A 50,984-nucleotide genomic window follows, 5' to 3' on the forward strand; every position below is an offset into this window, starting at 1 on the left:
GCCATGGTTGTGGTGTACTGGTATTGTCACTGAACTAGCAATCCAGATGCCCTGGGGACAAGAGTTCAAATCCCTCCTTGGCAGTGGGTGGAATTTAAATTCAGACAAATAAACGCGAAATGGTGACCATGAAATGATTGTCATAAACATAAATCTGGTGCATTTATGTCCTTTAGAGAAGGAAATGTGGCATACTAACTTGATCTGCCCTCTATATGGGGTGGCATGGTGGCACAGCGGTTAGCATTGCTGTCTCACAGCACTAGGGACTCAGCCTTGGGTGGTGTTTGCACATTCCATCCAGTTTTGTGTAGGTTCCCTCCAGGTGTTTCTGTTTCCTCCAAAGTCCAAAGATGTGCAGGTTTAGGTGGAGTCACCATGCTATATTGCCCCTTAATTTCTAAAGGTGTGCAGGTTAGGTGATTGGACATGATAAATGCATTGGGTTACAAGGATAGGGCAGAGTGAAAGGCCTGGGTAAGATGGGGTGGCACTGTGGTTAGTACTGCTGCCTCACAGCATCAAGGACCCGGGTTCGATTTTGGCCGTGGTGTCTGTTTGTGTGGAGTTTGCACATTCTCCCCTTGTCTGCGAGGGTTTTCTCTGGGTTTGCTCCGAAGTCCAAAGATGTGCAAGTTAGGTGGATTGGCCATGGTAAATTGCCCCTTAATGTCCCAAGATGTGTAGGGATTAGCAGGTCAGGGTAAGATGCTCCTTCTGAGAATCAGTGCAGACTTGATGGGCTAAATAGTCTCCTTCTGCACTGCAGCAATTCTATGCTCTTATGGAAAGCGGAACAGATTTGATGGTTTCCTTTTGCACTATAAGGATTATATGACTCCTGCCCACAGCAATGCCACTGACTTTAGAATGGCCTAGGAAACTATGCAATTGTATCAAACCACGACAGAAAAGCTAAAATGGAATAAAATTGGACAGACCACCTGGCAGGCGCTGGAAATGACAATGAGAAGTCCAACTGTGTCCTCCTTGCTAACAACTGAGGGTTTGTGTCAAAATTGAAAGAGATGTCATGCAACAACTTGCCAAGCAACAACCTGACAATCATACTTACTGAATCATACCTTACAGACAATGTCCCAAATGCCATCAAGAAATGTCTGAAGCAACTGAATACTGCAAAGGCCCCAACAACATTTTGACATTAGGACTGAAGATGTTTGCTCCAGAACTAGCTGCACCCCATCTAAGCTGTCAACAACACTGATATCTACTCAGTAATGTGGAAGATTGCTCAGGCATATCTTGTCTACAAAATGCAGGATAAATCCAACACGTCCAATTACTGCTCTTTCAGTCTACTCTTCATCATCAGCAAATTGACTGAAGATGTCATCAAGAGTTCTATCAAGCAGCGCTCAGTTTGATAACCTGCTCGGTGATGCTCAGTTTGGGTTCTGCCAGGACCTCTTATCCCTGATGTCACTACAGCCTTGATCCAGACTTGGACAAATGTGCTGAACTCCAGAGATGAGGTGAAAATGACTGGCCTTGACAACATAGCAACATTTGACTGAGTGTCGCTTCAAGGAATCCCACATAACTGGAGTAAATGGAAATCAGGAAAAATCTTCATTGATTGGGCTCATAACTGACACAAAGGAAGATGGTTATGGTTGTTGGAGGTCAATCATTTCAGTTCCAGTATATCACTTTAGGAGTTCATCAGGATGGTGTCCTAGGCTCAACCATCTTCAGCTGCTTCATCAATAACTTTGATTCCACCATAAAGTCAGAAATGGGGATGTTTGCTGATAATTGCTCAATATTCAGCATTTGTGCATCCTCAGAAACTGAAGCAGCCATGTCCATATATGCATATGTAACATACATTTGTGCTCTTATATATTGTCCAGCAAGACCTGAACAATGTTCAGACTTGGTCTGAAGCTGGCAGGTTACATTTGACATTCAATTGCACTACCATCACTGAATTCCCTCACTGTCAACATACTTGGGGGAACCACTGACCCCAGAACTCAACTGCACCAGCCATATAAATATTGTGGTTACAAGGGCAGGTCAGAGGCTACATATTCTGTGATACGTCACTCATTTCCTAATTCTCCAAAACCTGTCTACCACCTACAAGGCACAAGTCAGGAGTGTGATGGAATACATTCCAGTTGCCTAACCAAGGTCAACTCCAACAACACAAGATGCTCAAAAACATCCAGGATAAACAGCCAGCTTGATTGACATCTCATCCAGCACACCTGATTGCCACCCCATCCAGCATCTCAAATATTCATTCCCTCTACCACTGACGGACAGTGGCGATAATGTGTACCAAGTCATCAGGACTGTTTTGACAGCACCTCTCAAACCTACAACTTCCACCACCAAGAAGGACAATGGCAACAAATACATGGGAACACCATCACCTGCAAGCTCCCCTCCAAATCCTGACATGGAACTATATAATCGTTCCTTCAATGTCACTGGGTTAAATGCTGGAATTCCCTTCCTAATAGCAATGTGGGTGTACCTACACCAGCTAGACTGTGGAAGTACAAGAAGACTCACACCACCATCTTTTCAGGGGCAATTAGGTATGGGCATAAATTCTGGCTTAGGCAGGGATGCCCAAATTCTGTGAACAAATTAAAAAAAAGTATGACCTTAGTAACCCTATGAAAAGCTTTCGGAAATGTAAAAATCTCTATGAAATTTTCTTTACTACAGTGTAAATAGTTACACTACATCAAGTACCTTCTCAAAACTATAGCTTATCATCTTTGCTAATATCCTGGTGAATCTCTGTGCTGCCCATTGTTTATGGCTTTAATGTATTTTCAATAATGGGACACCCTAAAATGCATACAGTAATCCAACAGTAGTCTAGCTATTTTCCTCTACAATTTTCTTTGATTTTTTACTCTTAATTTCCAATTTATAAAATCCTTATTGTTTCAATGTGCTTTTTTATGTGAGCCCATTTCAAAGTGTCAGAAGTGAATTAATGGAGCAACTTGAACACATGCCCTGCTGTTAGGACCCTGTGTGTCGTAAGCATACAAAGAACTGGAAGATTATCTGTGTACTGTGCATTGGCCAGCAGGAAATACTGTTATAGATTGAGAGCAATCATTGTCATGCATACTTGGTCATTAGCTTGTCATAAGGAAAATTGATTTGCTAAATTCTTTCAAGCACAAGTAGCTGGTTCTGGCTAAAATAAAAATCACCTCACAAAAAAGATGGAGACTGTGTAACATTAATCTTTACTGGAATTTTCTCCTAGACTAGTTGCAATGGCCTACAGAAAGAAACTTTCAAGATTTTTCTACTTCTAATGGGACTGGATGTTTAACTTCTTTTTGAATTTCCCAGGAAGTTTTTCAAATGATGTGGAAAGTGTAATGCGCAAGACATTACAGCTCTAGCTGAATGGATCATTGAATCTTTTTCTGCCCACTATTGTTTATATGTTTGTATTGTCTAAGTGCTTTATTTTGCAGCTGTTTTCAAGTCTGCCATCTTTGCACACAATTGCTTCCAAGTTCCCTGGATATTGTAAATAGTATTCACTCTGGGGGTCATGTCCTCCCATGTCTCCTGTGCTGCCTTTGAACTCCGAACTACATTTCCTTTCTTGGCAGAAGCAGTTCCTCTATTTGAACACTCTGTTACAAGTTGGGAAATTTATTTTATTCCATTTTATCTCTGCTGCAGTTTTCAGCCTCATAAAGATCACCATTTGTCCTTCAGCTTCCTCTCAAGATGACCTTACATCCACTCAAAGAATTGTAGAAATGCTGATTAACTAGCAGCACAGATACAACTTTAACTGCCACAGCAACTTCCACTGAGGAACACTGTGATTTAGATGGATTAGAAAGTCAGAGACGTTTTCCTTATTGGATCACCAGATGTAAGCACAACAGTGGGCATGAAACAATCTCTAAATTAGAAATGGATGGAATAAATTTTAAGTACTTTTATGTTTCCTTTTTGCTGATACTGTTTGTTGGATGGGGCCGTACGAAGCTCCAGCTGATAGCGTGCTGTAGGATAAAGCAATTGGAAATGTTTTGCATGGTGTTTCTTGGACATTGCATTATTTGCAATGTTGGGGCTGGAAACAGTTGGCAACCAGGCTTCCTGGCTATGCAGCTATTTCCTCTTTCGTATCATCCTCTGCTAATGAATTTGCTTATTATTTGAAACAATTCTTGAAATACGGGTATTACTGGACAGGTCAACATTTATCACCCATCTGCAATTACTCTTGAGACGTGGCACTGAGCCTCCTTGAACTACAGCAGTCCATCTGGTACAGGCAGACTCCTAATGCTATCCAAGATTTTGATCTTGCGACAATGGCGGAATGGTGATATATATTTCCAAGTCAGGATGGTTTGTGACATGAGCTTTTTGCCCATGGATTTCCAGGTGATAGAAGCCGTGAATTTGTCAGGTATCAAAGAAGCCCTGAAGAACTGCTGGTGCATCTTGTAGATGGTATACACTGTTGTCACTGTGTACAGTGAATAAACGTTTAATGTAGATGGGGTGCCAATCAAGAAAGCCGTTTTGTCCTCAATTCCGTCAAGTTTCTTGAATATTGTTGTTCTACTCATTCAGGCAAGGAGAAAGTATTCCATCGTACTGCTGTGACTGTATTATCGGGAGGCCAGGCAGTTTGCCCCACTGGAAGGAAAGTCAAGTGGAAGATAACCCATTCTGCACCAGACCATCCCACTCCATTACACGCTACAAATGGACTAAATTGATTGATAGTGTGACATCCGCACCTCACTGGGGAGGAAATTCGGTCCTCGGGAGTGGCTGGAAGCTCCAGTAGTCCTGGCAGCACGAAGATCTCATTCGTGGACACTGCAAGGACTGTAAGAAGTGTCAAGATTTAGAGGGTCCAATGGATCCCAAAGTAAGGTTTGTCTGGGTATTGGGTGGGATGGGTTTGGCAGCTTAGGGAGGGGAGCAGAGATGTGGATGCTTTGGAGAAGAGACAAGTAGGAAGAAAGGGGAAGGATATTTATCTTGGGAAGATCCCCACTCTCCCCCTTCCCCCACCAATGCATAAAGGACACCCTCCAAAGATAGTACCCCCATTTCCTTCCTGCTCCTTTTAAAAACTTTTTGACAAAAATGGTCTGCCCTCTCTAACTCAACTGTCCACATCAAGCACATTATGTTGTGGACAGCATATCATGTTATGGGGGTCAATCGACTTGTTAACAAGCTCAGTTGGCCCATGATTATTTGTTTAAATATGGTAAGTGGGCTGCCTATTCAGTGCTCGCCCAACAACTCTGTTTTCACTGTGAGATCAGGGGTAAGCAGCAAGATGGTGGGCTAGGCATCTGCTACATTTTATGATCCCCTTCCACCATAAGCACGCCTGGTGGCAGGAAATGTAAAATTTGGCCCTGATTTTTGTTTTATGGATGGTGGAAAGACTTTGATGATCCAGGAGTTAGACTCACTAGACTGATTCTTGGGATGAGGAGTTTGTCTTATGAGGAAAGGTCAATCAGATTGAGTCAATACATACTGGAGTTTAGAAGAATGAGAGCCAATGTTATTGAAGCAAGTAAGATTATGAGGGAGCTTGACAGGGTAGATGCTGGGAGGTGACTATCCTCATGGAGGAATGTAGAATTATGTGACACAGTTTAAAGCTAAGGGGTCTCTCATATTTAAATTGGAGAAAGAACAATTCCCCCCACCTCATTGGAGGGTGGTTTCTTTCCATCTTCATGTCATTTAAAAGGTGCCCTTTAAAAACATTTTAAAGCTAAACACCAGAGGTTATTGAATTTTTTTTCAGATAAAGTATCTAAAAATATAGCAGGAAAAGCCAGCAGCACAGCCAGGGGGCCATCCTCCACTTTTCCCACCAAAGATGACACTGCCACAAATAGCAAAATTCTACCCCACGTTTCAAACTCATCGTTACTCTTTCACACAATGTGTGCATCGTTGGCAATCTCAAGATTTGGTGCCTATCCCTAAATGCCCTTGAATTGAGAAGTTTGTTAGACTATTTCAGAGGGCAGTTAAGATTCGACCACATTGTTGTGCATCTGGGCTCATAGGCCAGATTGGGTATGGATAGAAGATTTATTTTCCTTAAGGACATTAGTTAACCGGACGGGTTTTTCTGACAATTGTTCATGGTTTCATTACTGAGACTAGCTTTCAATTCCAGATTTATTCATTGTTTGTAAACTCCACCTGCAGCCATATTATGATTGGCACAGTAGTTATCACTGCTGCCTCACAGTGCCTGGGATCCAGGTTCAATTCTGGCCTTGGATGACTGTCTGTGTGGAGTTTCCTCCCAAGTCCAAAGATGTGCAGGTTACGTGCTTGCCTCTTAGTGTCAGGGAGATCAGCAGGATGAGTACGTGGAGTCACGAGGATAAGGCCCAGGTGGGATTGTTGTCAGTGCATGCTCGATGGGCTGAATGTCCTCCTTCTGCACTGTAGGGATTCTATAATTTTAACCCATTAGCCTGGGCCTCTAAGTTAGTAGTCCAGTGATGGTAGAGCTATGCCATTATCTAAAACATCCACGAAAGAGATACCAATCTTAGCAAGAATTCAAAAAAAGTAATTGGTGTTTCACGTTGCCCAGTCTTCCTTGAAAAACCTCAGTTTCAGCAACATTTCCTGAAATTACAGGAGATGCCAATATCTTATATCCAGCTAAGTCATTTATGGTATGCCTATTCTGCTTGACAGCAGGTCTATGTCTCATTTTCTGCTTCTGCTTCATTTTGATTTGTTTCTCTTGGTACTTTCTGTCAGAGATGGTTTTCCATTACCTTCCAAATAAAGGGCAGGTTGAGGAGACAGGACTTTTTACTTCAACCAGAATGGTAACCAAACCCATGCGGTTACTCTGAACCGTATGCTAGCCACCAGAGCTAATTGGCCCACTTAATGTCATTTCTGAACAAAAGATCCATGCTTTCAATAGGGAACTTAGTAATGAAACCAATAGTAACAGGACCAGTGACTAAGTCACATTTTAAATTAACTTTGCATAAGGGAACCAGTAAATAATTTCCATTCCTGCACCAGTACTTTTGCATTCAATGAACTGTCTGGAGAGAAATTCATGTCACTTGTGAATATCAGTGGCCCCACTATCTCTAAGGATAATAGTTGACGAGCCTGCTGACCAGACAAAAGTGGGGACTCTTTATCTTCAAACAGAAAACTTCTGTAATTTCCTGTGTCTTGATGCACTTTATCAGTAAATGTGAGAGAAACTACCTGCTCATTGTGAGCTTTACCTCTTACGTATTTTTGGAGGGATGTGTATGAGAGTACAAATACTACAGTCTTGTTTTTCTTCTTCCAAAATTCAGCCTTCACATGTTTCTTTTATGACAAGAATAACATGTCAGTCCCCTCTAACCAAACCTTTCCTCTAAATATTCTCTTTTTAATCCGATGAGTGCTTGTCTCTGCACACTGGCCATTTTTATCTCTATAACCAGGTCAGACTAGAAAGCAGGGATTTTGAAAATTTAATTGCAAGTGAATTGGGAGAGAAATTTTTACATGGATATTCAAAGAAGGAGGTCAAGTTGGGAAGAAATGGGGGATCTGGGGTGAGAGTAATACAAGGAAAATGATCAGAGATGGCCTGAAAAAAGGTCATGTTTAAGTGGCACAGTATTTGGCACTGCTGCCTCATAGCACCAAGAATCCCGTTCCAGTTTTGTCCTTGGGTGACTGTACAGAGTTTGGGCACGTTCCCTCTGTGTCTGCATAGGTTTCCTCCAGGTACTCCAGTTTCCTCCCACAGTGCAAAGATGTGTAGGTTAGGTCGATTGGCCATGCTAAATTTTCCCTCAGGGGGATTAACAGAGTAAATATGTTGGGTTTCAGGGATAGGACCTGAGTAAGAATGTTGATGGTACAGCCTTGATCAGCCAAATGGCCTTCTGCGCTGGAGAGATTCTATGACACTGTGGACTCAAAGGGCGGAATTTTCCCATCCCAGCCCTTACGGGAATTATAGCGGGCAGGATATGGACCATGCAAAGGTCTGTTGACCTCAGGTGGGATTTTCCAGCATTGGGGCAAACGCGGCTGGAAAATCTTGCCCAAGGTGTTAACTCTGCTTCTCTCCACAGATGCTGCCAAACTTGATGAGTTTGTTCAGCATTTTCTGTTTTGCGGCCTTATATGTAATTGATCCTATTGGAATGGTGATACCTTGCAAGATAGCTAGGACAAGGGGAGTGATTGTTAGTATGGATTTGAGAGTTTACATGGAGGGTGATATTAGGGGAGGAAGGTGAAAATGATGAATTTAGATGAGGATAGAAATCACTGAGGATGAGAATTTGTTCACTGCGGAGGCTGAGGGAGGAAGGCAGTGAAGATAACTTGCTCAGAAAATTGACATGATGCTTAGATGCATGACAAAGAACGAGAAAAATAAATGAGAGATTAGAGGGATAGAATAAAGTATGATGCTCAAAAATTGAGATAGTGCCAGAGGAGTAAGTAGTCAGGCCAGGTATGATTTGGTGATAAGAGCCACACTACCATATTTTGTTCCAATATTCTCTTCTACTATAATAGTCATATCTGCTAAAGGTACTTTTTCTTCCTTCTACTTTTATGAAGTCTTTCTAAAAATAAGAATTGAAGGGGTTTTCTAAATGCTGGCAGTCACATGTCATTGCTGATTGCATAAATTCTGCTTCATTCAACCTTTTGGAACCTGTTTTAAGATTAGCCTTTTTGCACCTCCAATTAGCAACTCCTGCCCCACCCTGCCGACTCATTCAACCACTAACAGAAGTCAGAATACAAACTGCCCATGATTAAGTGGTAGGGAATATAATGTTTTGCTTTATATAATACTTTACACTAATATTTTCATTTCTAAAAAGCCTGTCTTATTGTCAATTGATTATGCCAACATAAATGTAGTTATTATGAGCTTACATTAGGGATTGTGGGGGGTACTGGGGAGGATGGGTGAGCACCAAATCACCCAAATCACACAATTTAAATTAAATTATGTTCATTATTTGGATATTTTGATACATTGTGGTTTGTAACTATTTTATTCCATCAGAAGAATTTTCCTGCTGTCTTCTGTGCCCTTTGACGGAATCTGGTTTGGTGGATTGCAAAGCAAAGAAGTGCTAAGGAAAGGTTAGTATTCTGAAATTTAATACTCCATCATGGCTGCTGTATTTTTGTTTTTATTCCAATTCAATCATGTCAATTCAGAATCTCAACAAGTTGAGACATTTCCGATCCAAGCTGACAAAACATGTTTCTCACCTCCTGTCTTGATCTACGTGATCCAAGCTGATTGGAGTAAGCATAGCTCCTCCTCCAAGGCTCGATCTCATTTACACTTTAGCCAAAAGACCGAGATGCCGCTTTTAAAATTTGTTTCAAATGAAGCTAAAATGTAACCTAATGACTTCAACCAAGCACAGCATGTCAATACTGGATCTTAGCCAAAAGGCCGAGAAGCGACTCTGTATTTACTTCAAATTAGTCAGTCAGGAATTTCTCTCTATTATCGGCAACAACTTCTTGTAAAGTGCCTTTAATGTGGGAATACATTCCATGGTGTTTTACAGAACCTAGTTCAAAAATGTGAGTATTGCGCCAGGGAAGGAGATATTGGGAAGAGTGACCAAAACTCAGATTACAGTCTAGTTTGATTAAGTTTATATTTGTCACTGTATTGATAGCTCATTATCATTTTTCCCACATATGCGCAGGTGGCTGTAGTAAATACTCTAGAGCAGTGATTTCCAAACTTCAGACGTTCTGCAGCAGGCCAGGCTTGTCTGCAAAATTTGAAAACATTACAATGCTGCTAGTCCAATCAGAGGTTGGTTTCTCTAGAACCCAGCCCCCAACTGGACAAGCTCAAAATAGAACCAAAATGGGGCAGGCACAGTGGCACAATAGTTAGCACTGCTGTCTCACAGCGCCAGGGACCCAGGTTCGATTCCCGGCTTGGGTCACTGTTTGTGTGGAGTCTGCACGTTCTCCCTATTTGCGTGGGTTTCCTTCAGTTCTCCCCCACAGTCCGGTTAAGTGCATTGGTCATACTAAGCTCTCTCTCAGTGTACTCAAACATGTGCTGGAGTGTGGCGATGAGGTGATTTTCACAGTGATTTAATTGCAGTGTTAATGTAAGCCTACTTGTGATACTAATAAATAAACTTTAAAATCTTTAAAAACTAAAATTTCAAGATCAGTGTGGGCATGGACAGCAGAGTGAGGTGGAGAAAATGGGGTCACAAAGAGATGGGGAGAGCAGGGTCACAAAGAGATGGGGAGCACGGGGATTCAGGGTGGGAGCAAAGGAAGTGGGTCTTGGCAAGGCTGAGTGGGCCAGGATGAATGGGGGAGTGTGTGTGCATGTGCGTGTGTATGTGTGCAGATGTGTCTGTGAGTTTGTGGTGTTTAATTATAGTAAACGTATACATACAGAAAATAGAAAAGGCTTCTGTAAATTAGGTTTTTGTATGTTTGTACCTATTGTGGTTTGACTCTTCAGTACAATAAGAGGGGTTCTCAGGATATGTGGTAGAGACCATTTAGAACTGAGGTGAGGAAAAGTTTCTTCACTCAAATGATAGTAAACTTGTGGAATTCTCTACCACAGAGAGCTGTGGAGGCCAAATTACTGAAGGTATTCAAGAAAAAGATAGATATTCTGTTAGATTTAAATGGCATCAAGGAGTATGGAGAGAAAGCAGCAATGTGGCATTGAGACAGAGGATCAGATATGATTATATTGAATGGTGGAGCAGGCTCAAGGTCATAATGGCCTGCTCTTGTTCCTAGTTTCTATGTTGCTCTCAATACTCTTGAGAGGTCAGAAGGGTTCTTTGGCTGGAAAGTTTGGGAAACCTTGCACTAGAACAGCAGATCAAATTATTCCTAATGATTTGCACTCCTATAAAAATGGATCAACCTGCAAACTTTCCAAAACAATGTATCACTCGCCTCTGGAGTACAGATACATATGATCCCTTACCCCCCCCCCCCCCCACCCCCTGCCTGAAACACCCATGGGGAAATTTCTTCGATATGTTATCAATAGAAAAATCATAAACATTTTTTGTTCTAACAGAGTAAATCTGCCAGTAGCCAACATAAATGAATTTATCTTTATGTATTTGCAATAAAGCATACACCAATTACAGTCCACAATTGTTTGAAAAACTATTTGCATTTATGTAGTGCCTTAAACACAGTAAAACATAATAAAACATTCAAGACACTTTATAGAAGCACTACGGAACAAAATATGACACAGGAGATATTAGGCTGGATGACCAAAAGTTTGATCTGTGAGATAGTTTTTAATCAGTGTCTTAAAGACTTTGGCGAGGAAAGCGTGGTTGGAAATGGAATGGTATTAGCGGACCAACACTGAATATATTTGTATGATATTATTTGGCTGTTTTGGTAGCAGTATTACTAATTTAAAATGTTTGTATTCACTTAAAAGGCAAAGAAAATTCATACATATTTATTAAATGATGATTTACTAATATAATTTGTAGGTTAGGTGGATTAGTGAGGTAAATGTGTGGGGTAATGGGGATGGGGCAAGAGTCGAGGTGGAGTGGGGCTGGGTAAAGTGCTCTTACCCAGAGAATTGATGCGGATTTGATGGGCTGAATGGCCTCCTTCAGCAATGTGAGGATTCTATGATTTTTAGCTTTATATACTATTTGCAGCCTTCCAACCCGTAGGACGATCGCCTTATACTATATATAAAATATATATATGTGTGTATTTATATAGATATCTAAAATGCATTGAGTTTTTTTCAGTGACTGTAAGAAGTGACAGTTTGTGCTTTGTGTTGCAAGAGTGATGAGAACAAAAGTCATACCTTTATCTCAAACCTTGTGCATATTTATAATCTCCATTCCATGGATCTTCAAAGCTTAATTAAAACAGCAGGTGGAGCCCTGAGCACATATAAAACACCTTATGCTGCAAGGAACCAGTAAGAAATACAACAGAGCATTTCCCGAGACAAAAAAAGGAGAAAGGATGTTATATCAAATCTTCACTGTACTGAGCTGTCCAGCATTTTCTTGTGCTTCCTTATGAAGAGATATTTGCCTAGCCTTGTTATTTCAATGGGATAGGAAAGGACATTCTCTGGAATTTTTCCTATTTAATAACATAGGAACATAGGAAATAGGAGCAGGAGTAGACCTGTCAAGCCTGCTTTGCCATTCAACATATCGTGTTTGATCTTGGGCTTCAACTCCCATTTTCCCCAGCTACTCCCCATATCCCTTGATTCCCCGAGAAATGAAAAATCTTAAATGTATTCATGTATACATTTGATGGAGTATCCACAACCCTCTAGAGTAGAGAATTCCAAAGATTCACAACGTATTTCTCTTCACCTCAGACCTAAATGATCCTTATCCTGAGAATTTGCCCCTATACTCCAGACTCCCTAACCAGACGAAACAACCTCTCGGTGTAAATCCTCCTCAGAACCTTGTCTGTTTTAATGAGTTCACCTCTCATACTTCTGAACTCGAGAGTGTAAGGCTCTAATTTATTCAGCCTCCCATCCCTTTTTATCCCATGGATAAACCTAGTGGGCCTTCAGCGCCAACTTCAGTGTGAGCATTTACTGCAGATTCCACTCAATGAGTACTACAGCGCAAACATCCTATGGAAATCTTTCTCCAGAACCTTACCAGTCTGAAGAACTGTAGCAGTTGAGGGCAAACTAAAAACAACAAAGCATGGCAAACATTTTTTACAAGCTTGAAGTTTATTTATTAGTGTCACAAGTAGGCTTACATTAACACTGCAAATAAGTTACTGTGAAAATCCCCTAGTCACCACACTCTGGTGCCTGTTCAGGTACACTGAGGAGGAATGTAGCATGGCCAGTCAATCTAATCAGCATGTCTTTTGGACTGTGGGAGGAAACTGCAGCACTTGGAGGAAACCCATGCAGACACAGAGAACATGCAAACTCTGCACAGTCAGCGCCCCAAGCATTGGATTGGAACCCATGTCCCTGGCACTGTGAGGCAGCAGTGCTAACCACTGTGCCATCCTAATCTCCCACTTCCACCCCACCGCCCCGAAGAAAGGCTGTTATTTTGAGGCACATAGCACTTTTAAGCTTATGATAGAGACTATTAACCAGAAGACCCCAATCTCAGCCTGATAGCTGAGAGGTAAACACAGTAAGGAGTCTCACAATGCCAGGTTGAAGTCCAACAAGTTTATTTGATAGTAAACCCACAAGCTTTCAGAACGCCGTTCCTTCGTCAGGTGAGTAGAAAGTTTTGAGCTTTTATATGCCCTTCTCTGATCAAAACTTTCCACTCACCTGACGAAGGAACAGCATTCCGAAAGCTTGTGGGTTTACTATCAAATAAACTTGTTGGACTTTAACCTGCTGTTGTGAGACTACTTACTGTGTTTACCTCAGTCCAACACCAGCATCTCCACAGCTGGGAGGTCTACAGCTGCACTCAGAAATCAGAGTAATACATATGCATGGTTAGCATCTGGGAGAGAAGAGATGCTGTGTACTACAAGTGTATTGACAATAACAACATTAAACAGATGAGCGCAGGGTTGGAAAATTTTACTCACCAACTAGCTGAGGAAGAGTTGTTTTCCAGGTTTAATGAGCCTCAAATATAGAACCACTTTATAAGCTTGCAAGTCACCTCTATTTACTTGCTCCTCTGTCTCATGCAATGTTAATTTTTATTCTCCAGTTGTATCTGCTCTGGTGTTGCCTGCTACTTTTCTGCCACTTTTACAAGCTTATCAAAGATACATAAACTATTAATTTTTCACTCTCTATCCCTGGAAGAAATCTTTCAGGTTCATTGGGTTCGCACATGTCTAAGTCCTTTCCTTATGACCCTCTAGCCTTTATAATGCTACTTCTGCTAACAGCAGCTCCATTAGCTCGCCTTTTGATGACCTTACACTCCCACCACCTCTAGCTTCCTTTCTAATAAAGCTGCCATTTTCACACCGTTAAATCCAAAGATCACAGTCTTAAGCATATCTGGTATTCAAGCAGACTAATTATCTACTGTACATTTTACTGTCTAAAAGAATAAATTTCTAAATCACTCTTTCCAAAGCAACAATGCCAGATTTAACTTTACAATGACAGATTGCATTTTCAAACACTCTCCTTTCCTTCTTCCTGAAAGTTCCTGGAAGTTCCTTCTTTCTAAAGTCCAACATCAAGTTGAAAAAAACTTATAAATTTCATAGGCTTGATTTTTAAAGACAGTCTAGATTGCTGTCTTCTCTTATATTATCTTCTCATACCAGCTTCTTCCTCATCTCAGCTGTCAGCCAATTTATCCTCAGCCTGCTTATTTCAATCATGAGATCTGGGGTCTGCTACTTCCTTGAACCCATCGCGTCAAATTTCTGAATACTCAGCTACTGTCCCTTCAGTTCATGCTAACATTATTAATGGCTTTCTTTGATCAAATCTTCCTTAGAATCTTTGGTACAAGATCTTTCTTCCCCCCATTATAGGCCTTCAAAAAAATAATTTTTCCTCTTCATGTTCCTCAAATAAAATTGTTACCTCCCAGTGCTCTACTAACCTAAACCAAAAATACTCTCTTTTGAATTCCTACAGTCTGGTTTACACCTGGCCTATAACAACAAGTCAGCCTTATTCAAAGACATTAAAATCTTGATTTAATTGCCCTGTGAGCTCAGTGGAAATTGAAGAAATACAGAAAAGGTGTTTCACTGCCCAGCATTACTCTGCCTTAATTACAGCTTCAACTTAATAGCATCAAGTGTTTTTTTTTAATCTTCCAACTTCAGTAGTCCTTTTGGTCTGTTATTAACTGAAAATATGATGTCAAATTGTGCTAAAATACAGTTTTGCAATTGAGATTTTTTTATATCAGGATCTTGCTGCCATCATAGAGTTGATGCTTTCAGGGCTAAATTCAAAAGAATGACATCCCATTTATACAAGCACAAAGACTCAGTAACAAGAAGTATCAAAACGTTTACTAAAATGGTAGTTTCATAGAAGTTGTGTCATGCACGAGCTCTCAAAACTGAGTGTAAAATTTTAAAACCCTCTCACTTCAAGTATTCATAAATTGTGAATAGCTGGGGTCCCAATACTGAACCCTGTGGTAACCCATTTGTCACTGCTTGCCACTTTGAAAAGCATCGTTTATTCCCACTCTCTGCTTCCTGTTTGCCAATTAGTTCTCTCTTCACGTCAATATATTATCCCCCAATACCATGAGCTTTAATTTTGTTCACTAATCTCTTGTGTGGGACGTTGTCAAAAGCCTTTTCAAAGTCCAAATACATAACATTACTGGTTCACCCTTGTCCATGCTGCTGGTCACATCCACAAAAAATTCCAGAAAATTTGTCAAGCACGATTTCCCTTTAGTGAATCCATGCTGACTTGGACTGATCCTGTCACCACTTTCCAAATGCTCAGCTATTACATTTTTAATAATTGACTCCAACATTTTCCCCACCGCCAATGTCAGGCTAACCAGTCTATATTTCCTGATTTTCTTTCTCTCTCCTTTTTTAAAACGTGGGGTTACATTAGCTACCCTCCAATCCACTGGAATTCTTCCAGAGTCTATAGAATGCAGGTAAATGATCACTATTTCTCGGGCCACTTCCTTGAGTACTCTGGGCTGCGGTGCTCTAGGGACTTACAGGTTTTAATCCCAACAATTTTCCCAATACAATTTCAGGACTAATAAGGATTTCCTTTAGTTCCTCCTTCATGCCAGACCTTCTGTCCTCTAGTATTTCTGGAAGATTATTTGTGTCCTCCTTAGTGAAGTCAGATCCAAAATATTTGTTCAGCTGGTCTGCCATCGCTTTGTTGCCCGTTATGATTTCACCTGCTTCTAACTGTAAGGAACCTACATTTGTATTCACCAATCTTTTTCTCTTCAAATATCCATAGAAGCTTTTGCAATCGGTTTCTATGTTTTCTGCAAGCCTATTCTCATATTTTATTTTCCCCTTCCACACCAAACCCTTTTCCCTCCTCTGCTGGATTTTAAATTTCTTCCAGTCCTCAGGTTTGTTGTTTTTTTGGACCAATTTATATGCCCCCTCTTTGGCTTTAACACTACACCTTATTTCCCTTGTGGATGAGCCACCTTCCCTGTTTAACTCTTATGCCAGGCAGGATGTACAGTTTAAGTTTGTCTCCATGTGTTCTTTAAATGTCTGCCATTGCCTATCTACTGTCTACCCCTTAAGTATCCTTTGCCAGCTTATCCTAGCCAATGTATGTCTTTTATCATCAAAGTTAGCTTTCTTCAAGTTCAGGACCCTAGTCTCAGACTTAACTGTGTCGCTCTCCGTCTTAATGAAGAATTCTACCGTATTATGGTCACTCTTCCCTAAAGGATCTCGCACCACAAGGTTGCTAATTAATCCTCTTTAATTACACAAAACCCAGTCTAGGATGGCCTGCTCTCTAGTTGGTCCCACAACGTATTGGTTGAGAAAATCATCCCTAATACATTCCAAGAAATCCTCTTCTATCGCATTGCTGCCAGTTTGCAATATGCAGATTGAAGTCACCCATGATAACTGCTGTACCCTTACTGCACTCATCTCTAATTTCCTGCTCAGTGCCATCCCCAACCTCACTACTATTGTTTGGTGGTCTGTACACAACTTCCACCAGTACTTTTTGTCCTTTCCACAGCTCCAACCATACAGATTCCACATTGTCCTACTGCATTCATCTCGTCTTCAATCAGCAACACTATCCATCCCCCCCACCCCCCACCCTTTCCTTTCCATCTATTTGTCTTGAATATTGAATACTTTTGGATGTTGAGTTCCCATCCCTGGTCACCCTAGAACAAGGTCTCCATGATCCCAATGACATCATATCCGTTAATGACTGTCTGTACAGTTAATTCATGCACCTTATTACAAATGCTCCTCGCATTGACAGAGAGCCTTCAGGCTTGGCACTTATTGCTGTCTTAGAATTATGATGTAATGTGACCCTTTTTGATTTTTGTCTTTGACTTTTCTGCCTTCCACTTTTCCCTTTATGGCCTTTTGTTTCTATTCCCCACTATACTTCCCCCTGACTTCCTGCACCAGTTCCCACCCCCCTGCCACATTAGTTTAAACCCTCCCCAACAGCACTCGCAAACAGTGCCCCCAGGACATTGGTTCCAGTCCTGCCCAGGTGCAGTCTGTCCGATTTGTACTGGGCCCACCTCCCCCAGAACTGGTTCCATTGTCCCAAGAATTTGAATCACTCCCTCTTGCACCATCCCTCAAGCCACGTATTCATCTTAGCTATCCTGACATTCCTATTCTGAGTAGCATGTGGCCCTGGTAGCAATCCTAAGATTACTATCTTTGAGGTCCTACTTTTTAGTTTAACTCCTAGCTCCCTAAATTCAACATGTGGGACCTCATCCTGTTTTTGACCTATCATTGGTGCCTATATGCACCATGACAGTTGGCTGTTCACCCTCTGCCTCCAGAACATCCTGCAGCAGCTCCAAGACATAAGAACATAAAGACTAGGAACAGGGGTCGGCCATCTAGCCCCTTGAGCCTGCTCAATAAAATCATGACTGATCTTTTCATGGATTCAGCTCCACTTACCCGCCGTTCACCATAACCCTTAGTTCCTTCACTGTTCAAAAATTTATTTGTCCTTGCTTTAAAAACATTCACTGAGATAGCCTCAACTACTTCACTGGGCAGGGAATTCCACAGATTCACAACCCTTTGTGTGAAGAAGTTTCTCCTCAACTCAGTCCTAAATCTGCTCCCCCTTATTTTGAGTCTATGCCCCCTAGTTATATTTCACCCACCAATGGAGACAACTTCTCTGCTTCTATCGTATCTATTCCCTTCATAATCTTAAATGTTTTTTTAAGATCTCCCCTTATTCTTCTGAATTCCAATGAGTATAGCCCCAGCCTACTCAGCCTCTCCTCATAAGCCAACCCTCTTCACTCCGGAATCAACCTGGTGAACCTCTTCTGCACCCTCTCCAGTGTCAATATAACCTTTCTCAATTAAGGAGACCAAGACTGTACACAGTACTCCAGATGTGGCCTCACTAGCACCTTATACAGCATAACCTCGTTGTTTTTAAACTCCATCCCTCTTGCAGTGAAGGACAAAATTCCATTTGCCTTCTCAATTACCTGCTGCACCTGCTAACCAACTCCTTGTGATTCTTGCACAAGGACACCTAGGTCCCTTTGCATAGCAACATGCTGCAAATTTTTACCATTTAAACAATAGTCCATTTTGCTGTTATTCCTACCAAAATGGATAACCTCATATTTACCAACATTGTACTCCATCTGCCAGACCCTCGACCATTCACTTAAACTATTTATGTCCCTTTGCAGACTTTCAGCGTCCTCTGCACACTTTGCTCTGCCACTCATCTCAGTATCATCTGCGAATTTTGACACACTACACTTTGTCCCCAGCTGCAAATCATCTACGATTTGCAGTTCTTTGAGGCACACCACTAGTCACTGATCGCCAACCAGAAAAACACCCATTTACTCCCACTCTTTGCTTTCTGTTAGTTAACCCATCCTCTATCCATGCTAATACATTACCTGGAACACTGTGCACCTTTATTTTATGCAGCAGTCTTTGGTGTGGTGCCTTGTCAAATACCTTCTGAAAATCCAAATACATCACATCCACAGGTTTCCCATTGTCCACTGCACATGTAATGTTCTCAAATAATTCCACCAAATTGGCCAAACGTGACCTGCCCTTTATGAACCCATGCTGCACCTTACCAATAGAACAATTTGTATCCAGGTGTCTCACTATTTCTTCCTTGACGATAGATTCAAACTTTTTCCCTACTACAGAAGTTAAGCTAAGCGGCCTATAGTTATCCACCTTTTGTCTGTCTCCTTTGTTAAACATCCTTAATCCTTGCACCAGGGAAGCAACGTACCATCCTGGAGTCTCATTTGCATCTGCAGAAACGCCTGTCTTCCCCTCATAATTGAATCCCCTATCACTATAGCTCTGTCACTCCATTTCTTGCCCTACGTTGTAGCAGAGTCACCCATGGTGCCATGTACCTGGCTGCTGCCACCTTCCCCTAGTGAGCCATCTCGCTGAACAGTATCCAAAACAATATATCTGTCTTAGAGGAAGGTTACCGCAGGGGACCCCCTGCACTGTCTTCCTACTCTTCCTCTGTCTGGTGGTCACCCATTCCCTACCCCCCTCAGTAATCGTTATCTGTGGTGTGATCAATTCACGGAACGTGCTATTGTGACTTCTTCAGCATCGCAGATGCTCCAAAGTGAATTCATTCCCAGCTCCACAGCCGTCAAGCGGTCTAACAGGAGCTGCACCTGGACACACTTCTTGCACGTGAAAGAGCCAGGGACACCAGAAGGGACCCTGAATTCCTATATCACACAAAAGGAGCATGACACAGGATCTCAGGCCATGACTTAACCATTAAGTTAACTTAACGACAAATACAATGTCAAAAAAAAAGAGAAACGACTTACCAGTCACCAGCCAGTCACTTATCTGCTGGTTGTGATGGCACAGTTCAATTTCTTTCTACTTCTCACTTGCCCTCAAGTCTCTGTCGCAGGTCTGTCTTTCCGCTCCCCAAAAAGATGAGAACCTCTTTCCCCTCAGCATCGAATTCCAGATTTCTGATATCCTCAGTCTGGCTGAATCTCACTCCAGCTGCAGTTTCTCTCCCATTGGTGTGCGCAAAGCATCCTGTTTCGAGATATCCACTAATTCTTTGGGCAATTCTTTTTGTGAAACAATCTGACAACTGTTGACATTTGTCAACACATTTTATTTTTTGGAATCTCCTTCCTTTCCAACATTTCTTTTATGCTCACAAGATCAATCCTCAATTTGTTTTCTGTGACACTCTTTGCTGAATGGACATTGCCCCAGGGTGAATGGCTATCTATATAGAATACTATATGAACTGTTTTTCCCGGTTGTCCCTTATAGAGGAGCTCCTTAAAAATACTTGATAAGTACATGGCCACATCTGCCGCTTCTACAAGTGTAAGCTTCTCTGAAGCTAAGGTGTTTTTAACGACTCTTTTTTATTTTCTTTGATTCGCATATAATTAAAAACATTCATTGTTTCTACTCACTAAAAATATAATTAATCCTGCTGGACTCCAATAGCCATTTGGAAGGTTAGCATGTGTACCATAACAAAAATGACTAATTTCATCCCTTCTGGTTCACCCCAATCTGGAAGCCTGAGCATACATTCTACTGAACTTAATTTATTCAACATCTTTTCTTTAATATGTTTCACCATGTTGCTCAATGCTAATACATCATAGATGAGTTTATATGCATAGCCAATTTAATCACCTAATTAAGCTACTTAATTGATCTGCTTTTGCCTCGGTTATACAGTCCGCCGTTTGTGAGGATCTGACCTGATTTATTGGATCTCATTAACATTCTGTCAGTAACAGTTAGAGTTATTCCCCTCTTAATCTACCTAATGTCCAACCCTTTTTGCTTGAAAGTCTCAGAAGCCTGACTTCCAATTTTGAATTCCTTTAAAATTTTATTTAGCACAGATTTCTGAAAGATCGCAGATGCATCCCCCCCACCCCCACCCTGCCACACACCCAAATATACATACATACACAGTTTTCCTTCAATGTATGAATAAAACATTGCTGGATTTACTTTTAGCTGAAGACAGCCAGTTTTTTGTAGGACAGACTAAAACTGAGAAATGCCACACCCTGAGTGCATCATCTGGTTAGTAAACACATTTGTGTACCTTCATAGGAACAGGAGTCGGCCATTTAGTCTGTCAAGCCTGCTCTGCCATTCAATTAGCACATGTAACACTGATAAAGTGTTACACATGAATGATCTTCTGTCTCAGTGCCGCTTTCCTGCACGACCTCCATATCACTTGATGTCACTTGTCTCCAGAAATCTATCAATTTCTATCTTGAATATGTTCAATGATTGAACTTCCACAGCCACTGGGATAGAGAATTTCAAAGATTCAAAACCTTCTGACTGAAGACATTCCTCCTCATCTTGGTCCTAAAGGACCTACCCCTTATCGTGAAATTAAGTCCCCCGATTTTAGACTCACCAGCCACGGGAGTCATTCAGTCTATCATGCCGGTAAATATTTTGTAAATTTCAATCAGGTCATCCCTCATTCTTCAAATCGCCAGGGAATACAGACTCAGTCTCCTCAACCTCTACTTATAAGACAATCTGACCCACATAGGAGTTAATTTGGTAAATCTCTGTTGAACTCCCTCTATAGCAAGTATATTCTTCCTTAGATAAGGGGACAAAAACTATATGCAGTATTCTAGGTGAGTATTATACAACTGCAGCAAGACATTTTTACTTCTGTACTGACCTCCTCTTATGATGAAGGCCAACATACCATTTACCATCTTAATTGCTTACTGCACCTGCTTTCTAGGTTCTAGTGACTTATGAAAAGTGACATCTAGGTCCCTTTGGACACCTGCACTTCCTAACCGTTTATCAATTAAGAAATATTCTGTCTTTCTGTTTTTCTACCAAAGTGAATAACTCCATACTGATTTATTTGCCATGTACTCATCTATTCAATTAGTCTGTCCAAATTCTCTTGGAACCTCCTTGCATCCTCCTTACAACTTTCATTCACACTCAGTAGATGTCACAGCAAAATTGAAAATATTACATTTAGTCCCCATATTCAAATCATTGATAAATATTGTGAATGGCTGTGTACCTAGCACTGATTCCTGCGGTACCCCACTAGTAATAGCCTATGATCCTGAAAATGATCCATTTATTCCTCCTTACTGCTTCCTGTCAACCAATTCTCAATCCATAACAGAATATTTCTTCCAATCCCATAAACTCCACTTTTATTTATAACCTCCTTTGTGGGACCAAATAATCCAAATACACCATACTCACTGGTTCTTCTTTATCAGTGTTACATGTCACATCTTCAAAAGAACGCCAAGATTATCAAACATGATTTCCCTTTCATAAATCCAAGATGACTCTGCTCAATTTTACCATTATTTTCTAAATGTTCAGTTATTGCATTCTTTTTAATGAATTCTAACACTTACCCTATTACTGACATCAAACTAGCAGGACTGTAGTTCTCCACTCTCCCTCTTCCTTCCTTCTTAAATAGTTGGGTTACATTTGTTACTTTTCACTCCACAGAAACCTTTTCAGAATCTAAAGAATTTTGAAAGATAATCACCAATGAATCCACTATTTCTATAGCAACCTTCTTCAACATTCTGTTGGGCTGAAACCCATCTGATCCAGGAGAATTATCAACCTTCAATCCAATTTTATTTTGAAGCACTACTTCTTTGCTAATATTAGTTTCTTTTAGTTTCACAAGTCCCTTTGTTGCCTATTATTTCTGGGAGATTTTCTGTATTTTCTTCTGTGATACAAAGTAACTGTTCAGCTTCTCTGCCATTTTCCTCTTCTCCACTACCCACCAGCTTGGGCCCACATTTGTCCTTGCTCATCTTTTACAATTCACAAACCTAAAGAAGCTTTTACAGTCTTCCTCAATGTTCCTTGCTAGTTTGCATTCATATCCTCTATGCCCTTTCTTAATCAGTTTCTTGGTCCTTCTTTTACAGGTTCTAAATTTATTCCAATCTTCAGGCTTGCCATTTTTCTGACATCCTATAAACGACTTCATTTGCTCTAATGCGATCTTTAATTTATTTTGTTAACCGCAGATGAGTTAACTTTCCTTTTCTGTGTTTGTGCTTGGACTTCCATAATTTCCCTTCTATACCTTTTGGAGGCCTTAAGAATATTTCTCTTTGAAATTGTTTCTCTTGCAAAGATGCTGTTTTGACATCACTGGGTTCACATTCTTATGAATTGATGTCACTAAGAGTGTTGGAAAATCTTCAACCTTACCTTTCCTGCAATTGAAGAATCTGCTGTAAATTTCTGGTTGACGAGTTGTTCCTCAAAGTCCCAAGCTACATGTCTGACCGAAGCTTTATATGTACCATCAAGAAGTACTTTCTCCATACTTATCCATCAATGGGACAATGCTGGATATCTTTTCTCTGGTGTGTCCATATAAAGACCAACTCTCTCCAGCTGTCAAGTTCTTTTTGCTTTGCCTCCTTAACCAAATTACCATCTAACTTGTTAGTAGCCACTTGAGCTTCTCTATCATAGGGGCTCCTAATTCTTGTGTCAGTCCTCACCTGTTCTCTGGTCCTTGCTTTTAAAACATAGAACATAAAAAAACTACAGCACAAACAGGCCCTTCGGCCCACAAGTTGTGCCAATTATATCCCTACCTACTAGGCTTACCTATAACCCTCAATTCTATTAAGTCCCATGTACTCATCCAGAAGTCTCTTAAAAGACCCTATCGAATTTGCCTCCAACACCACTGATGGCAGCTGATTCCACTCACCCACTACCCTCTGAGTGAAAAACTTACCCCTGACATCTCCTCTGTACCTATTCCCCAGCACCTTAAACCTGTGTCCTCTTGTAGCAACCATTTCAGCCCTGGGAAAAAGCCTCTGAGAATCCACCTGATCTATACCTCTCAACATCTTATACACTTCTATCAGGTCACCTCTCATCCTTCATCTCTCTAAGGAGAAAAGACCGGGCTCCCTCAACCTATGCTCATAAGGCATGCTACCCAATCCAGGCAACATCCTTGTAAATCTCCTCTGCACCCTTTCAATAGCTTCGACATCCCTCCTGTAATGAGGTGACCAGAACTCATCACAGTACTCCAAGAGGGGTCTGACAAGGGTCTTATAAGGCTGAAGCATCATCTCCCAACTCCTAAACTCAATCCCTCGATTGATGAAGGCCAGTACATCATACGCCTTTTAACCACATCTTCTACCTGCAAGACCGATTTAAGAGTCCTATGGACCCGGACCCCAAGGTTCTTCTGATCCTCTACACTGCTAAGAGTGAGTCTTACCCTTGATATTATACTCCTTCATTCCATTTGACCTGCCAAAATGGACCACTACACATTTATCCGGGTTGATGTCCATCTGCCACTTCTCTGCCCAGCCTTGCATCCTATCTATGTCACGCTGCAACTTCTGACATCCCTCCAAACTATCCACAACACCATCAACCTTGGTATCATCAGCAAACTTACCAACCCATCCCTCCACTTCCTCATCCAGGTCATTTCTTAAACAATTTATCCTATTAAATCTCTTGTCTTTATCTGGCCTACTACAACTCGACATGTCTCTCCTTTCACAAATTCTTGATCATTTCCTTGGGCTGTGATCACCATTAGGCCCACTGTCTGAACTTCTTGGCTTTACACATTTTTACTTCTTTCTGCCAGTGTGTAGATCTAATATTTTGCCCATTGTCTTCTACATTCAGCCAGTTTTTGTCTGTTCCTGTGGCCTTTCTTGTCCTTCCTACAATAGTGGCTTCCCTCCACTCACTAGCCCCTCCTGACAAATATGCCACCCTAGTTCCAACTTTTGGAAGTTGATCTTTGTGACAAGTGGCTCTATCCTGATCTTTACAAAGAACAAAGAACAACCCAGCACGGGAAACAGGCCCTTTGGCCCAACGAGTCTGCGCCACCATGACTTGATCTACTCTCAGTTAGCCAATTTTCTGTTACACTTTGTTGTCTATACAGGTTTTATGTGTGTAGAGTGCATGGTGCATCTGTTCCATCATCTGTTCAAGTTCTGTCAATGTATAATCAGTGCCAATACGCCACGTGGAATGGTCTCTCAGTTTGATTCCCATGTTACAAGATTATCATGTTGCCATCAGTGTCTATAAACTTTTTGTGGGCCTCTTCATTATTTCTGCTCTTTACTTTTATAGTACGCCATGTCCCTGGGCTTAAAATTAATTTTTGACCTCTTGATTCTGCATCTGAAAGATCATCTGATTTTTTTTCTGAAATCTTTGTCTTAATAATTGCTCTCCTCCCTGCATGCATGGCATTCATATGTTCTTCAAAAACTGAACTAATTATAATCCCCTCAAGCCAAGGGATGGTCTCACATTATTGAAGGTATTTTCAGATTCCTGCCATAAACTAACTGGTAGGGGTTGTAGTCCCCAACCATGAAGCATGTGCTGCGCATGCTGGAGCAATTGCTAATCTACAGCTTAGTTGGTCAGCTAAAATATTTCAGAGTATTTTGTTAATTCATAGCATGTTTCTCACATTTCCCATTGCTAAAAGAGCTCTCTGCTGCTGAAGCACTGCTGCAAGATTCAAATTTTCACACATACTCCTGAATTCTCCTCCATTGTCCTTTAAGAGTTAAGTTGGTGATCCCAGCCCCATTCCTCCCATATCTTACAATCTTTCCATTATCTTATAGATAATTACTTTTTTCTTTACTCCAAATAACTATTGGCAATCTAAAACTAGTCACTCTGTCTACAAAATGTAGAAAAAAATTTTTTTTCTGTACTCCATATTTTGAAATCCATTGCTACAGTTTCAAAGAACAAAGAACAAAGAACAACACAGCACGGGAAACAGGCCCTTCGGCCCAACGAGCCCACGCCGCCGTCCCATTGTCTCAGTGACCTATTCATGATTTTAGTCTACGCCTAATGTGCGAGGATCAGGGAGGTCCAATATAGGGACAATTTGTTACCCAATCAATCAGCCTAAAAGCGCATCTTTGGGATGTGGGAGGAAACCGGAGCACCCGGAGGAAACCCACGCAACCACGGGGAGAACGCGCAAACTCCCACAGACACAGGCCCAAATCCATGTGTCCGCACAGCAACAGAGATAGTCTCTGAGCTGTCATGTTGCCCTCAAGATGGTCCAGTTTAAGCACACTAACGACATGAAGCAATAGGCAACTCCCGAAGCAACATCCAAGAGCAGCCCACTACAACCTGCCGCATGCATGCCCCTTGCTGGTCAACAAGGTGGACTTAAATGCCTGTGGAGACAAAAAATTCATTATTAAACAGGCAAAGACTGTAACATCCCTGAGGCAAAAACGGAATCCCAAGCCTACAATGTTTAGTAAGGCCTGCTATATCCCCCTATATGTAGACCGCTCATGTGGCTGTCTAAGTGACTCTTAAACAACCCTAGCGTGCCTGCTTCCACCACCTTACTCGGCAGTGCATTCCACACCCCCACTACCCTTTGCGTGAAAAACTGCCCTCTAATATTTGTCTTATACCTAGCCCCCCTCACCCTAAGCCCGTGACCCCTCGTTCTATCCATTTCTAATAGCGGAAAAAGCTTACCACCATTTACTCTATCTATCCCCTTCATAATCTTATAAACCTCTATTAGATCCCCCCTCAGCCGACGTCTCTCAAGGGAAAACAGCCCAAGTTCGTTCAATCTTTCCTCGTAAGACAGCCCTTCCATACCAGGCAGCATCCTGGTAAATCTCCTCTGCACTCTCTCCAGGATCTCTACATCCTTCCGGTAGTACGGCGACCAGAACTGGACGCAGTACTCCAAGTGAGGCCTAACCAACGTTCTATACAACTGCAACATCAGACTCCTACTCTTATATTCTATACCCCTTCCTATGAAGGCTAACATACCATACGCTTTCCTCATCACATTCTGCACCTGCACCGACACCTTCAGGGACTTGTGCACTTGCACCCCCAGGTCTCTCTGCGTATCTATACTCGGGATAGTTCTACCTTTTATCGTATAACTCCCCTCCACATTATTCCGGCCAAAGTGCATCACCTCGCATTTCTCCGGATTAAATTCCATTTGCCATCTATCTGCCCAATCTACCAGCCTGTCTATGTCCTGTTGCATTGCCAGGCACTGCTCCTCAGTACCCGCCAATCCAACCATCTTAGTGTCATCAGCAAATTTGCTGATCACACCACCTACCCCCTCTTCCAAGTCATTAATATATACTACAAATAGAAGAGGTCCTAGTACCGAGCCCTGCGGCACACCACTGGTGACAGACCTCCAATTGGAAAAGGAGCCTTCCACTACTACCCGCTGTCTCCTCCTCCCAAGCCAGTTCTCCACCCATCTACATACCTGGCCTTGTATCCCATGAGCCTTCACCTTTTCTATCAGCCTACCATGAGGGACCTTGTCAAACACCTTACTGAAATCCATATAGACGACATCAACGGCTTGTCCTTCGTCAACTGTTTTTGTCACCTCTTCAAAAAATTCCACTAGATTCGTAAGGCACGACCTCCCTGTAACGAAGCCATGCTGCGTATCCCTGATCAGATTGCAGCGCTCCAGGTGTTCATACATCCTATCCTTGAGGATCCTCTCCATTAGCTTGCCTATAACTGAAGTCAAGCTCACCGGCCTATAATTCCCTGGGTTATCCCTCTGACCCTTCTTAAACAACGGTACTACATTTGCAATCTGCCAATCCTCTGGGACCTCACCTGTGTCCAAAGAAGAGACAAAGATTTGCGTCAGAGGCCCAGCAATTTCATCCCTCACCTCCCTTAGCAGCCTGGGATAGATGCCATCAGGCCCCGGAGATTTATCCGTCTTTATACTGTCTAAAAGTCCCAACACCTCTTCCCTCGTGATGACTATTTCCCTCAACGGATCCGCAAACTCCTCAAGCACAGCACCAGACATCAGGCCCCTCTCCTGCGTGAATACCGACGCAAAGTATTCATTCAAGATCTCCCCCATTCCCCCAGGCTCCAAGCATAGTTCCCCTCCTCTGTCCCTGAGAGGACCAATCTTCCCTCTAACCATCCTTTTGTTTCTAACATAGGAGTAAAATGCCTTAGGATTTTCCTTAATCCTACCCGCCAAAGCCATTTCGTGGCCCCTTTTTGCCTTTCTGATGCCCCTTTTAAGTTCTCTCCTACATTCTCTGTATTCTTCTAACGCTATCTCTGTCCTCAAATGCCTAGATCTAATGTACGCCTCCCTCTTCCTCCTGACCAGGTCCTCAATATCCCTAGTTACCCACGGCTCTCTAATCCTACCCTTCCCATCCTTCCTCTTGACCGGCACATGTCTTTCCTGCAAAGATTTTAGTTTTCCCTTGAGAGACTCCCACATACCCAGCGTCGACCTGCCATCAAACAGCTTACCCCAGTCCGTATCTTTAAGATCCTGCCTAATCCGGTTGTACCTAGCCCTCCCCCAGTTTAACACCCTCCCCTTAGGACAGGCTTCATCTTTATCCATTAATATCTTAAACCAGACAGAGTTGTGGTCACTGTTAGCCACGTGCTCTCCTACTTCAACGTCAACCACCTGCCCAGGCTCATTCCCCAGAACCAAGTCCAGTATAGCCCCCTCTCTGGTCGGGCTATCCACATACTGCTCCAGGGATCCTTCCATTACACACTGTACAAATTCCTCCCCGTCAGCACCCTCTGATCTCGGCACCTTCCAATCTACCCCGGGGAGATTAAAATCTCCCACTACCACCACCCTATTCTTCCTGCACTTATCTAGAATGTCCCTGCTTATCCCTTCTTCCACAGCCCTCGGGCTGTTGGGCGGTCTGTAGTACACACCCAACATAGTAACATCTCCCTTCCTATTCCTCAACTCCACCCATAGTGACTCGATTCCTATATCCTCTATACCTCCCTCCCTCTGCACTGCTATGATGCAATCCTTAACTAACAACGCCACTCCCCCACCTCTCAGCGACCCACCCCTATCACGCCTGAAGCACTTATACCCAGGAACATTCAACTGCCAGTCCTGCCCTTCCTTTAACCAAGTCTCTGTCACCGCCACCACTTCCAACTTCCTTCATAAAGCATGAGGAGATGGCAGATGAATTGAACCGGCATTTTGCATCGGTTCTCTCTAAAATTTATTGATTAGTCACAAGTAAGGCTTACATTAACACTGCAACTAAATTACTGTGAAAATCCCCTGATAGCCACACTCTGGTGCCTGTTCAGGTCAATGACCTAACCAGCACATCTTTCAGACTGTGGGAAGAAACTGGAGCACCTGGAGGAAATACACGCAGACATTGGGAGAACACGCAAACTCCACACAGACAGTGACCCAAGCCAGGAATCGAACCCAGGTCGCCAGCGCTGTGAGGTAGCAGTGCTAACCACTGTGCCACATGCCACCCATATGATGCAAAATGCCTGTTCGATTCATCTGCCATCTCCTTGTTTTGCATCATTAATTCCTCAGACTCACTTTCTGTAGGACCAACACTCAGATTGTTAACTCTTGTTTAAATATCTATAGAAAACAAGCAATGATTATTTCAATATTTTTCTTGCATGTCCAAGTTATTTCTTCCTGTATACTCTGTCCTATAGCATACCAATAATAAAGGGGCCTATAAACTACTCCTAATATGTTCCTTCCTGGCTCATCATCAATTTATATCATGACTCCTTATATGGCACCTTGGGATATTTTTTAAGGTGGTAAGATAGGCATTGGTTGCTGTTGTAATTAGCTATAACAAATAGTGTGAAATAAATATGATAGCTATGAATACATCATTGCTTCATTGAGTCCTTTGGTTTTATTGATTGTTCAGCCTGGCCTCTTTTGATTTATAAAAAAAGAAAATATCTCATGAAATAGGGGAAAGTTAGTCTAATGGTTGAAAGACCATGATAGTTCCCCAATTGTTTAACCAATGAATACCAGTTCTTGATAGGTTGAAGATTTTCTCACTTTACCATTCAGCAGAATCCATTTATCGTACATGTTACCAAACATTCTCAAAAATGTGCTGTAATAATACCAATATATTTTGTTGCATTAATTACAATACATTTATTATTTATGAAACAATGAGGCACATTAAAATACAAATTCTAATATGTGCTGAAGCATAAAACAGATTCTCCTTTTGTACCACTCCCTTCATATTAACTGTGATTTCCATTGCTCAGATCTTTGAACATTAGATTATGAATATCTGTTTTATTACAGAGCATACAAAATTATAGTACATCAATTATGAGACGATTTATTTCCCCAATTACAATTGACACAATCAAGTATTCTCAAAATCTGTTTATTACACTTTAGAATAATATGTGGCACTGCCTCAATGTTCACTGCACTTTGAATGTTTGTAAATATGGCAATAAAATGGAATAACTTCTAGTGGGGGAAGGCATAACAACTATGTATTTTAACGATCAATTCATACCAGTGAGGGATACAATATAGACACTTCTGCTAGCAAATTAAAATAAATGGCAATCATTCAATATCATTTTTAATTATTTTATTAACGTCTTTGGACAAAGGTTTGTACTGTCTTCCACTCAGAAGGGGAATCTGTAGAGGGAAAAATATAGTTGATCAAACTTCAGTGAGTGATCAGATCAAAAATAATGGAAGTATGTTTTATAGAAAATGACCTATTATAGTAAAAAGATCTATTTACTTTCATCACCTTTTACTTACCAGCAGCTGAAGACCGTTTTCCCATGAGTCCAACAAAATTCTCTAACTTATGTCCTATGAAACAATGAAAGTACAAAAAGAAAATTTACTAATTATTGATCCTACTTTGCATTTGTCAAAAACTTGCAATTTCTTTTAGTGACAGTACATTTTATTTTCTACACCAAGATAAATAATAATTGAATGTGAAATTGAAACAACAGTTCACTTGAGTGAAAATCAAATACTAAATAATATTGAAGTAAAATTGTGTGTTATGATTTTATTTTGATTGCAATTGAATTTGATTGCATCATTAGTGGCAATAGCCTTTCTAACATTGATCTCCTGGAATTTTAATTATGTCCAATATCCATTTTAATTCATATACTCGTAAGTAGCTTGATTATTGAGTTTTTAAATGCTGACTAGAATACGACACATGCTCCTATTATAGTAATGAATCTGAACCAAGTATACTCAGTTATACCATATCATTTACCTCTCAGCTTTATACCATGATGTATCTTCCAGTCCCTGCCTGTCCATACACACATTCAAACAATGTAGAAAATTTACATTCAAGTTTTGCAATGTACTTATACATATTTTATGAATAAAGTATATTTTTGGGCACAAAAATCAGACTTAGAAAACCAGGTTTGTTTACTCAAGAAGAAAGTGTAGGTTTTGGATAGAATTGATTAAGTCTTTTAAATTGACAAAGGGACTAACTGCATCTGTGTAGGCGGACTATGTCAAGTAGGACATTTTGGGAATGTCCAAACAATAATAAGCTACGCAAGCAGATCAGGTGTCAGGAGATTTTACTTTACGCAGAGGAATGTTGACACTGAGATTAAATGATCTGTTTCTGCCAGTAAGTACAGAATGAATGTAACAGTCTGAATGGGCGATGCAGGAGTTTCTCACTGTCTAATATTTACAAGTTGAACATGGATAGGTATCTCATTGTGATTGATCTCCTGAACTCATTCTGATCACCTTTAGAGGTCAGAGGAGACTATTTCATATTTTGATGGCAAAATGGTTAGCACTGCTGCCTCACAGCACCAGGACCTAGGTTCACTTCTGGCCTTGGGTGACTGTGTGGAGTTTGCACATTGTCTCCATTTCTGTGTGGATATCCTCCACATTCTTCCACAGTCCAAAGATGTGCAGGTTAGGTGGATTGGCCATGGTAAATGCATGAGATTAAGGAGATAGGGCTGGGGGAGAAAGGCCTGGGTAAAATGCTCTTTCAGAGAGTCAGTGCAAACTTGATATGCTGAATGGCCTCCTTCTACATTGTGAGGATTCTATAGTATTAATAGCTGCTGTCTGTTTTAACCTCTTCTTTTGCCTTTTCCAAAATATTAAATATTTAATATGACAAATGGAATAAAGTAACTTATTTCACTATAAGGTCTGCTGTGTAAATAGTTGAACTAGTAGAATCTACTTATTCCAATATAAACATGGCTTTGTGAGTGGAAAATCATGTCTCACAAATTTGAAGATTTTTGAAGGGGTAACCAAGAAGGTAGATGAGGGCAGTGCAGTTGATGTTGTCTACATGAATTTTAGCAAGGCCTTTGACAAGATACTGCATGGTAGGTTGTTGCATAAGGTTAAATCTCTCGGGATCCGGGGTGAAGTAGCCAAATGGATACAAAATTGGCTTGATGACAGAAGCCAAAGCTTGGTTGTAGAGGGTTGTTTATCAAACTGGAGGCCTGTGACCATTGGTGTGCCTCAGGGATTGGTGTTGAGTCTGTTATTTGTCATTTATATTAATGATTTGGATGAGAATTTAGGAGGCATGGTTGGTAAGTTTGCAGATGACACAAAGATTGGTGGCACAGTGGACAGTGAAAAAGGTTATCTCAGACTGCAATGGGATCTTGATCAATTGGGCCAGTGGGCTGACGAATGACAGATGGAGTTTAATTTAGATAAGTGGCAGGTGATGCATTTTGATAGATCAAACCAGGGCATACTCAGTTAATGGTAGGGCGTTGCGGAAAGTTATAGAACAAAGAGATCTATGGATACATGTTCATAGCTCATTGAAATGGAGTGACAGGTGGATAGGGTGGTGAAGTCAAAATATTGAATACAGGAGTTGGGACGTCTTTTTGAAGTTGTACAAGACATTGGTAAGGCCACACTTGGAATACTTGTACAGTTCTGGTCACCCTATTATAGAAAGGATATTATTAAACTAGAAAGGGTGCAGAAAAGATGTACTAGGATGCTACCAGGACTTGATGGTTTGAGTTATAAGGAGAAGCAGGATAGACTGGGACTCTTCTCCCTGGAGCGTAGGAGGCTTAGAGGTGATCTTATAGAAGTTTATAAAATAATGAGGGACATAGATCCGTTAGATAATCAACATCTTTCCCAAAGGTAGAGGAGTCTAAAACTAGTGGGCATAGGTTTAAGGTGAGAGAGGAGAGATACAAAAGGATCCAGAGGGGCAATCTTTTCACACAGAGGGAGGTCAATGTCTGGAATAAGTTGCCAGAGATAGTAGTAGAGGCAGGTACAATTTAGACTTTTAAAATGTGTTCAGACTGTTACAAGAGTAAGATGGCTATCGAGGGATATGGACCAAACGTGGGCAATTGGGACTAGCTTAGCCATGAGAAAAAGATGGCATGGACAAGTTGGATCAAAGGGCCTGTTTCTATGCTGTAAACCTCTATGACTATGAAAGGAGGGTAAAATTAATGTCCAGAATTCTGTGACCTCATCTGCAGCTAGAATTCGCCGTCCTGCTGGCACAAGACATCAGAGAATTCCAGCCTACGTGTCAATATTGAATTTTAGATTTATTTATATTTCACTTTATCTTGCATTGAAAACCTTGTCTATGACTAAATAGAACTAAACTTTTTAATAATCTCACTGAGATGGTGCATTTTACCAAGAAAACTCCTCAGCTTCATAAGAATGAAATAAAACCTGTTTTGCCAATTGTGAGCTTATAGAAATGGTAATTCATTTTGTTATGGTCATTATGCTAAGGAGAAAAGAGACTTGATCTATGATTTAGAATATTGTTATGTGAATCTGTAAGAACATGGTGGAAAAGGATTATTGAAAGTTCCAATATATGTGCTAATATAAATGAGATGTGTTTCCAAGGATGACTACTGATATAATTACACAAGAAATTTTTAATATGAATTACTTTCTAGACCAAAACAATTGGAAATATCTATCCACTGAAACCAGAAACTCAAAGTCAAAAGGTTTATAGATATTCTCAAATTTATGAGTATTAAATTGTTTTTTTTTCTAAATAGAACTAAATATCGAACAACAAGTATTGAACTGTGTTTTGTTAATTAATCTTTGCCTCAGCCAAATTAAACAGTTTCATAAACACTACGCATTTTGTTCCACAAGTTATTTTAATTCTGCATAAGCTTTGGAAAACAAGAACAAGGTATCACAGTTCAAAGTCCTTATGAAGCAAATTGCTGAAATTGTTTGTGCAATAAATATAATTATAAGACTTTAACACTGAATCCAACCTAATAAATTATAATTAAATCAATATATCTTTTTACAGATTTACATTTTGTTTTTTCTCAGTTACAAGCCTTTAGCTTTTCAAAACTTACTTTTGCGAGTCAGTGGCTTGTTTTCTGAAAAAGGAAGAACAACAAAAACTTATTTTCCAACAAACTTTCCCAAAATAAGAAATATTAGTCTAGTTTGAGTTACTCACTCTTATGAATGGCTATTGCTACCTTTATACCTCTAAATGAAGATAGCCAGATCCATTTAATGCATCCCCAATTAATAGTTTTAAATAACATGTGAATGGTTTCAAATGTACCTTACTCATTATTCTCTTTCAATGTTGCTTTGTGTATCATCAATTACATTCATTATCCTGAAATTAATCCACAATCCCTCATTAATAAACAGAGATCTCCATGTATTACTGGGAACTTGGAGAGCAAATTTTATCCAATGTAATATAAAGTTTCTTTCATCATTTTACATTCCACCTAGAAATACTTTCTCCGTAAGTCAAACTTAATAACTTCAATAATTTTGTTTCTTGTTGGCGTCACTTCTCTGTTGGAAAATCAAACAAATTTGAGTATGGTTAATCCAGCAATTAGAGATATTGGCTGGAATTTTACTGTCCTGCCCGCCGCAGGAATCAGAGCAGGTGAGGGGCTGATCATGGAAGGGTCCATTGACCTCAGGTGGGATTTTGCAGTTTCGGGACGAGCAGGGCCATAACATCCCACCCATTATCTAAATACAACAAGAAAGGATATTCTAATTAATTAAATATTAATGGTTATTGGTTTGATATCTAGAATTTCCATTTTGTACTTCAGCAACACCACCTGCAACTTTTACATTTTTTTTCACATTTTAATTGCCCAGATTTTGTTCTCTGCAGAAAAGAAATAGCCTTTGCTATTCATTTCACATACAGATGTGCAGACTTTTGTAGGTTTGTCAGTGGATATTTCTACTAATCTGACACCTGATCCAGTGTGGCAGCTATTACAAGGAATCTGTGGTATCAATAATTAGGGAAAGCAACAGCAAACATCTTCAATCAGTCAGATTATTGTGGTGCACAGAGATTAAATCCAGAAATTAATAAAAACAGGAGCTATAAATGATGTTTAATGTATGTACCAAAAGCAAAATAAAGATTGGGACAAGAAGAAGTAATTAATAAAGACGATAAAAAAGAAAACAGAAAAATTACATTATTATTTCTTTAAATCTCCCAGTGTTAATTTTGTCTCAACAGAATGAGATTTCCCACTTGTAAAAAGAAATTTCAGAGCAAGAGACGTTGTTCAGCATCAATTGTCCCTTGTTACACTGTGAATAAACTCTGTCATTCTTGAATGCAGTAACCCTAACTTTTTCTGCTATTTTTATTATGACACTAATTTGCAAGTTCATACTATTGCATGATTTCAGTGCCAAGTGTTGTGTATTCATGTTTGTTCCTGGTTGGAACCAGGTCACTTTAAGAGACTGATTACATGACTATTGCTGACGTCAAGGCCGTTTTTGCAGGCAAACACTTTTCCAGTAAAATTCTTGCTTGTTTGTATCTTAGTGGTGTGCAAGCCAATCCTTTAAAAATACCATAAAGAAAACTAGTGACAAGAAGTTCAGAAACATGCTGGCAAATTCCCAGAGAAATAGAAAAGACATAGAAAAATCATTAATCCGTGTTGCAGTTATCCAAAAAGAATTAAAGCTGGTGATGGAAGGGTGTCAAATATTACTGGCAGCCATCAAAAGAACCAAAATTTAAACAAAGATTTTGAAAACAACAATATTGAAAAGAAGCTTGCCATGTGTTCTGCCCAGAAAGATCTGGAACAGTACAGGGAGCATTGTGAATAAAAAACCCTACAACAATAGTTTAGAGCTGGGGATGTTGCGTGGGAATCTCGGAAGGAAATGGATTCAGTTCAGGGTTACCTTGCTTGAAAAAAGAAGCAAGGCAATCAAGTCTTTTCCATAATAAAAATGGTGGGAATGTTTGGACTATATGATGAGAACTTCAAGTGGTGGAGCTCAGATATTGAAAGATTTGATTATTTTGTCCAAGAGAATAAAACTACGGCAGATATTGTAGTTCCAACTTTCCTGCATACAGTGGGGTAGAGGGGGGGTTAGGGGAAACATTCAGCCTCCTGAGAAATTTGAAAAAAACAGGCTCAAAAACCTATGATGAGGTAATGGGAATATTGCAGGGCCAGTTCTCACCTAAACCATCACTAAGAAGTTCAGGTTCCATAAACATAACCAACAAGAAGTTGAATCAATCACACAGTTTGTACCTACTTTTCAGATATTAGCTGAATATTGTAATTTTGGGGATGTCTTGAATGACACCATTGGAGACAGACTAGTGTGTGGGTTAAGAATCAAAGCTATCCATAAAAAGCTATTAACAGAAAGCAACATAAACCTAAAGAAGGCTTTAGAAGTCACAATCTCTATCTCTATGGAATTAGTATCTAAGGAAGCACAACAATTACGTTTGAGCACTAAAGTCTATAAGTATTGTCTGAAATCCAAACACAGATATGGGTTTAAAATTGCCACCAGCGTGCAAATATCTGTTGCTGCAAAGATGCAAAAGGCAGGAATTGTGGCAAAAAGGGGCCTATGAATATGCATGTTGGAGAGAGAAACAATAATTTCCAAACAATTATAAACAACAAGAACTAAGTGCAGCAAGTGGAAAACCAAATAGAGGGTAAAGAACCCACAGGATACAAAAATAGTATGAGAAAGGATCAGATTCACAAATGGATGATGAACAGTTGTTGAATGCACTGGCCATTGTGGGTGTAACAAACCAAATTGGGTCCTTTGGTGGATGGTCAACTAGTGAAAATAGAAATGGACACCAGAACAGCAGTTTCATTGGTAACAGAAACTGTTTATCAAGAGAAACTACAACATATCACTTTAAAAACTCCAAAGATAATACTAAAAATCTCTCTGGGGAAGTGGTTCCATTGAGGGGCCATATCTATTTGAATGTGCAGCAAAATAAACAGACTACAGACTTGCCCCTTGTCCATGGTAAAGGTAACTATCTAGCCCTAATGAGGAGAACCTGGCTGGAGAGAATCAAGGTCAACTGGACTGAGGTGAATCTCATGTCAGAGACCAAAGCAAGTCTACCGAAGATTTTGAAGACACGTGCCATTGATTTTAATGAAGAGCTGGGAAGCATGAAAAAGATCTCAGTCGAGCTAAAGATCAAGGACAAAAGCAACACAAGATGCTTAAAGGCTAGGTTAATGACATAAGCCATCAGGCCTGAGGTTGAGGCAGAATTAGAGAGGCTGGTCAAGATGAGGGGTGTGAGGTCCTCAAATCTGTTAATGTGAGTGATTGGGCCATACCAATAGTATCCGTGATGAAGAAAGATAGTTCTGTAAACATGTATAGCAATTTTAAAGTCACCATCAATCCAATAATGTGTGCAAATGACTTATAGGTTGCCGGAGTCTAGCATTTTAGTAAAGTTAACCTTATTCAAGTTTATCTCCAGATAAATATGGATCCAGATTCACCACAAGTTTTGACAACTTTGACACACACAGGGCTCTTCCAATATTAAAAACTTCCATTTGGGCATCACATCCATACCTGCATTGTTCCAACTTGCCATGGATCAAATTCTAAGTGGAGTGGATGATCTACTTAGATGATATCTTAGTTACTGGAAAGAATGAAGATGAGCATCTTCAAAATTTCACCATTTCAGCTATTCACCATTTATATAGATGATCTGGAGGAGGGAACTGAGTGTATGGTGTCGAAATTTGCTGATGACACCAAGATTGGTGGAACGGCAAATTGTGCGGAGGGTGTGGAGAGTCTGCAGAAGGATCTAGATAGGCCGGGCGAATGGGCCAGGAACTGGCAAATGGAATTTAATGTTGGCAAATGTGAGGTTGTCCACTTTGGTAGGAATAATGGTAGGAAGGACTATTACTTATGTGGCGAAAAACTGCAGCATGCGACGGTGCAGAGGGACCTCGGGGTCCTTGTGCATGAGTCGCAAAAACCCAGCCTGCAGGTGCAGCAGGTGGTCAGGAAGGCAAATGGGATGCTGGCCTTCATAGCAAGGGGGATTGAATATAAAAGTCGGGAGGTCTTGCTGCAGCTGTACAGGGCACTGGTGAGGCCGCAGCTGGAGTACTGTGTGCAGTTTTGGTCGCCGCACTTACGCAAGGATATTTTGGCCTTGGAGGGAGTGCAGAGGAGGTTTACTAGGCTGATGCCGGAGTTGAGGGGGTTGAACTATGAGGAGAGGCTGAATAAACTAGGCTTGTACTCGTTAGAGTTTAGAAGAATGAGGGGAGATCTCATTGAGACGTATAAGATGTTGAATGGGATGGATAGGATAGAGGTGGAGAGGCTCTTCCCGCTCAGAAAGGACAGTAGGACTAGAGGGCACAGCCTCAGGATAAAGGGGGGGCGGTTTAGAACGGAGTTGAGGAGGAACTTCTTCACTCAAAGGGTGGTGAATCTCTGGAATTCTCTGCCCGTTGAAGTGGTGGAGGCTGCCTCGCTCAATATTTTTAAGACGCGGGTTGATAGGTTTTTGATAGGCAAGGGGATTAAGGGTTATGGGGAGAGGGCGGGAATGTGGAACTGAGCCATGACAGATCAGCCATGATCTTATTGAATGACGGGGCAGGCTCGAGGGGCTAGATGGCCTACTCCTGCTCCTATTTCTTATGTTCTTATATTCTTAAATTTAGATACTGCACTCATTAAAATCCAAGGAAGCATTCTTATTGTCAGAAGTACTGACGCACTTTGATCCAAACGTATCCATGTAATTGGTTTGTGACGCATCACCCTGTAGGTTTGGAGCAGTGGTTTCTTAATGCCCAATGGAGAGAAGTCAACAGCATTTGAATCAAGATCCTTGAACAAAGCAGAAATGAACTATGCACAGATACAGGAGGAACTATAGGCATTTTTTTGGAGCAAATGTTTTTACAAACACCTGTATGTGAGGAAATTTACTAACAAATAGATCATCGACCGCTGACAACAATACTCGGACCATGCACCAATATTCCATCTCTAACAGCAAGCCAAATGCAGAGATGGGCATTGCTGTTTCCAGCACATGCATAAACGATAAAATATCATCAATCAAATCACCATGGGAACATTGAGACTCTCCAGATTACCTTTACCTAACAAGTCATCAATGAATACTTTGAATGGTAGTATTTTCTATTTCAAGTAAATTGACAGCACTCCTGTAATCCAAGAGTTGAAGCTATATTTTACCCAAAGACTCAAATTATCCGTACAGACTGGTTGTCTTCTCTGGGCAATGAGGATAATCATTCTGCCATTGTTTAGGAAACATGTCTTAAACCATTTTCATGCAGGTCATTATGGGATAGCGTGGATAAAGGAAATAGCCAGAAGCTATTTTTGGTGCCAGGACTCAATGGTGAAATCGAGGAAAAGGCGGGTATGTGTTTGGCTTGTGCAGAAATTCAAAGCCTACCACCATTCGTGCCATTACACCCATGGGAATGGCTAGAAGGGCCATGGCAAAACCTTCATTATAGACTATACCAGACAATTCAAAGGACAAATATTTTTCATTGCAGTGGTCACACACTTGAAATGGCATGAAGTCGCCATTATGAAGCCTACGTCCTCGGAGCGGACAGTAGAAAGGCTGGGTGAGATTTATGCACAATTTGGTTACCCACACCAATTTATTAGTGACAATGGGCCACAAATAATTTAGCAAGAATTCACAAATTGTCTAAAGGAGAACAGAATCCAACACATCTGATCTGCTCTTTATTATCCTGCCACGAATGGGCTGGCTGAAAGCTTTGTTCAGATGATGAAGCATTCATTGAAGGCAACTTGTGAACAAGAATCATTGTCTAAACAATTAGGCGAATTTCTAATGATATACAGAAATACAACATTCAACAATCATTACAACCGTTCAACACCAGCCATTACACATGATAAAAATTCAGTTACACGCAGCGTTTGATTTGTTGAAGCCACCCAAGACAAGAGAAATTGATCAGAGGAAACAGCAAAGTCAGGTTTTGTGACATGACAATAGAACTAAATACTGTGTTTTTCAGAAAGGTCAGGAAGTATTGCCAGGGAACTATATCACCAATAAGAAGTGGATACCTGACAATCGCCTTAGCATAGGCAGGAACTGTCTCCATCACCGTACAAACTCGAGGCAATATAATGCAGAGATGACACGCTGATTAACTTTTAGCAACTAGAGTGGGTTTGTCAGAGACAGAGTCAAACAAGAGTCTGAAACAAACTGCTAAGTGAAGACCTGGACATTCCTGAGAACCTAACCATACCAGGAACAACTGTGGATGATATTTCCTCAGTTGAGAACACTTCACTACCAAGTCAACCTCCAAATCCTATGTCAACTCCGGTTGAGACAAATATGGACAACATCTAAACTAAACCAAAAACACCAGAAGTGGCAGTCAGTGCAAAAAAGTGGATGCCTGAGGTTCACCAACAACCACATAGAAATCAATATTGTCCAAAATGTCTAACTCATTGACTGTTGTGTTTGTTAATTGTTAATTTTGCAAATTTTAATTGTTGTGCAATGTTATGAAACACATTATATTGTGTTTCATTGCAGGAACCTTTAATGTAAAGGAGGAGGAAAGTGTTCTGTATTTATGTTTGTTCCTCGTTGGAACAAGGTAATTTTAAAAGTCTGATCATGCGATGTATTGGTGATGTCATCGGCTGTTTGCGCAAATAGGCAGTCTATCCTAACAGCCTGTACAGTAAACAGCCTTCCAATAAAGCTTGTTAGTTTGCAAGCCTATCCTTTAAAAATGCCACACTGCGTCTATCACTGAGGACTGAGCCCAGTGGAGGGGCAGGCAATTTCTGACAATTTCTATTTGTTCTATATGAAGCTATATATTAAACAGTTTTAACCATCAGTAGAAATGCATTAAATGTTTGATAAACAAGCAGTATTATTTCTGGAGAAAATGGTATATATAATTGAGACACTTTATAAATAATGACTATCCAGGAAGATCCCCAGTTTAATCTTGATTTACAGTGAGGCTAACTAATTTTGGCTTTGGGCAAAAGTGGGAGAATTATGAATGACCTCAATGTCCATTGGCTAAGAAAGGGAAAATCATTTATAATTTATGGTTCAATTTATATTCAATGTGCTAGAATGAAATGCATACGTATGGACATTTGGTGAGGACCGGACTTATCTGTGATCTCCCTTTCTGGAAAATATTGTGTTAACCCACAGTACTTGGACTCACACAAGAAATGGTGGAATGGGAGAATCTATATCCTAGTACAAATCAATGCTACTAAGGGGGGTGGACCAAAAAAGTCTTAATTCTTGCTAACAGAAATATAACATATGTTTAACTATAAATACCATATATGTATTGTTTTATTAAGTTGAGGGAATGCTGGATCATTCAGTTATATGAACATGGGATAAACATTGGGCTCTTGATATCAATCTAGATTTACGTACATATGCATAGCTTTATTTACTCAACCAAAAATTGATGATGGCCTTCAGACTGTGCGATTTTTGATAGTAATCAAGTATAGCTGAATCACCACTGTTAAAATAGCTATTCCATTACATTTAAGCTGAAATTAGGAGGGGATAGATTTGAAACACCATGAAGTAGCAAAATACGGTGTAAAATTTAACATGATATAATAATTTGTAAATTATTTTGAAATGTTCTTAAGAAAGCATCTATTAAAACTTCTGTGCGATATTGCTGTGCTGTGAAGATGGCAGTTTTTTATGGACTACCTTAATATCTAAGGGTGGTTTTGGACATGCACTAGCTCAAAAGTATCAGTATAGCTCAGGAATTGATTTGAAAACTTGGCACTGAACTGATTTAAAGCTATTTGACATGAGGCAATTTCCAGGGAGTGAGCTCACATACCTGAGCTTGCACCATCTCCAAAGTTGCAGAATGAAATTCAGTGTGAGAAAAAGTTGACCATTCAATGGATAATCTACAATTTTCTGAATTTAAGTTTGAATATCTGCAGTTTTAGTGCAGACTGAATGGTCCTGTCAGCTTTCTCCTCATGTTGCAACTTAACCACACATTGAAAAGTGGTCCTTTTTCAATGAGCAGATAGACAGATACAGCTATCACTATAACTGCAATATTTTTCTATGACTCCGCTATGTATCTGAGCCCAGCTACAATGGTTTAATTGCCCTCTTACTTTTTTTTATTCATTCGTGGGACATGGGCATCGCTGACTGGTCAGCATTTACTGCCCATCCCTAGCTGCCCTTGAGAAGGTGGTGGTGAGCTGCCTTCTTGAATTGCTGCAGTCCACGTTCTGTAGGATGACCCACAATGCCGTTAGGAGGGAATTACAGGATTTTGATCCAGCGACTGCGAAGGAACGGCGATATATTTCCGAGTCAGGATGTTGAGTGATTTGGAGGGGAACATGCAAGTAAAGATGCTCCCATTTATCTGCTGCCCTTGTCCTTCTAGATGGAAGTGGTCATGGGTTTGAAAGGTGCTATCTAAGGATCTTTGGTGAATTGCTGCAGTACATCTTGTAGATAGTACACACTGCTGCTACTGAGTGTCGGTGGTGGGGGGATTGAATGTTTGTAGATGTGGTGCCAATCAAGTGGACTGTTTTGTTCTGGATGGTGTCAAGCTTTTTGAGTATTGTTGGAGCTACAACCATCCAGGCAAGTGGGGTGTATTTCATCACACTCCTGACTTGTGCCTTGTAGACCGTGGATAGACTCTGGGGAGTCAGAAGGTGAGTTACTCACTGCAGTATTCCTAGCTACTGACCTGTTCTTGTAGTCACTGTGTTTATGTGGTGAGTCCAGTTGAGTTTCTGATCAATGGTAACCCCAAGGATGTTGACCATGGGGGATTCAGTGATGGTTACACAATTGAATGTTAAGGGGCAGTGGTTAGAGTGTTTCTTATGGTTATTGCCTGGCATTTGTGTGGCATGAATATTATTTGCCACGTCAGCCCAAGCCTGGATATTGTCCAGATCTTGTTTCATTTGAACATGGAGTGCTTCAGTGTCTGAGAAATCGTGAATGGTGCAGTCATCAGTGAATATTCCCACTTCTGACTTTATGATGGAGGGAAGGTCATTGATGAAGCAGCTGAACATTGTTGGGCCTAGGACACTCCCCTGAGGGACTCCTGTAGTGATGTCATGGAGCTGAGATGACTGACCCTCCACAACCACAACCATCTTCCTGTGTACCAGATATGACTCCACCCAGCAGAGAGTTTGCCCCGACACCCATTGATTCCAGCTTGAATAGGGCTCCTTGATGCCACACACATTTGAATGCAGCCTTGATGTCGAACCGAACACTAACGCTCACTTTTTCAACCAATCAAATCTTTAATTGTCTACTAAACTTAAAAACATAATCAGGGCAAATCAGTATGGATGATAGGAAAAGTCATGCTTTGGCTAATTTTTTTTCAGGGAATAATAGAGTGCATGAGCAAAGAGAATGTGAAAGGATGTATGTGTAGATTTTAAAAAACAATTTTGAAAGATGCCAAATTAAGGGGAATGTATCCATGTATATGGTGATGGCTAAAGCTCAGAAAGCAGAGTAATAGGGCTTTTTTGGATTGGTTTGATGTGATCAGGTGTGTTGTCTGAGGATCAGTGCAAAATTGCCTTTAGAACATAGAACATAGAACACTACAGCACAAACAGGCCCTTCGGCCCACAAGTTGCGCTGATCACATCTATACCTACCAACCCGTAGAACTATCTGTAATTTCCAATGCCCTTAGATCCCATATACTCATCCAGGAGTCTTTTAAAAGACCCCAGCGAGTTCGCCTCTGCCACCACCAACGGCAGCCGATTACACTCACTCACCACCCTCTGAGTGAAAAACTTTCCCCTAACATCTCCTCTGTACTTGCTTCCCAGCACCTTAAACCTGTGTCTTCTCGTAGCAACCATTTCAGCCCTGGGAAATAGCCTCCGAGAATCCACCCTATCTATTCCTCTCAACATTTTATAAACCTCTATCAGGTCGCCTCTCAACCTTCGTCTCTCCAGGGAGAAGAGACCTAGCTCCCTCAACCTATCTTCAAAAGGCATGCCTCCCAATCCAGGCAACATCCTTGTAAATCTCCTCTGCACCCTCTCAATAGCTTCCACATCCTTCCTGTAGTGAGGCGACCAGAACTGCGCACAGTACTCCAAGTGGGGTCTGACAAGGGTCCTATAAAGTTGCAGTTTCCCAGTTATACTGATGATGCTCATAGAATCCCTACAGTGCACGAGGAGGCCATTCAGCCTACTGAGTCTGCACTGACTCTCCAACAGAGCACCTTACCCAGGATCTCACACCAAAACCCCACATATTTAGCCTGCTAATCCCCCTAAACCTACAATTTAGGGACAATTTAGCATGGCAATCCATCTAACCTGCACATTTCTGGACTGTGGGAGAAAAACGGAGTATCTGGAGGAAACCCAGAATTTGCAGACTTAACAGTCATCCAAGGTGGGAATTGAATCTGGCTCCCTGGCACTGTGAGGCAGCAGTGCTAACCATTGTGCCACAGTGCTGCCTTGTGCCACTATGCCACCCTTGAATATCAGCACAAGAAGAATATGACTAAAGATTTCAAACAATAAAATTATTTACAACTTAAACTAATTTGTGAGATTCATATTGCGAGTGAAGAATGGAAAGATCTGGGTCATAGATGCAACTACTTTAAAGATGTAATTGAAGATAAAAAGGTCTTGAAGAAAACAGATGAGTTTAGACGATGGGGTCTTGAATACAAAATTGAAGACAGGATGGTAGAGTCATGCTTTACTCATAGGTTCTAGTTAGGTGGGTCAATGGGAAATAATTAAATATTACTGAGTTTTTAAAAATTTAAGTTATTTTGTGTTTTGCCTTTGTGCCAAGGCAGCCCCCCATCCTGTGCTCACAAAGTGGTCAACCAATACTTTTTCAAACTTTTGACTAGATTTAAATGTAGTTACTGTGTGGAAATGATGTACCCTTAAGGTGTGTTTGACTTTTTTCTATAATTTACCCATTAATATTAACAAAACCTTTACTTAAAAATGTGATGAGCATTAGGGATGAGCAATATATGCTGGCCATTGCCAGTCATGCTCACATCCCATGAAAGAACAGATAAAAAATGCTATGTGCTGTTATTTTCAAAGTTATTGATCATACACATAAAATACTATGTTGATTGATACATTATGATTTATTATGCATAACTCAGTGGAAATTATATTCCCATTACAATACGGAACATGCTACTGCTAGTCCCTTGACAATGTTCAGCTAAAACACCGCAGGGTGTCAACTCCGCACTGGAGGTGTCCCTTCTGATAGTTACATCAACTACTGTTTCTGCAACCAGGGGCAACACAATAGAAAACATTTTGTCTTTTTTACAATCCTAATGAACTGGACATCATAGTTTTTGCGGATTGCGGTTGTGCAATATTTGTCTGTAACAGCACCTAGAGCCCTGAAAGATTGTCTTTCGTGAATATATGTGGTCTGATTGTTTTCTTTTCCCTTATGTCTATTATGTATGCACATTTAGTGGAAACCATCTGGATCAGTATTACTAATAGTACACAATCACGGTGACAGGTGAGATAATCCGTAAAACATGTAAACTGTGGCTTAAAATACCAGATGTAGCATTTGGAATTGAGGGAAATTTTCACAATTATAATCACAGATATTTAAGACGTTGATTGAGTTTGTAAAAAAAAAAGCTCAAATATAAAATAAAATGCAGGTATAAAATAGTAAAAGCAGAAATACTGGCAATCTAAGGCTTAGTCACGCCTAGCCTCCGCTTTAAATGTTTTAATGTGATCGCTCTGCTATATATTTCCAGCAGCTTCTCTTTTTAGAAATACGTCAGACTTATTTCCATTAGCCGTCAGTTTATGCGATTGGTTGTGTTTTTTAAGTATTTTCTAGGAAGTTTTGTGCCTTGACATTAGCAAGAATGCAGCAGTGCAAATGGACAAGCTACACTACTGGTGGTGAAATAAACTGTGAATATCGTCGCTGCTTCCCCCCCCGCCAAAAAAAATTCCAGAAAAGAAGACTACAGAGGAAGACACTTTACCGAATGATCGTCTCCCCATTAAGCCAAAGAACTGCTCGGGCCGTGGTTTCCTTGCCACTCGCTTCAGGAGTTCCCGGACGGAATCCGGTTGCAGTTTCGTGTCCTGGAAACAGATAAAATCAGACACTATTTTAACCCTATCTTTCATAACATCGCTGTATTGATCTTCCAATCTGTCACCTTTAATGTGCTATCTCAGAAGAACATTTATTTAAAAGATCAATTCTATCTTAATTACATTAATTTTCTGAAAATGGCAAAAGACGAAGTGAAACAAAAATCCTGGCCGATTCTCTGCGGGTTGTTTACTGGTGTAAAACTGTTGTAGTTAATGTTGCAGTTCCCGTGTGATGAGTGATGTTGCTGGGTTGCTGATGAATTGCCCGCTAATCCGTTCCGGCTGGGATTTGCTCTGCTAATTTTTGGGTACTTCTTCTTTGGGCAACAGGTTCGGCAAACTCAGCATATCACTACAGAAATAGGTTATAATTATAGTACGAACTGATTTAGGGTTACAGGCTTTATCTTTGTTATCACACGACACAGCCACTCCGCGGAATCCTACTTAGAATCCAAGCTCTTCTTACTAAATGCATGTCACCATCACATTTATTTGTTGAGAAACGGGCTTCATGTTGCCACCACGTTGCACTGACATGATTTATTCAATTTTACAAATGGCATTTAAAATTACTAAATGGCGACGCTCCCAAACATCTATTGCTGAATAATGGTCCACCACTGATTATGTTGAATCCATTACTACAAATCTACACGATATAGATGCAATCTGTTATCTACACAATAGCGCACAAGTCTTGGGATTAGCCAATGGTTTCCTTTCAGGTAAACAACAACTTGGTTCTATCAGTTTTGCATGTTATTGAATTTGACTGTTCACATTTAATTGCAATATGCCTAACTATCCTCACCAAATATCCAGCTAGATAATAATTTTGGAGAAATCCTACTAGATTCACCCTCCGTTTGCTAAGCCAGTGGGAATAGACTCTCACTGAAACGACCTTGTGCTTCAAAACTGATTCCCATTGGAATTCCTATTGGAATTGATTATAATGCCATAGCAACCCGCTTGTGAAGTCGCTGCATGTATCTGTGAAAGTAGTATTTTCACTTAGTATTGTAAAACTTTCGAATCTGGATTCTCCGCACTTCTTAACGAAACCAAGTGAACGTGTCCGAGAGTCACAAACCATTCCTCTAAAATGGGAGCGGATTCATCTTCCCAACTACCCGTACTTTTTAACGAGAAATTGCTTCTATCGTGCCGTTCTCGCTGTCTGTTCCACCATTCCCTTTGTCTCCCATTAGTGCCGGCTTCCTACCCTGTGATATGCCAGGAAGCACAGTAAGAAGTCTCACAGCACCAGGTTAAAATCCAACCAATTTACTTTATAGGAAGCTCACAAGCTTTCGGGGTTTGCCCCTTCGTCAGGTGAACGGAGAGTTCTGGCCTCAGACAGAGCATATAACAGCACACTGTTTACAGATTACTGATTAGAATGCGAGTCTTTACAACTAATCTGCTATTCAAGTCTTAAAGATGCCGACAATGTGAGTGGAAAGAGCGTTAGGCATAGGTTAAAGAGATGTGTATTGTCTCCAGACAGTGCAATAAGTGAGGTTTTGTAAACCCAGGCAAGTCATGGGGGTTACAGATAGTGCGACATGAACCCAAGATCCCGGTTGAGACCGTTGGATTTTAACCTGGTGTTGTGAGACTTCTTACTGTGTTTACCCCAGTCCAACGTCGGCATCTCCACAATATGTCAGGAAGCATCAGCCTTGTCCACAAGTAAAAAGTTCCTGTTACCTATCGGAGAGTGTAACTGGAAAAGTCGTGTTGCACCACCAGAGGAACAGCCTATTGCTATTGCTTTTCGCGCACACAGGAATTGATCCGATTAAATGTACATATAAATGAATGTGGCTGTGTGAAATCATTGCAGTAAAAAGTCTGACAACACCAGGTTTAAGTCCAACCGATTTATTTGATAGTAAACTCACAAGCTTTCGGGGTTTGCCCCTTCGTCAGGTGAATGGAGAATTCTGGACTCAGACAGGGCCAGAACCTGGTGTTGTCAGACTTTTCACTGTTTACTCCAGTCCAACGCCGGCATATCCACATTGTAATTATTGCATTCATTGCTGACTATCCACACTCAGGCGCTCAGCTAGAAACTCATTCATTAGTAATCTGATCAGATTCACCATCTGCTCACACAGACATTGACAGATTGACTGATTTATCACAGCAATGAATAAGTGCAACTGAAAGATTTGGCCAGAGTTATCTATCTCGTGTGAAACCAAAAAGCACTGTGATATAGTACTACGTTACTTTTAAACGACGTTGACGAGACACGGGGCAACGAGAACTAGATACATTTCAATGCTTACATCGTCTTTTTATTTGTAAACAGTGAGTTGGAATATTACCTGGCTGTGGTCGCTAACGGCCCAAAGAGACACGACTTCATTTGGAGAAATCTCGTCGCAAAAGACCTCTGTCAACACTAGGAGGCTGACAGTCAGTGCGAGCAGCCAGAGAGTTCTCATCTTGGGAGCGGGGAGGGGTTGTGTCCGCAGTCACTCCGGCTGTGAAGAGCTGGAGCCGCGGAAGACCGTGTGCAGCCGAGTGGATGTGCAACTGGCTGCGCGCTCTCCTTGTCTCTGCCAGAGGAGTGTGCCCGCTACCTGGCCCCAGTCCAATTCGTATCTTTCCGTCCGATCCCGGAAATTCCCGAGCTCGTTCGCTGCTTTGTTGACCCGCTCAGATGATCCGCCAACTACACTGGCAGAAACAGCAGCCCCCTGCTCTGTCTGATAGGACACTGAGAAAGGACGCTCGGGTGCCGCTTGAATGTCAGAGTCTGAATGAAAGTTCCGCTGAATTCCTTACAATTTATACCCTGCACCAAGGGGGTCGATACAGAGCAGGTACTTTACTGATCCAAAAATAACCCTCCAGGAATTGGGAGGTGACCAAGTCTTCCCCCAGTCTGACGAATTGAATTAGTGATCGATACTTAAGTGCAGGAATTCAAGATGTATTTTTTCTGCGGTCGGATTAATGCTTAAATCAGTTTGCCGATGTGACTAATAGTGTAAATGCGTGTTTAAACCGACGTCAGCATTTTGCTTTAATATTTCACTTCCATTCTAATAGGCGCCCTCGGAGTCAATCATTTCATTAAGTTTTTAATAACTGATTAGATTACTGGAAGAAAGGAGTTCCTTTGAATACATATGACACACATCAAAACCGTTTTAGAGAAAAATCACAGTTTACAATACAAAATACCTTAATCTTTTGGGAAATGCACCCAAGGTTAGATTTATGCGGATACGCCTAAACCTTTGGAGAATATTTATTATTTACCTGAAAGTTAAGCAATGCAGAACAAGAACTGAATTTTAAACTGCAGTATAAAGTACACGTTATTTTTCTAATTAATTGGCCAGATGTGAGGATTAGTAAAGCATGTGCAAATCGTAGTACTAACATTAAATAAACACAAATTAATGTTACATGTTCATTTACATTTGCATTTTATAAGTGTGTGTTCAATTTATTCTATTAATTTGTTGTGGGAGTTTTTTTTTCTGCAGTTATCTCGTAGTTGAACAAAATGAAAGTTTCGCCTAGAGTCTTAACTTAGGCTGTTCATACTCTGATCTCAATTAACCGTGTCATCTCTATGATTTCTGTATTTCGTGCCGCAGTAGTTTTGACAGGAAATTTGAGTGCGTTGAATTTGTGAAAATGTTCCTGATAATAAACATACATTAAATTAGCCTCAGTCAACAAAGCTGAATGTTCGATGTCAGTGTCGATATTAGAAAGGTAAGAAATTACGATATCAACTACAACAAAGTCAGGTCGTGTATGAGACTAGGACCTTTCCGTCACATTCATCGTGAAATCTGCTCTTTAGAAATATGCTTTAGATTTAATCACATAACCAATCTCCCGCTTTTAATTTTCCAGAGATGGCGTTAAGAAAGATAAACAATAACTAAAGATCTCCCGCAACGCTGCATTTGCAACTTAGTTAACTTGTGGCAAAATGTGTCTGCAAATTGAAAGCAAATTATGAATAAATAAATGCGATAAATAGCGTGACATTTCAGACAACAAAAATATTTTCGGGTTTATTTTTCGTTTTGTAAACCAGAATTCTCCAAGTTTATCTTTAGTTATCGTTGTAACTATGTACATATGCTATATTTCAATTTGGTCGCCGATTTCTTTTCACGATAATTATAAGTACTCGCACGATGATTATTTTCAAAGGGGACTGAAATCTTAGTTTAGTGAGTTGGAACCATTCTTACCAACAATAACGTACATTTATTTAGTACCTTTCACGGGATAAGGCATCTCAGAACGCTTCATACGGACATTATCAAATAGAACTCACAAACCACGTAATGAACTGGGATACGTCACTGAAAACTTGGCCAAAGAGCTCGATTTTAAGAAACTGTTTAATGGGGAGGAGGTCGAGTAGGTTCAAAGAGATGAATTCCAGATTTTAGACTTTAGACAACTGAATGTTGCTGGACTGGAGAGGGTTACAGGCATAGGAAAGGAATGAAACAGCAGGGGAGAACTTTAAAATCTAAGCGGTGCCCAGCAGGAATCCAATGTCAGTCAGCGGGCACGGGGCTGATCTGCACTGACAGAAGGTGTAAATAGAAGCGGCTGCATGTTTGAGAACAAGACTGATTTGGAACGAGGTGCAGTCATGGACGCTTTCATATTCCGCCGACAGACGGTT

General features: G+C 40.7%; 1 protein-coding gene and 1 long non-coding RNA gene across 2 annotated transcripts; one reads left to right on the forward strand and one right to left on the reverse strand.

The window, feature by feature from the left end:
* Positions 1 to 4,839: 4,839 nt before the first annotated feature.
* Positions 4,840 to 48,734, forward strand: LOC145361083 (uncharacterized). The gene is made up of 3 exons (XR_013889798.1): positions 4,840 to 4,912; positions 9,095 to 9,174; positions 48,624 to 48,734. It is a non-coding gene; the product is annotated as an uncharacterized LOC145361083 (long non-coding RNA).
* LOC145361078 (protachykinin-like) lies at positions 29,749 to 49,666 on the reverse strand. Its single transcript, XM_080216658.1, has 5 exons — positions 48,640 to 49,666; positions 46,180 to 46,282; positions 34,072 to 34,095; positions 30,461 to 30,514; positions 29,749 to 30,331 (listed from the first exon to the last, which is right to left on the reverse strand). Exons 1-5 carry the CDS (start codon positions 48,757 to 48,759, stop codon positions 30,282 to 30,284), a joined length of 351 nt encoding a protein of 116 aa, XP_080072784.1. The 5' UTR covers positions 48,760 to 49,666; the 3' UTR covers positions 29,749 to 30,281.
* Between the last annotated feature and the right edge of the window lie 1,318 nt (positions 49,667 to 50,984).

The sequence above is a fragment of the Carcharhinus amblyrhynchos genome, chromosome 2 (genome assembly GCF_965287045.1).
Source record: "Carcharhinus amblyrhynchos chromosome 2, sCarAmb.v2.hapA, whole genome shotgun sequence".
In the NCBI taxonomy this organism is placed as follows: domain Eukaryota; kingdom Metazoa; phylum Chordata; class Chondrichthyes; order Carcharhiniformes; family Carcharhinidae; genus Carcharhinus; species Carcharhinus amblyrhynchos.

Excerpts from the sequence above, each read along its gene's own strand:
- LOC145361078 (XM_080216658.1), bottom strand. The coding sequence starts at position 48,759 with ATGAGAACTCTCTGGCTGCTCGCACTGACTGTCAGCCTCCTAGTGTTG. Across the intron at positions 46,283-48,639 it reads CCGTTAGCGACCACAGCCAG|GACACGAAACTGCAACCGGA; the intron begins GTAATATTCCAA and ends ATCTGTTTCCAG. Across the intron at positions 30,515-34,071 it reads CAAGCCACTGACTCGCAAAA|GACATAAGTTAGAGAATTTT; the intron begins GTAAGTTTTGAA and ends ATTGTTTCATAG.